A 60,948-nucleotide genomic window follows, 5' to 3' on the forward strand; every position below is an offset into this window, starting at 1 on the left:
TTTCTCGGTAGAGTTGTATAGGGTCTTCCACTGACTTTTTATCAAATGTAATGTTTGAAACTGATGTAAGTTGCAGAAATCTCCAGGCATCAAAAAAAGTCATCAAAAGATTTGTTTAAAAATCAAACCACACTCAATTTCTGTGGGAAGCCTCAAAAGAAATTAGAGTGGGGGTTTTCCCCGTATCACTTCCTTAACTCTTGAAAAACAGAAGTGGATAAAATATATAAACTAAGACACGAGCTCTAAATGCTCTAACACTTCAGGTATTCTATAAGTTGAAGGTTGTGGTAAAAGAAGCTACTTAAGGGAAAAACCAACAAAGGCAGCTGCTATAAAGTGGTTCTGTTGCTGTCACTGCTGAACTGAAGAGGCATAGGGAAACAAAGAACAAGATCAGGGTGTGTGTGTAAATCAATATTGCAGAGTAAAGCAACTTAAGAAATCAGTGGTGTTTTTACCTGACTTGTAAGCATGGAGGCTATGCCTGCAGTACCAAAGCAGTCATAGGTCTTGAGTTGTCCCTAACAAGAAACCTTGCTTTCGTACAGATCAAGGCTCCTTTAAGCATATACACATGGGCATGTGCCAGCACAGAAAGTGAAACAAGGAGACACAAACTGTTCTTTAAATATCAAATCAATCGTTGATTCGCAAAGTACTGGTAAATCATGTTCTGTCTGTCTCTGTGGCTCACTGTCTCCAAGAGCTGTTATTTAGGAGCATAGGGTGCTGCTGTAAAGATTTTGTAACTGGGGAGTACCTACTCTTGTATTACTTGGGAACAGTGTCTAGATGTCTGTGTGCTTTCTGGGCACAGTGTTCTAAGTAAATGATCTCATACCTTGAGCTTGTAAAAACACCTCTGTGTTTATTCCACAAGAGAAATGCTGCAACCTGGAATCTGGCTCACACCAGCAGCAGACTTCCTTCTTTCTAGTGGTGAAAGAAGGGACCTGGTGAAAACAATGGGCCAACAGAAGATGGCTACACTTCTAAATACAGGAATTGCTATAGTACCTTTTCCTTTGGTGGATGTGGAACTTCTTTTTTCTTTAAACTTAACTTACAAAGCCCCAGGATAGGTTCAGGCTTTAAGGATCTGCCTGTCTTTGTCAGTGGCAACAGCAAACACCAACAGTTGCTTTGGGCCACGGACATCAGAAGCTCTTTATCACTTCTGCTTCCATCAAACTTCCAGCTGGCAAAGATGCAGAGGGTCTATGGTCCAGAAGTGATGTGCAGACTGTAATATGGAAATGACACCATTCATCATTACAGCTCATGAATAAGGCCCGAAGATCTTGTGCTTCATCCCTGCTGTGTCTCCCGTGTGTTTTCAGCTAAGTTTCTTGCTTGGCTCTGGACTTGGCTCTGGGCTTGGCCTGCAGAGAGTTGCTGCTCTTAACACTTGCTTACAACAGTATCCTTAGAAGCCACATGGTGTCACTAGAACAGTACTTACGCAGCTGGCTGGGGCTTTGCAGTCTGAAACTAGCCTTGAAGTCCCTGTGAGGGAAGGAAGACAGCAGCTTTAATTAAAACCAGAACATGGTATGAGCTTTAGTGTGCCAGACTTGACCCTTTCTGCCCTATCGACTGCTTGAGCAACGGTAGAAAAACATTACCAGCTCTCCCCAGTCTCTTCTCTGGCTTTAGTTTTTGGAGTGCGGCTGTAAGTTCTCACCACTCCTCTTCCTTTTCCTCCCCACTGGTGTTTACTTGTGTCAGAGCTCCGCTGTGGTCACTGTGTATTAGGCTTTCCCAGGCTGGAGATGGCAGAAAGCAGCGGGCAGGTGCTTGGGCTTGTGAGTGCATGTGACTTGTCTGTGGGGAAAGCTTGCTATTTGGCTGCGCTGAGCCTTCTCAAGAGGCTGCAGCTTGCAGTACTGAGAGCCACAGCCATAGTAAGAACATGCTTGAAATCCTGCTTAAATAGCACAGAATAAAGCCCTGTGAAGTACAGAATAAAGCCTAGTGCGCGACCTACACACTTTTACGAAGGGGGCTTTGCTCCAGGCCTTGCTTTAGCAACAGGAAAAGTGTTGCACTTTTAAAACAAATCAGTTTAATTGTGTCTCCTTCCAATTGTTCAGCAGCTTTCAGTGTCTGTTTTCCCACTGCTGCTGTTACAGCCCGTAGCCTTCCTGCGACAGCAGGGATGTGCCAAAAGAGACCAGGCTTGGCTTCTTTTGCTGTGTTGGTGCAGAGCAGCTGTATGCAAATCCTAGGGAACATGTCTGAAGGCTGAAGCAATGCTACTGCCCATAAGGAAATACTCCTGGAGAAAAGGCACCTCAGGTGAGTGCCTTGCCTGCAGAACTGGGCTCTTGGTGGCCCCTCTGCAGCTCAGCAAGTGGCACTTTGGGGAGAAGGGGATACCCTCTCTTCTGACTGCTACAGGGGTGCGGGTGCTCATTACATTCAGGACACCAGACCCAGGAATTACAGTTAGGCCACCACCACAAGCACATGAGTTCTGGTTTTCTAACCTACAGTGTTCAGGAGCAGGCAGCACCTGTGAGAACACGGCTCAGCTGAAACCTACAGCCCATTCCCACCGGAAGCACTGCTTCCACACCAGCCAGAGAGCAGTGCCTTCTGTGTCCCAGGGTGGGCTTTGCAGCTTCTTTATATTCCCATCACACTTAGCTTCAGGGAGGTGTCAGGAACAAACTATGCCAGACATGGAGGACAGAAGTAATTGCCCAATGAGTGAACACACAAGAGAGCAGCCCTCTGCAACGGATGATACCTGCAAACTGCTGTCCTGAGCCATTGGTTCCTGGTGAGCTCCTGCTCTAGTATGAGATGACACATGGTAATGCTTCCGTGGCTGTTTGGCAATGACATAAACACCCTGCCCAAGCGCTGTCTATCACCCTGTTCATCCCAGTGCTAAAGTCAGTGTGATTCCCCTTTGGGTGGTTCCATTGCATCGGCCCTGTTTTGTAACAGACAATGTGAACTCATGTGTAGGGAGGATGTGTTTGGGCATGGGTCCCTGAATAGTGGGGCAATGCATAAATAGTCTCTTGAGAAATAAATACTCACCCTAGGGAGAGGATCCAAGTCATAGTGAAGTGACCAGATAAGACATGAACATGCTGTGAGATTGTGAAACTACCCCTGAAACACACCATTTGGCAAGGGAACAAACTCCTCTAAAATGTCACTGCAACCAAATTTATGCTTGATTACTGGGAGGACACAGAGTATGAATTTCAGCTCTGTATCTTATGGATTGAGAGCTTCAGGGTACAGCAGTGTCAGAAGAACAATGCTTAACTGCTGACCTACTGACTGCACAGGGATCTGTGTTACCCAATTCTTTTCAGTGCAAAATTCAAGCCAAACTGCATTTTTACCTCCTGGACTAACCCGTTTGGGATTCTCCCTCATTACTGAGATGTAGACTTGATGTAGTACGTGAATGGCATTATGAAAACACTTACTTGTGAAAACCACAAAATCCTAGCTGTAATGAGCCAACCTTATTGCTTCCCCTTGATTTCACTGGAGGTGTGTTTACCTTGGTGCTGAATTTGTTCCTCTGGCTTTCATCCCAGTGTTTGGATCCAGCCTTGCAGATTGCATAATCAGGTCATGATCCTTGCAGTGTTTGCTGCCTTCTGTTCTGCTCTGTTATTAACATCAGTAGTACAGGGTTTACAGGAATGCTTAAAAGTGAGAAAGACAGCATATTTAAACTGAGAGGGAAAAGCCTTCCACGCGTTATTAAACAAAGGGGCTAATTGCCACCAGAATGGATACTAGAAAGCAGGTTTACAAATACCAGGCGTGGAAGAGAAACTTTGTTTTTCAGGACTTAACCTCTCACTTCAGGATTTAACCTCTCACTAAATCTAATTCCATTTAATTAAGATTATAAAAGCCTTCCCTTTGGGGAAAACCTCATGAATTCTTACAGCAGGCCACAGATTGTGAGAGGACACCATAGTCTGCTCAAGATATGCCTTTTCCTGTATTCCTGTCTAATTTACACTAAATTAGTGTAAATGGAACATCCTGATCAAAAAAGAGACTTTGTAGAGTTTTTTAAAGCATGTTTATGTGACTGCACATAAATGTTTGTGTAAAAAGGGAGTTATGACAGTTTATAGCACAAAGGTTACAGTAAGAAAAAGCACTTCTTTATGACAATAATTCACAAATTCACAAGAATCACTTTAATATACAAAGCAATTACTACCATCCTGAAACACAAAGCAGCTAATATGTACATAGTGTTAATAAAATGCATTATAACCCAGTACAATTTTGTTTTAAAAAAACACAGATAAAGCACAAAAAAATAAGTAAAAAAAAACAAACCCAAAACAACCAAAAAACCAACACACAACAGGGATGTTTCTAGATTTTTGGGGATATGTAAATAAGAATTTATTTCCCCCCAAATAATGGATTTTCATTTAGTCTTTTAACTTCCACAAGTATGTGGGAGTCGAGCTCAAATACCCTGTTCTGTGCTGACATGGTGGGGGTAAAGAATCAGAAATGCAGATGAGGTGAACTTACTCTTACCAGCTTACATTACAAAGGGAGAATAATAACCCTCGCTCTGGAAGCTTCCCTGAAAAATGTTGTTCCAAAACAATTCCAAATTATAAATCCAGAGTAGAAACAACTGATTCTTCATGTGAACAACCAATCTGTGGACAAGTCTATGGAGGGGTTGGCTGCCATCTAGCACCTTTTCTTGCCCTGTCTCCCCTCCCATTCCTAGAAGTCCTTATAAGCAGCAGTTTCAAACCTCATACAAAACTTGAAGTTCTAGAACTTCTTAAAATTCATGTTTTAATATAAATAAATGTCATTACACACACAAAAAACATGGAGTGGCACCTGGATAAAACACAACTTGTGGAGAGCACCTGAACATCCTTAATTCTTGAGTGGCCATTTCCAGGTAACTAACTGCTTCAAGCCTTTCCTTCCCCGTGCTCTGGCTCAGCTATCCCCTAATTTAGAGAAATACATAACTGAGGCTGAGACTGGGTGAACTGACTGCTCCCAAGCAATGAGTACAGTACGTGGTCAGCGTACGAATTGTGCCAGCCATGGATCATTACAGCCTGCCCCTGGCCCCTTCACTGCCAGCACACAGCTCCTGAGGACAGCTCACTTCTGCCGCCTCTCACTGATGAAAGCGAGACCTGAGCTCACCACTTACACAGCAAGCCACAAACTGCACCTCCATTGCCAGAACACAAACAGGTCACTCTCTTCAATTTGTGCTACTCTAACTAGCCCAAGCTACTCTCTTTGCGGGCCAGAGCTTAAATACATTTTGAAAACACATTGCAAGGCAAAACTCTTGAAATGCAAACTCTTTACCAAGTGGATCTGGTCCCTTTTCTCCAAAGATGTACAGGTTTACACCATATCCATCCACAGACCTGAACCTGCCACAAGCACACAGTAGGTAGGATTGAAAGCAGCCTGTTTCTCTTCATCAGTCTGGCTCCTCCCCGACCAACTGAGCTTCATGATACATTCAGGTTTCTGCAAAATCAGCGTCTTCTACAGCTAGCAAATTCAAAAGCTCAGGGAAATGAGTTCCCAGGCACAGCAGAGAGAGCCATCAGTGTACTGTATGCTTTTAAAAGCTGCTCACAGTGACAGGTTTCAGGGTTATAGCTAAACTATCACTGTTCCTGCAAAAGAAAGGTGGTTGTGCTTTTCTCATGTTTTTTAAAGCAGGGTGACCCACTGACAATGTACCTTTACTTCCTGGGTGTCAAAGGATTGGAAAGCCTTTTGATTTACTGTCTTGGAATGCAGCTTGTAAAATCTGCAGCCAAATTAAGAGAAGGGGAATAAAGTGGCTGAAAACCAGTTCAGCTTTCCTTCCAGATTAACCTCCGTTTCCCACTTGGGATCCCTGAACTAGTTCTACTCTAAAAATAGTTCCACATCCATCCTGTACCTACTGCTCTGAGCCACCACACACTTCATACTTTCCAGTCCTCAGCGCTGCCAGTGCAGATCTCCTGCCATTCTGAAGTAATGCCTGCTGGATGCCAGGTGCTAATCAGCAAGTTAAATTTGCTGTGGGGAGAGGAGTGAATTGTGTGCAGGCAGCAGGATTACAATAACCGTGCCAGGGAGAAGCTTCTCAAGCAAACCCAATCGATCTTTTCTTTTGTTCCGTGTGTGTTTTTATTTTTATTTTTTAGAATGCTTTTTTTTTAAAAAAAGTGCACATTTTAATTAAACATTTACAAAGAATATAGTGTAACAAAAATAAATACATGACCTTTTGGTTAGATCATTGGCAAATGTCACATCACTAACCAGCTTCCGGGTGGAAAAATGACAATAAAAGCAGGGTCTTTGAAAACCAATGAAATCCTTGATGAATTGCCATAGATTTGCACTGATACTGAACTTGCTTTGATGGGGAGACTTGTCTTTGACCCACAAAAAGCACTGGCTGTCTTAAATTAAAAAGACATAAAATAGAGAAGCAGAGGCCAGTTTTTGCTAACAGAGGACTACTTGCAGCTGCAGGCTACTGGAAGCCCAAATGTGAAAGAAAAACATAGTACAAATTTAGATCAGAAACTCTCAGGGCTGTTTTTCTTTATAATTTTATAGTTTTTTCCTGAGCCTCTTAATGATTCCAAACACCCCACCAATTTTCTGATCAATGTACAAGTACCAGAGAAGCCTGGTCTAAACGCAAACGCCAACTACATCTCCTTACGAGAATGCCAGGCTAAAATTGTGCTTTCAGATACAAGCAATGATGCTGGTAACTACCTGATGCTGGTGAAATCGCTGCTTAAATTAAAACGCATCGCCACTACCCCAGGAGGAAAACCAGAACTCTTACCAGTGGTTCCTTTAGAAAACAAACACAACACCTTAACAACCTTTCCAATTGTTTTTGCCTTTGATATATAGCTGCCAAGGAGAAAAAAGCACAAAAGTGAATTATTCTGGGGGTGGTGGTGGTTGGTTTACGTAACTTTAAAAACCTCCATCAATGAAAAACGAAAACAAACCTCACAAAAGCCATGAAAGGTGAAATAAAGTTCTTGAAAACGAATAAGTGAGGAACAGCACAAAACAAATCAGCAATAAGCGCTCGAATAATGCAGCCCAGAAGGACTGGGGTGGGGGAAGCTTTCACACACGCGCACATCCACACGCACCCAGACACACACAGAAGAAGTAAAAATCTTTTCTGACCTCCATATAATACTCAGCATTCCTGACTTAAAAGCTCTCAGAGCTGTAGATTATATACTGTGTGTATATATATATATGTACATGTATTATACATATGTATTTTCCAAGAATATCTAAATTAAAAGAGCACCTCTGACAATATCTTAACTGCCTGATTGGTGCTGTTGTTTTGCAAAATAATGACATTACAAAAATTATATTTCAAATCAATTCTTGTTTATTATGAACATAATGGATCTAGCCCTTTCTAACCCTCTCTTCAGGTAAAACAGGCTATCAGTTCTTGAAAACTCACAACTGTGAGATAGAAAACTAACCCTCCCCCCTGCCAGCATAAATTCTGCCCTACTTCCAATGGCCTTAGTGTATAGAAGCTAATTACCCCAACCTCACTACTTGGTAAATAAAGTATGACTGGATCCCTGTGTCACGTTCTTTCCCTTTGTGAGTCAACATGAATAGTAAAGCAGGTATGGACAACCCTATACTCGGTCTAATACATTTTTATTATTGTCATTTCAAATTTCCATTAAATAAATTCAAGTCCCTAAATCCTCAGTGCAGCATAAATAAAAATAAAGACTCTTGCAGATCCCTATGCATTTTAAAATAACGTTCTTTTTTTTCCTTAATGAAACACTGGTTGCTAATGAGGTCTAGACTAGGAACACTACAGACTACTTGCAGACCATGCACAGCCAAACCAGTTACAGCTCTCCTCCCACTGCTGAATGAATTTACACCAACCCTGTATTAGAAGAACCCTGTCCAGGTACCGTTTTAGGTTCCCTGGTCCATCCAGCTCTGAGGCTCTGTGCCAAGTGACCATCAGCAAGCACTAGACGGTGCTCATTACCCACTAGAAGAGCTCTCAGATCGATCGCAGCTAGCCTCATTCAGGTTCACTGTGAAACCTCAAGTTTTTGCAAAGAGAAGGTTCTACATAAGAAACAGACTTAATGTACGCATGTACAGCCTTTTCCGTGTTTCTCAAAGCTGGAGGAACCATTCCATATACCTGTGCAAACTAGGCCATGAGCTTCGTTTTCCAAGAACAACTCCAGTGTTATCAACATTTCTACTTCAGCACTAGTTCTGGTAACTGCTGTATGTATTTGCATTCTCTGACAGTTGTTACAACAGCACTGCTGAGAATTTGGGGTCTTCTTCAAATCTGCATTGTTAAAACTGCTAAATTTCATCTTCCATTAAATAAAAACATGAAAATCAATTCTCTATGGCAGATAAAAATAGACAATTTATAAATCCCCTCAAAACTCATGAAAACGAATTCTTCAATCATTATGACATTCAAGTTCTCTTCCTGAAATACAAACATAATTTGAAATTATTGATAACTCTAGATTTAACACTAATGCTGTAAGTTTAACCTTTTAAACTCCTTTTAAAGTCTCTTGGAAACTGAATGCCCTCTCAAATGAGAAAACTAGAACTTTTAATACTGCTTAACTGTTTGAGACTCAACTGCCCAGAGTCTTCCAAATGGTCTTCCTATAATGTCACATTGATTGTATAACCTTTTAGAAGTTCACGTTTGAAGTCTGTCTGAAAACCAGATAGAGTGAATGGGAAAAAAGGTATTAGTTAATACTTTGCTAGGCAATGCATTAGTACATACCACAGTCTTATTCATTTATCCCTATACATAAAAGTTTGACCAGAAACCCAAAGTAAACTTACTCCATCAAATGACCCAAGTTGATTTCTCAAGAGACAAGCATCAGAGGGCCAGTAAATAAACTGCACATGATTCTTCTGGACACATGATGACTTCTTAACATTCTTCTGTGGTTCTTTTTGAGCATGATTCCTTCCAAGTCCTAATGCTTAGTACAGAGTTGGTTTTGAACATGAACTACTTTTTAACAATGTAAATCTGGGAAAGATCGCATTTCGTCAGTGCACACACAAATCACCTTGCAGACGTCTGAGGCGCAGGAGTAACTTTACTCACAGGAATAAATTACTTGGTAAATCTGACCTTTTACATGAAAAATAATCCTCAGAATAAATAAATTTAGCTAGCCTGGCCAGGTTCAAATAACTAACATTGTCGCTTGCAAAGCAGGAGTTGGAATATTTGTGCCTGAAGTTCTCTTCAGTGTTTGAGGTTGTCCTGGAAGTTGTTACACTACAGTTTAATTTATGTATGAAAGGCAGCCTCAAAGTTTGAAAAAGGATCCAGCAAACCAGGCTGATGTTTCCATTGAGTACAGTAATTTCCATTACATAAGACAGTGGCAGGGCAACAGAAATAACCTCAGTGTTTGAGAGGACTTGGGACACAGACTTTACTGTCACCAGGGAGTATGTATGTGGAGTTGGCCATGCTTCAACTGCTTAGTTGCTCTGCACACAACAGGTAGTGCTTTCATGTCTTACCATGTGGCTACTACACAACTGTTTTCATAACTTCACTCTTGTACCTTTTTTATTCTGAATAACTCTCCCATCCAAATACCATTTCCCAGACAATATCCTATGAAGTTGGTGTTTGCTTTTCGTGCATTCAGAATGCTGAATACACTTGCACACACATAAGCTTTGAGAAGCAACAACTGACCAGTGAAGCTCATTTCAATGCGGTTTGTTTCTGAGGTATGGAGAAGTTTTTACTAGTCCAGGAGGGCTTAATACAGATTACAAATCAAAATCCCTCCTGAGCTAGTTGAAAAAGGTATGCTGTCTCCATACCAAGAACATGACTCTGTAGCGCCTTTCATTTGGCATGCCACTTAGCTGTGTATTTTTACAGTTCATAATGAATATGGGAAACCAATTTGGCAACCAGTGCTTCTTCACTGCGTCATGCACGCTCCATGTATGTGGCCCACAGTTCTCTGGACCAAGAGGCTGGGGTGGTTCTGTCTCTAAGGCAATGGAAAGAGCTCAGCACAAATTCTTGACATCATTACAAAAGGACTCTCCCCACAGTAACTTTCCAAGTGAACACTGTGAGTCCTTGAAGAGGATGGGGAGACGAGAAAGAAGCCTGTTCTTCACGCAGAGATTGATGATGAAAATAATCTTGTGGGGGGGAGTGGAGGCAAGTACTTGAACATTCACAGTTTGATGCAAAGCACAGATGAAATATATTCTGTAGTTGCTTCAGGCAGTTTTGCGCATAGAAAAAAAGAAATGTTTAGAAAATAAAAAGTTTACTTTGTCTTTCTGGATATAGCCAGAACCAGTCTCTATCCCACCTGGACAAATGGGAATCCAAAATTAATCTGATTTGTGGCAGTAAAGGTCCTTAAGTGCTTTCAACTCCTCGATGAGTGTCTTGTTTTGGTTTTCAAGCACAGCCACTCGATTTTCTAGACATTTCACATACTCCTTTTTCTTCCTGCGACATTCACGTGCTGCTTCTCTGCAAAGCAAAAAAGGCAATTCAGATCCAGAATGATCACTTGCAGACATGGGCTACTTAACTGTTCAGGTCAAACCTTTACCCAGTACTGCCATTTTTAGACCACGGAGATATTGTTAAGAAATGCAGGTCTGGAAAAAGACACTGTGTTCTTAGCAGCTGCTCCTTCACAAATCACACACACTCAAGATCCACAAATCACTTCAATATGCAGATGCCAGTAAGTCAGCACCAATAAAATTCTGCTTCTGTGAGAAAAGGATACTACTCAATGACAAAATTCTGCATGCAGATTTATATTACAGCCTTCAGGCTGAGTTGAATGCTGCTGCAATAACTTCAGTGATTTTACTGCAATAAATAAATTAATAATAAAAACATGAATAAGACCATCTATTAATCTCCTTATAGTCTTGACTATTCCCTTTGCTGCAGTCTCACAGGATGCTCAACAGCTCCAAAAAAAAGCTGTATTTAGAGCTTTCATGTATCTGGCCTTGAGCAATACTTCAATTTTATTAATCATGTCTGCATCACTGCAACGATAATACAAAAGCAACTCAAAAAATAAACAGTCACTAGCAACCATATAATTCTTTGTCCTTGCCTGCTGTGCCAAGAACATGGCAGCATTAATGTGCTAAAGCAGATCTTGAGACAGTCAAACTTTTAGGTCTTGCTTGTAAAGACTGAGCTGCCTGTAGGTAATTTGGTAACATACTAAGGACACCAACAAAAAATACCTGGAAGGTGCTAATGTGCTGCTGAGCATGCTGAAGACAGTAACACCAAGGCAGAAGTTACCCTGCACTGCTACAGTAATGGTACCAATGGGCAAAGTAAGCACAAGCATGTGCTAAGATGGATGGGAGTCCAGGCGGAGGGCTCTCCTTCTGCCAAAGCAGCACACTGCAGATAGATACCGAGTGTACCTACTTCTTTGCCCTGAACCTTTATCTAGTGAAGCAGAGCAGCTTCAGGAGAGTCTAAGCGTCCCTTCACTGCACATACTACACAGATTGGTGATACAGTCAGTGTTATGGGAAATAAGAGACAAAATTGAACCCAGTTCTTCTGCTTATGAGATAAATAACAGCCGTAGTACTAGGTACAAAGAATGTCTGTTCCAGGACCTAAGGGGCAAGAAGACTCTAAAAGTAACTTCTGAAATTCAGCCCTACAAGTGAGACATGATGAAGAAAACCGCATTTGGAAGCCCTGAAAGAACTCAGGGATCCATTAGTTCACTCCTACAAGTACAATTTCACAAGCTTGCAGCACACGGGCCTTGTGCAACTTGTAGTAATTTTGGCCTGGTACTTGCGTCACCAAAGGATTAAGTCTTACTGGACCAGGAAGTGCACACTACTAACCTGCCTTCCTGGGTGACAACTTTTTCTTTCTGTGATTTCTGTGCCAGCTTGGGCTGCATATGAAGCCACCTCGAGTCTGTTTGCTTTAGTTATTCATAATGAACAGCTACAGTTATACTGAATTACAAGAGAGCTTTTAAAATGTAAAATTTACATAGAAAATTTGCACAATAATATCTATGAATATTTACGCTATAATCCTCCAATAAGAACCACCTCGCCATCTGCCTCTCTCTCCCCCTTTCCCCTGCCTTGCTATGGAGCCTAGATTTGCAATATCTATTAAGCAGGCAGGCTAAAAGCACCACATGCAACATGATACTGTTGCAAAAGCTCTCAATTTAACTGAAGTGGGGGTAATTCCCCATTGTTTTTCTTGGCTTTCCTAAACACAAAAGCTTTCTTTTACTGGAGGAAGACTGCTGACTAAATGAGGAGATTCAGAATGTTCATTATATTTTTCTCAAGTGCAGAGCCTGAAAGGGTGACATCTACTATTCACTGGTATCAGAAAAATATATAAAAAGGGGACATGGGTGACATTCTATATAAAAACCTTTTTAAAGTGAACTCTGCTGTTCAGCATTATTTACCTCATTAAAGCCCCTCAGATAAACCTTGGGTCTGCTCACGTAACTTTCTATTGTGTTCACAGCTCAGCAATCTACAGAAGATAAATGTACCTGTACAACATAGTTTTTTCTCACTGACAGATGAAGTAAAGCTGATTTCATGGGGCTTCCCCGCTCATAGGGCAGGGAATCACTGCAACACACCGGCTCAAATTTGTGGCTTGCAGATGGGAATTCAAGCCTGGCGTGATGGGTCAGCTCAGGCCCATCCCTCCCTTTCCTGCAACAGCAGCTTAAGGAGCATCATGCCCAACTTCTCTCTGCTGCTCCTTTCTTTCCCAGCCTCCACCAAGTCCCACCTCAGTAGGCTTGGCTTTTCCTCCTCACACACTAAATCCTACGGGGTCATATCTCCTCTCTCTCTTTCGGCCCCCCTGCTGCCACCATTGGTTCCAAAAGACTTCAAAGCTGCTCATTCAGCCTTTTCTTGAATCTTTCTGCCTCTGGAGGATAAAACCCAAAAGGCAAAGAGCTACACAGAACAAGTGAGACAATGAAGAGTGCAGGAAGGTCAGCAGCAAGGAGAATGCATGCAGAAGGCTAAGGCAGAGAATCCAGGAAAAGAAACTACATGAATGTAGTTACTCAGAAAAAATCAACTCAGCTCAGTGTTTGTAAGTACATAACTGAGGTCATTTAAGTCCCCCACCAGTGAGTATTCTCCTTATGGCAAAAAATTCATACACCTCACAGAATGAATCTGACACCTTTACTTGAGGTTTCACAGTCACAATACATGGCATTAGCAGATGCGCTTCTTTGTTTTGCATCTTTAAATGAAGGCAAAGTCTTTAGAAAGACTTTGAAAAAAAGAAAGATTGGGATTCTTAGCGCTTAACACTCCAGTTCTATGCAGAGCTGACGGGATAAGAAGTGATCTAAATATACATGCCTGTTCTTCATTAGACGCACTTCTCTCTTCCGCGCGGCCTCTTCTGCTGGCTGGGTCGGAAGTGCTGGCGAGGATGCCATGACTACGCCTGGTGCAATGGTGCTGGTAGGGGCGGTGCGAATCTGGTAAGTCTGCACATCTCCTGAGGCAGCTGAAAGGCATAAGGGAACATGATGTCAGTGTGGTGAAGAGTGCTGTTAAACACTGTGCCAAGAGCACCTAGTCTATTTAACCATGTACTCTGGGCTACATACAGGAGGAATGACCCTCATCTGGGTCATCACTGCTATCTCAGTCTTAGGTTTTGGGCATTCCTGCTGAAGAAGTCTTCACTTGTGCTTGGTAACTTCAATTGTCTCGCTGTATTGCTGTGCTGCTTTTTCCCCTAGTATATTTCTTTTTACTTCTCTAGTTTCTGGGCAGTTTTAGCAGTTTTAAGAAGATGAAGGATGGGACAAACAGTATTTCTAGCTATGCTCCAAATGCCTATGTGCTTACACACGCTGCATGTGTAAGTATTTGGCACAGAAAAAAGGGTGTAGAAATGTAGCATTTACCCCAACAAGAAAGAGACTGTGCAAACTAGCTACTTCTCTAAAATGAACAAGGTCTTGGGTTTCTTTTGTTTATTTATCTAGGAGTGTGTTACATTTGCCTGAGCTTGTAAGAAAATACAGCATCACCTAAAGAAATCACATGTTCTTAAGAACAAAAAAACCAGATCATCAACGCAACTACAGTATTTTTCTCAGCTACGTATTTTCAAGGATGCCCGGAGACCTCTTCACTGGACAACTTTCAGATCAACTGCTTTATAATTATAAAAGCAGGGGTGCACATTTCTGTTATTTTTAATAGACAGGTTTTTTTTATACCTCCCCAATTTTTAACAAACCAAACCATGTAATTTAATACAATAAAAACCCCCAGCTTATTCTAAGCTGAAGTATCCCCGCTTGCTCTAAGTGGAAGGCTAGACCAAATGATCTTTTAAGGCACCTTCCTAAATTACTCTCTGATGCTAAGTACTTCATGACTAGTCACAAAAGCCACAATAGGAAGAAATGATGACTTGCAATTGAAAAAGGGAAAAGAATACTTCTAAGTTAAAGTGTCCTTATAGAAAGAATCAACCAACCTTCTTTACTCACTTTAATGCTTTGCTTTAAGTTTACTATTGCTGCAGATGACTGTCTGGGAGAACTAAGAATTCTAAAGCGGTATCAGTTTTTGCAGAGATGTTAAAAAAAAAAATAGTGTGGACAAGATACAGGAAATACAGCATGGAAAACCAAAAATGAATACGTATTTTTAAGAAGTAAACCCAAAATATCCACAATTTTATAAGCTGAAGGGAAAGGCTCCAAGAAAATGTGACAAATAGTTTTGTCCAGAATTTCTTTTAATAACTTTAGAGACTTAATCTGTGCCAAAGCTGTTAATTCTGTTTCCTGACGTTTTAAGGAGTTAGGCTGGCAACTTGTGTCTGCATGGAGAACATGTTATACGGAATGACTGGCTGTGAAGTTTCTCACCTTGTACAACAACTTGGTTACTGGGTACAAGTATCTGTTGTCCATCTGTAGTCTGTGCATATTGTAAAATGGTGGTGCCAGGTTGAGTTGCAGCTGCATTGGTCATAGTCAATGTCTGGAGACCTTGTACTCCGTCTGTGCCATTGTTAGACAACTGTATTGCTCCTCCTTGGGTAATAGCAACTGAAGAAAAAAAATCAACACAGCATTTAAGACACTAATTTACTCATTAACTCACAGTTCTAAACCTAGATATGGCAGAATAATGATCTGAGTTAAATCCCCTGAAATCTTATACACCCCTCAAATCAAGACATATGGCTTGCATGTACATTAAAGAAATCATGCTTTGAAAGTAAGCTGGGAGTTATTCATGAGACCTATTTTTTTGGGGGGGAGGGACGGGGGGACCTACAGCCTAAAAACCACAGATTAGTTTCTCGGATAAAACAGCATCACATTGAGGAGTTACAATCCTCCCCCAGGAAATACTTCTTAATTTCTTAGTTAAGATGTTCTTCTTCATTGGTTTAGGTCTTTTCCATAGTCTTCTCACCTGTAATTCCTCTCCTTTTCCATGCTTTATGCCTTTCACTTTGCTCTGCTGCTACTGCTATCCATCTTGTGTTTCACTTTCTTCTTGCTTTCGCTTTTTTTTCCTTCTGACTGTATCCCCCCTCTCTACAACTTCCTCAGAGCCTTCCTAGCAGTGTTTTTGTTGATAAAGGTCCATTTTCCTTCAAGCAATCTTACTTGGGTGGGGTTTTTTCCTTTCTTTCCCTCAACCCTGTCATGCAGGTATGCCGAAACATCACACCTCATTTGTGATTCCACAGAATTTCACTGTGCTCCAATACACAGACACACCAAAATCTCAAGCATCTGCACAAGCAGGTATTTTACAGTTATGCTAGAAAAGCAGAGTTAACCACATCAGTTTCAGTAGGCAAAGTGGCTAAGGAATAAACAGAGATACAAAATTCTAAACAGATTTTAAGAGAAAAATACAAACAAGCAAATTCTTTCTCCATTTTGTATATTTAATACTCTGTGTTTGTGTGAGACAGCGTGTGAATTTTAGCTTTACTTCTGTATTCTCAAACCTTTAAGTTAAAGCACTCTGTCTGTGAAATACAGTGAATAAACACAGAATCATATATTTATTATGTATTTTAAATAAAGCTGCTGAAGTTCTTATTTTTCCAGGACTTTCTAAAAATGTAATTGCAGACTGCAGTGCTTTTCCTATTAATGAGGTTACAATTTTGTGAACCAGTATTCATCATCTGCCAGGAAAAAAAGAAACTTCTGAATTACCTCATCTGGTTCCTGAAGTGAAGTTCATAAAAGAATTATGGTTAGTTCATATTTTGCCTCAGGATGCATTAGCTGCACTAACTGGCACGCAGTCCCAGAATGCTAACTGATCATTTCAAATACTTACAACAGGAATGTGTTTAAAGGGCACAGTTATCAAACAGTCAAATTAAAATAACCTTATTTTCACCTCCTGCTTTGTCCTAGTCCAAACACTCATAGAAATAATAGTTCTTCATCTTCTCATCCCCACTTACTAGCACCACTGAGAAATTCAGACTACATACTGTACTGCCCACTGCTGGTTTGGTAAATGGGAGTTGGCACCGTAACAGTGGCGATGGCAGGTGCTGCTGTTTCCTCTTCAGACTTCTCTTCTTCGATCCTTGGCACTCCTGGAGCGTCTGAGGACAAGTCATTCAAAATTTTTCTGGCAAAGACAGTGTTGTAGAGATTTTAATAAAAATATGAGGAAAAAAATAGCCTATTTGATACATAGTGCTGCAGTAAACTGAAAAGTGCAGTACGCCAGCAAGGGAAGTACGGGTGCAGAATGGAAAACCTGCACCATCTTCAAACTCTTACGGAGAGGACTGTTCCAAGTGCCATTCATAGATGGGCAAGGGAGCCAGCACAGAACAGCTGTGTTTTAGTACACCAGACAAAGATGCCTCTCAAGGAGGTTCTTCTCAACCCAAGCATCAGCTGTCACAACCTTCCCTTTTTCTTAAAAGCATGTTTCTCTCTCATGCATTTTTACTTGTTTCCTGCTTTTAGCCACAGAAGGATTGGAGGAAAGCAAAAGTATGTAGAACCCTGTCTCCTCCCTTACATTTGGGGGACCGCTCCATTTCAGAGACTGTAATCACTTCAGCCAGAGAGCTGAGTATGAAGGAAGACAGCAGAAATGCTTGCTCTTTAAGCAACCAGTTTATAGTGTAATGCCTGCCTGGGAGGCAATACCGAGTGTGTTTGAGTCAAGTCACACAATTATGTTTACAGGTGCCCTGCCTGAGAACGCTGTGACAGTAGCATGGGTAAAGAAAAGAACATGTGGTTTAATTACTTTCACATGGTAATTATCCAAACTAAAAACTGCTTAAAACATCACTGCTACAGGTCCCACTGAACATGACTGTAGGACTGACCATAGCGGTTACTGCAATTTGCATCATTTAGACCAAACACTGTCCCTCAGAGAACTGTCAAGCCCTTTTCATTGCTGGCATGTTCTATTATGTCACTGCAAAATGCTACTCAGGTAAAGAGCAACATCTTCTGTAATCCTCCTCATATGTCTTCCTGTGGACTGTCACTAGAACTCAAAGTGTGATGAAGCAAACATAGCTGTAGACCCCAAGCTCCAAAGCAACACTCATTTCCTAAATAAGGCTCTATGGCTCTGGGAGCCAGAACATCTGTACAGAGCTATCTGGGAAGAGCAGTGATTCTGCTAAACAACTTAACAGACCAGAGCTTTGCTGATGCTGTTTTGATGGTGTGCATGCAAGAACCCCAGCTCTGCACAAGCACTCCACTGTGCCAAGCACCACCTGGACAAATGAAAAACTCCCATCCAGAGAGTCTGCAACTATGTGTTAGACCAGAAAAACCAGGGGACAAAACAGATGAAGAGCCTTCTATTCTGTAAATACATCTTGCCTCTGGGGCCAGTTACATCAGCTTGAAGAATGCCAACCGGGATCTTGCCAACACAGCACCAGTCTGGCTCATCTTTTCTGATGTGACTCCTGCCTTGGCCTAGAGGCTACGTTTGACAAAGTTCTGCTGAGTCACCAGGACGTGGTTTGAGGACAGAGGCTGTGCTGTGGCGTCAGTGTGTGCAAAGGAGCCCATCTCAATGAGAAGTGAGCATGAACAACTGCCCTCTTCTCAGCTTTGCTCCATGTTTGCTTAGCTCTGTTGTCTCACGATACACAGCCATTCTCCCATATATAGTAACAGCCAGTGTCTCACTGCAGAAGCAGACTGCAAGGAAGTCTGTGGAAGCCTTTAAGTTAGCAACACTGCTCCTCACAAATCTATTAAGGCTAGGGGTCTTCAGCAATGACCTTTATTATCTGCACCACAACAGCCTTAAAGACTGGTGGAAGAAAATAATCTATAATTGCTAATAAATGTTTGAGATATGCTCAGGCCTACAGTCTAGCTTATATTTCTAACGTTATGTTCATGAAGAAAAAAGGAGCATGTGAATTTTCTGAAGCTGCAGGAATGCACGAGTCACTTAAAACCGGAACTTCAGAGCTATTCCTTAACGCTATTTAGCATGCTTTAAGAATGAAAAATGAGATTTAGTACAGCCAGAAAAAGTTGTACAAGGGCTAATTAATAAACATGACTAACACCATGTGAAGGAGCACATCAATTGTTCTTACCACAGAAGTATTTGCCATGACAACTAAATATACCAGATGACTACCACTACATTCAGCTTATACCCTGGCTTCTTAAACTTTAAACACAACCAGTTTTGCTCAAGCTGAATTTTCCTCTGAGCCTCAGAACACCACATGTTCATCGAAAGTCTCCTGGGAGAAAGGAATCAAGTTTGACTGCTGCTAGCATTTCAACACTGATGAAAAACAACAGAGCTGATTTTTTGCAGACTACAGATTATACAGAAGCCACCTGCTTGCAAAGCTTCAGTGTATTTTATGTATTAACTATCCATTAAAGCTACCTATGGGGGACCTAGCACAATGATACCTCAGCATTTCACAAATGTGGCAATTAGCTTATTCTCAGCTCATTTCTGTCTTAACTGAGTGTAACAGCTGAGGTTTCTTCCTCCTCCTCCTATTATCTCTTTACATCCTATTCATGGAAAACACATTGAGGAAGAGAGGCACCATTAACGGTAAACTTAGAAATAACTATACAATCACACTATTGGTCTTGCCACATGAAGAACACATCCATTAAGCAAAATGCTTCTGCTTTTAAACTCCATACCTGTAGGAGGGTCGTCTGGAAAGGATTTCTCTTCGCTTCTGTGAGTCTGTGACACTGTCTACTGATTCCTGTGAATCTTCACTTTCTGCTATGGTGGAGATCTGTAAATAAGAACAGCAAACAAACTTTAACAAGACACTTCCAGTATCTTTACTTTAAGGAAACGTTGACATCCTGTGAAAAACACTACAAGTATTCTATAGTGCTTCTATCTAGTCAATGAACACAAAGGACAGGCTGTTCAGTAACAGATCCAGCGACTGATGACCTGACAATTATCTACCCATGAGAATGTTCTTTATAATTTAAATACTCTAATAAGAAAATATAAACAGTAATCTCATGCACTTTTTGTCTTCCGTGACTCCTTGTTTCCATCCATTTTAAGGAAACCAAGAAAGATTTTTTAGTAAAACTTGGGGAGAGAATAACTACAACCAAATTAAGAGAGCAGAAACGTTTGGAAACAAAAGAGCAAAATACACCTGAAGTTGAGAAACATCAATTTATAAATCACTGGGTAGACAATATCTTAGAGACTGATGCTGGGGGGAAATTGTCAGGAAAATGTCAAACACAAAGATGCTAAAAAAGAATCCAGTGCTGCAATTCTGAACATCTGTGCTAAAAAAAGACAAAGGCTTATGAAGGAAAGCTAAAATGTTTGTATCAATTACCTTTCAATAACTTTAAATTAGAAGTGTGCCACGAATGTAAAAGCATCTTCGATATATAAAAATAGAGACTGTTTTCCAGAACACTACACTCATGACAAATACACAAAAGCTAATGATAGTGAGTGGATAGAGAAGTGCCTGTGTGAGAAACCTACCTCACAGCCTGTCGTTTTATGCACTGTAGAGAATATTCCCAAAGGCTCAAAAAGGTTGCTGGCGCCCACATCTCAGTTATCAGATAAAGGGCCTGAACAGGTCCGAGGCTGACAGTGAGCCACCAGGCTTTAAATATTCAAACATGCTGGCTTTACACTGAGCCAGGTGAATTCCAAGCATGGTTTCATTGTCAGTCTCTTATCTTCCACCTCTGGGCTAGTAACTTATCTGAACACTGCTTACCACCAATACATTAAAACTTTAAACTTTTGACTCCAATGGCTGAGGGGGGTAGAGCCTGCCAGAAACTCAGCACTAAAGCTGACAAGGGGTAAACAAAGATTATGATAAGAATGATCTGATTTTAAAATGAAACATTTTTTGTGCTCACTGTACTACTAGCAAAGGAATGATGTACAAACCCTTGCCCTGTGTAGCTGCTGCGTGACAAGCAACTTCTCTTGCTGCATTCAGTACCACTGTGTTTAAAGTAGAGAATAAACAAATAAATAAATTACAGGTTTTACAGATCTCAGACTACTTGTCTCTTACGTGTTCAAGCTACCTCATCATGTTGTATTATCTGGCTTGCTTTATAGAAGAGAAGCTAAGGCTTTACAAGGCAAAGTTCAACAGTGAATTTTAAACCCATTTTTATGAGAGGACTGATACGTTTATTTTAAGGACCATTAACAAACAGACACCTATTTTGTAAACCAATGCAAGTATTTTTGAGGTAGCAAAGACTCTCATTCCAGAATATCAGCCTCAGTAATGATTAAAGATTATTAAAAAAACCCACAACATTTTGTTCACTTCAGAATAGTATAAACTCTTACTGAACAAAAATGTATGAAAATACAATGGAGACAAAAAGTAGAGTAATACTGTAAGAAAAAACATGAAGCTGTTAAACTCACTTAAACTCACTTACCAAGTTCTACAGAGAAATGAAACTCAGCAATGTTTGAAAGTGAAAAGTGGTTAAACCAGAACAGAAAACAAGTCACAGAGCAGCACATACTGTACAGAATTTGCCTTCAATATGCTCTTAAAGTTTATATAAGCAAAACCACAATCTAGGACACAAACACATTAGAAACCTGTGAACTGGCAGGAGTACTTGAAAGGCCCAATTCACGTATTAGGAATTTCTTCCAGCAGTACCTGAACTGTCTGGACCTGTGGAGACTGAATAACTGATGGCTGGGCAGCCTGAATTACTCCATGCACTTGAACCGTCTGCCCATTGGGCAGCTGAACTAAGGTCACCGTGGGTGCAGAAGACGTTGCATGAGCTGCTGGCATAGATACCTGCAAAAAAGAGACAGTGAGCATAGATTAGGTTATTATAAAACCTTCACATTTTACTACCAAGAACACACCGTGGTCAAAGAATTACATGTCTTCTAGACCCCAGTTACATGACCCAAATGTTTCAGTGTAATATAAACTCCCCTGAACTGTCTAAACCCAACATCTGACCTACTTCACGAATTAATCTAATGCAGAATTTCTGCAGGCTCAAAACATCACTTGTAAAACCACTGATAAAATGAGAAAACACAACTGCCCCTATTCTGAGGTAACCTACTAAAACCACATTATTACCTTTCGCTTACTTCAGTTAGATACTGCTAGGACTTGGGTGTACTCCTACAGACACTGCTGAGTCAAAGGCAGAAGCATATGGGAGTGGAGCTATTTTTGTTCCCACTCAAGAAAATGCAAAGTGCTTGCCAGCTGTATGAAGTTAAAATTTTTAGGGAGCTGCATCTTCTGGACTTCCCAGAGACTAAACCATACTGAGTAGCTGGAAAAGCCCATTTAAATGAAGAAAACTGATCATGTGGGCAGACATGGATTTGCAGTGGGAAACAAATGGTTTGTAGGCTGTTGCTGTGATTCAGTGTAACAGGTCAACACAGATTCTAGTCAATTTCTGTGAGGAAAAATTGCTGACATTTTGAACACTCAGCTCCTAAGCGCAACTTTATCTCTCCAGCACAGACCTGTAGGCACAGCAGCTATGCCAACAGGGATACACTAATGACTGCAGCAGCATACGTTAGCACTGTGTGCACAGCCACCCATGTCCTGTGCAGTGGCTCAGACTCTGATGTCAGCAATACCCACACAAAGCTGTTCACATCACGCAGGGAAGTATGACTCTGGCAGGTCACAGGAACTATTATGGGCAGCTGAAGGGCCATGCACCAAGGCTGCTATGTGGCTGGGCAGATGCCCTGGTGCACACCCAGCACTCAGCAACTCTCTGGTGACATGATACATGTGTTCATGGCTGGGGAAGGGGGGGGGGGCTCCTGAAAGGCAGGAGGGTGCCAGTGCTGCTGTACCAGCGTACATTACCCTCAGTTTGCATCTGACTCACACCATCACAGCCCTCAGGGAAGGACTATGATGTGTGAGCTGCTCTGGCAGACGGCAGCCAGACTACAGGTCACTGACTGGCCAGCCTTCGACTAGACACCCAGGTTTGGAAAATGTAACAATCCTCCAGTGTTCAATAGCATTTTCAAGGAATTCAACCCATGTAGCTACAATGTGAGAAGGGGCTGCACTGCTGTCCTACCTAATCTCAAACAGCTGCTATGTACCGGATGCAGAAGTAAATCCTCTGCTGTCCCCATGAACATGTGGTTCTCAAAAAGGTGCAGTAGCTCATCTCTGCATTTCCATAAACATCCACCACCTACAAGGAAATCTTGCTTAACAACAAAATTAAAGGGAATGACATGAAGACCTCTCTCCTCCACAGCTGTCTCTCCCTAATCCATAAACCTGTGTTTGCTTCTACCTTCCTTTTTCAGGAAAACAGCTGCAGCATTACATGGTGGTACTTAACTCCATCTGAGAGGAACCAGGGCTGAGATTACCATGAGCACACTTTCCTCTAGCAAATTATATTGCTTTACCAAGCAGCCTTTTTTAATAGTGCACATCTGACATTGCCAACAGTCCTTGGCAATCATGGCAAAACTGATCAACTGGAGGCTACTCTGCAACTGGATTAAGCCAACAGCAGAGTGTAACTTCTGCAGATGTCTCTGACTCATACCTTGTGGAACTGGAACGAGTTTCCTTTTGACTCTAAAAACTACCCTGAACTCACTAAAATGCAGCAATTAAACTAAGCTTACAAGAGGGGTGACCTTACAAGAGATAATGAAAGAAACAAATTGGCATAATTAGTTATTTAGATTTACCTAAGCCTCTGTTGGTATTTAAAATGCCATAATAACGTAACATGATGTGAACATGACAAGGAATCTCGTTTAGACTGTTGTATCACCTCCACAGGGAACATAAAGCCTGGGGAATAGCTAAGGTGCAAATAATACAGTGAATGACAACAGAGCAAATTAGGAAAAATACAACATATTTCTTTGTGGTTCATATGGATTTGAACCATAGCTGTGTAGCTTTTCCCTACTTGGAAAGAAATCTCATTCAAGTACTGGGGTAATTTTGACTGAGTGAAATGCATTCAACCCACCACATAGTTGCAAGTTCAGCTATCTGGAGGTCAGTGTGTTAGCACACGAATTTAAAGCATTCTTGCTTTTCTGGACTAAATGGTAATGCATACCAAGTGAGAAGCAGCTTACTGGTTTTGCAAGAGAAATAAACTACTTCCACTCAGTTCACACTGAAGTGTTAGTCACACCACCTACATCCTGTGCCTAAGTTAGACAGTGAGAAAACTGCCCAAAGAGGCAAGCTGGTGCAGGGCAGCTGGTGGCCTGTAAATTCACACTACAGCTTCACACAACAAAATCACCCTGTGCATTTTAACAGCTCCAAACCCTATACTATCACTTGAATGGAAGCGTACTAGATCTGGCTTACCAAAAGGTGTGAGGACTTTAAAAATACATTAATCATTTATGAAATACGTGATTTAACACCTGTGCCACTTAGAAGACACTCAATTCCCCAAACTATGAGATTTTAAAAAAACCTGTCTGCTGTTTGCAGGCTGCAAATAGTTTTAAAATTAAATGCTTACAGGAGAGAGCTGAACAGATTCTGTACTCATTTACACAATGGGGTTGCTTCTGCCAACCATCAATGTATCCAAGAATGAAACCAGGTTCCAAAATCAGAGATGCAGCTAGGTTCACATTTCTTGTCTCTCTGAAATAATTTGGGGATAATAAATGATCTACTGCTGTCTCCCTAAACAATTCTGTGAAATTCTGTCTCTCCAGCAATTCTGTGAAATTCTGGAGACAGCAGGATAACACAAGCTGTTGAATTGTTCCATTTGATTATAATGCTTATAATATTAATCCCATCTGCATATTCCCTGTATTATTTAGCTGTATTTTCAGGTTTTCCCCTCAGAATTAAACTGATTGCTATAGACAAGTTTCGAAAAAGAAAACATAGCAACAAAACAATCCAGTCAATATAAAAAAGAGTAAATTATATGTTTTGAGAAGAATACCTTTCAGTAGTATGGCAAAGAATGTTACACCATTCTATGGCAAAGAATGCTACATCATTATACATTACAGTGTAAACTGTATACTCAGTTTACACACATACAGTTCTTCAGAGCTAACACACCCTAGTGTGATGAGAAGTTTAAAATCTCTACTGCTTTAGAAACATGAAGACAAATAATAAAGGAACTATACATTGTACCTCTTTCAGAATCTTATCAATGGAACCTTCTCTCAGGCCCATGAGCAGACATTATCCCTCTTAAAAAATAGCCAATAGGTTAAACTATTACACCATATGACTTTATACCTGGGCTAACGTTGCAATCTGTGGTTGTGCCTGTACTGTCATCTGTTGGGTTTCTGCCTCTGTAACGGCTGCATCTCCACTCTGCTGGTTCTCTGCTCCAGATTCCATGGTCATTTAGTTACCTACAATCACAATATTGGTTGTAAGTCTGGGTTGGTATGCAAGTCCATTGTTCTTGGTGGATCTAGCAGCAGTCAGTGCAGCTGAATTCCCATTACTACATACTGTTTTCATTTGCTTATTAAAATGTTGCCAAACTATCAGCATTCGGGCAAAATACTTCCATGCCAGGCGTCTGCCTCAGGTTGGCTTTTCTGTGTGTCACGTTTCTGAAGAACGGGCCCAGTCTCTTCCAGTGATGAGAAAAAAATGTGGTTAGCTCATCTTAAAATGCTGCTTGAGCAAATGTACCGTGATGACCTAGCACCTCCGCAATTTGGGATAATGACCACCACTGTCAGGAAGGACACCTCCCTCGGTGCCAAGGGGACAGCCCACTGCTCTCCCACAACTGCAGTCTGCAGATAACCTTTAGCAATTGCTTCTGTGTTGGGTACTTAGTTTTCAGTCTTTTTCTGTGTGAACTAAATATGCAACGTCACCATGCAAATTCTTTCCACAACCAGCCTGTCCAGTTCTACATCACAGCAGCGTAAGTCTTCTCTACTCCGTAGTTTGAAAGTCATCAGACGTAATGATGGAAGCCATTTTTACTTGAACCTTAATGCAAATAAGTATTTTTATAAAGGTACATAGCAGTTTGTCATGACCTAAGTATTGTATAATATATAGCTCCTAACACACTTATATTTCTAAGGAATAACTGAGCAAGCCTAGATCACAACACACCACTCTATAAAAAGAGGTTGCATAACTTCCAGAACCATGCATGTAGGCAGAGTGCAATGAATGTTAAATTCTGCACTGATCTGTGAAAATTACTTTTCAGTTCTTCTTTAAATACTGATTATGAAAATATTTAATATATCTAAAAGAACTTCAAAATACAAGGAAATGCTCCCCAGGGTGATAGCAATATCACTGTATTATGCAGAACTCCAAATACCAGGCATTGAGAATGGATGTTACCTCCACAGCCACAATATTAATTCTGTGTACCACCCTGTGCTGCCGAATCTACTCAGGCCTCTGGCTACCCTAAAGCAGCACACCTATCTTCAGAGCTGGACCAAAACCACAGAGTAGAGCATTTCTGCTTGGGAAAGGGCCTGGAGGCAGAAGATGCTCAGATCAGAAGAAGGGTAGAAAGAAGGAGACGTGTCCTTCTCCTTGCTCAACTTTATTGCCCCCCCCCCATGAAAAAGACTTGTAAGTGTCAATATGGGTGGTGGTACCATGACCACATTCAAAACATTTCATTTTAAACACAGCCAGGGAAACTTTCCATTTCAATGCAAACTATACTTCAGTATTATGGGAAAGAATACTTTTTGGAGATGAGCTGCCCCAAAGCAGTAGAGTCACACTTCGACCCTGAGCATAATATGACCGAATACTCTGTCTTAGAGTAAATGATAGCTTTCAATAAAGATAAAACAGCATTTCACAGTAGCAGTGATTTTATCTTGCATCAAAAGAAAGCAAGTCAATGTACATAAATCAAAATCTGTATTTTCAGTTTTGAAAGAGACTGTAAATAAGCTCATGTGTCAGAACATGGGAATGTTTTAACTACTGAATATTTAGTTACATCATCAGTTTAGAAGCTCTTAGGAAATGAAAAGAAGGAAAAGAATTAAACCTGATCTTCCTTAAAAACAAACAATGACAGAAAACACACAAGGTTTTTTTAAGAAAAACAAACCCAAATTAAATTCTTTTGAGCACCTGGAATACTTTTATGCCATAATTTTTGTCCCACATAAACCATGTATTAGTCTGCCAAATGCTTAGACACAAACAATAGTCTACCTATATGTATATATTTGCCAACTGGCCATGAAATAAGTTAATTGTAAAGTCATCACATTTTAAGTAGTCCAGACATTACATTTTTATTGCCTGTGTCCATGCAAATATAATAACCCCATTGTTCCCTACAGTATTAAGTCTTCTCCATGTTGCATTTCATCTTCCAGAAAGCACAGAAGAAAACCCATGCACTATTACTATTCCTAGTATGTTACAAAACAGTTCTGAAAGACTTCATTAACGTGGTTTTCTACCCCAGCTTCAACACACGAGTTACATTTCTTAGTCCTCCACGTTATATGCCCTTTTTCTTTTTTCTGCATTTTCAGAAGTGTGAACTACAAACCAGAGTACTGTAGATTTCCCTTTGAGTTCTATCATTTTAAAGGAGGCATCTAGTTTTATCGCTTTTTTGTGAGTATCAGCTTGTTTGTCCAATGTAAGCAAACCAGCAACTTTTCCCCCGTTCCTATGCATGTACCATGGTGACTCCAGCCAAAAGACTGCCTCATCGGAACCATTTCAGGAGCAGATCTTTTGCCTAAGCAACATCTCCCAGCCAAGAATCTGAAAATAACTTTAAAAAAAGCAATTTCCCTGCAACAAAAAATGCCTTGCAAAACCAGTAATGCTTTTGCTTGCTGACAGAAATCGTAACTCCAGTATGGAGTTAATTTCTATACAAATGGATTAGAAACAGATGAAATGTGCAAGTGAGAAGTCTCTTGAATCAGGTATTTAGCAATGTTCACAAAGGTAGATATTGCCAAATTCCTGCTGATAAATGCAATGTTTTCCTAGGAAGAATTTCCAATCCTCTTATTCACTATTCAGCAAAGGACCTCTGGTTTTACAAGCTTAGTTTCCACACTTGCATCATCTTTTGCATAGGTAATCAGTAAAAGCATTAACTATTTGAGGTGCTCCCTCCTCTACACCACCACCATTTCAGAAATCACATTCTTATTGCGACTTGCAAGCACCTGAAAGGAACCTCCTCATAACGTACAGTAAGCACTGAGCAATGCGGGAAGCTGCCTGCAAGATTTACATCTTGACACATGCAGTTTAAGCGAGTTTCCCACATGACTTGTGGTTTTTGGACAAGCTTCTAGTCTTGTGTTATTTTCAGGTTCTAAGTACTTTTGAATTTGGTTCAATTTACACTGCACTTGCACATTACAGTATTTGTATTTGAACATCTTCACTACTACCTTTTACAGTAATTTGTGATAAAAGGAATTGTGTTTTTGAGCATCACAACATATCCCACATTCAGTGATTACTACATTGGCTGATGTTTGTGTTAACAGTACAGTATGATTAAGACTGCAAAGATACAAAAGACCAGACATCCAGAACATAAATACTTATTAAGTTGCGTGTACAGAGAAGACCATGATGGCTGAAATTAAGGTAGTCAATTCCTATTAGTTCTTGCAATTTACAGTGTAACAGATGAAATTATGTTTGGTTTGAAACCTTAAGCTCCCTACACATACAAATGAACACCAATCTTTACACCTCATTTCTAATCTCTTGCACATCCCTCGTCTACACAAGCTTTACTGACCAGTAGTACCCTGGTGTCCTACTCCTGTGGATGCTCAGGCACAGCCTATCTTTTTGCTCTTCCTGCCCTGTTTGCAGCAGCCCAGCCTGCTCCCAGGAACTGACTTCCCTGGCAGCCACCACACCAGCACTTCTCTACTGGAGGCGGGGTTCTGAAAGTGTCCTGGTGGGGAGCAAGTGTCCAGGGCAGATAAGGCAGATGAGAGCAGAGGAAGGAATCTTCTCATTCCCATCTACTTCCAAGCTACTTTACACCTTGTCAGGAGAGGGCTCACCCCCCCACACCCTCCCTTGGAGAAGGAGTTAGTAATTGCTGTAGTTCTTCTTGAACCAAGTGTTCCAACTGAATATAACTGAAAAAACAGTTAGCTATTAACAACCAGAGCTGGAAAAACAAGAGTCTGCTTGCCTAGAACACCCCAGCTATGAACTCTGAACACAGCTTAAGAAAGCTGATGAGATTACCTAGTTTGAGAAGTTTAACTCTTGCTTTTATGTAATACACAATTTTATTAGATCAAAAGAGCTAGTATTAAACTTACTAATACTTTCTTAATAACATACTTACTAATGATCTGGCATTCCAGAGGTGAAGAGCCAAAGAGTGAAACATTCAGCTGACACCCAGTAATTTGTTTTAGCCAAATGAGGACAGGGAGAAAGATGTTCAGAAGGTAACTAAATGTATTAACTGAATTAACACCATGACAGCAGCAGACGGATGCTATTAAACACAAACAGTTGCAGAGTGCAGGGAAACAGAACTATACACACTGCAGAAAAATCCAAATAAACCTGTTTTCCTAATGGCAAAAACCTGGGAAAGGGGCCTGGACACTACTGCGGATAGTTCACTATGGATTTCTGCTTAGCACGCAGACAACATCTGTGACAAGAAAAGCTAAAGTGATAGCAACAGTAGTAGGAAACACTGTGATCTTTGAAAATAACATTTGTAGAGATTGTGCTCTATACATCAGCTGGATTACAGTGCAGAGGTTGGGTTCTGTGGAATTTGGGTGCTTAGAGAAAGCAAGCGTTTGGGGCAGTGAAAAACTGCTGTAAGAAGAAACTGGATAAAACTGTGCTACTCACTCTAGAAAGCAGAGAAATGCTTCCAATACTAAAAACTAAAAGTAAGTAAGCTAGAAACATTCACTGCCTGATGATAAGAGCAGCGAAGCTGAAAGGTGAAAATTTAAAAGTATAAAAATTTATATTTAACAAGATATATGTAAGAAAAAAATATGAAAATTGATACTTTATGTATGGCACAAATAAAGCACTGCTGCTGCTAAGCAATTTATCAGAATTCAAACAGGGGCTAGACATGCACATGGATAACAATATCCAAGAATATCCAGAATTAATACGGTTATTTCACCAAAAGAATTTCAGAACTCAGAGGAAGATCACAAGTCAGGATTTAAATCAATCTCTAGTTATTAAAAAATCCAATCAAGTTTTTAATGAGATGGGAAGATTATGTCACATGTAATTCTTTCCAGTTCCAATAGTCTTTTCAGTACCTTAAGAGACAGGATGTTGAACCTAGAGATCTTCAGTACCTTAGAGCCAGGATGTTGAACTAGGTGTGCTACAGATAATGGTAACTCCTGTAAAGACTGTTGGTTGAGCATCAATGCTGTGTATCTGGACTATCAGCATTGCCTCCCCTCCCACCTGCTCACAGAGTCAAGACATCATTCAGTCTTCCCACAGGTTTCATATCATCTTCACTCTTCAGTACCCACCCATTGATATATCCGTGGCCTCCCTGATATTTCCAGCTTTCTTACTACTTCCTTCTCCTAAATATCCCCATGAACTCCAGCATCTCTCCAGAATGTTAGGCTCTGCTCCTTGGTTTCTCATTGCTCATAGGTTTCCTGCTTTGCAAAAAAAGGCTGCTTTTCATATCCCAGGATGGACTGGAGAAAAAAGGTGGAGGCCCTTTCCCAGACACCACTAAATCCAAGAACCAAAATACCTCACTGTGGCTGTTGCAGCAGATGAAACTTTCCGTCCACTTTCATACCTGGAGGTCCAGAATGCCCCAAAGCTTTCCATGCTTTTCAGTTCTACAGTTGCCACAATAACACATTTTACTTCTCCTTGGAAGCCTTTCTTTTCTGTCTTCAGTAACATCGTGGTAACAATTCACTGTTATCAGTTAATGCTTATGTTGACAGTTACTGGCCATACAGTAAAAATAAGTACACCTTGAGGCAACACGGGCTGCTTTACACCTCAGATATACTGTCATAGCCCACTCAGAAGCAAGCACAGGTTTACCAATTGACATACTTTAAAGCTTCCTTCTCCTCTGCAGCCAGATGATGACTTCTGCTTTTATTTTATCACACACCCAGATTTTGAAGGACATCACAGCCTCCAGAAACAGTGAGGAGCAGAGATCCAACAAACCTGTGATCATTTTGAACCTGCCTTGTGCCCCATCCATTGGACATTCCCTCAGCCATCACCTGCAGAGGTCACCTCTACTGCCACACTAGGCTCCTGATCCAGTTCAATACCCAGCCTCCCAGCAAGGCAGTAAAAGACTGGGGCAGTGAGAGGGCTGAGGAAAGGGGAACTGAGGCAATGCCTGTTTCTCAAGCACTGTACTCAGATTTATTCATAGCAGGAGTGCCAGTACAATTGTTCAGGAAGCAAATACACCTCCACTGTCCAAAGCTCCAGGAACTCGCTCTGTATTTACTATATGTGGCTTTATAAAGTTACAATCCATCATGAAAGCACTGAAGAGGTCATAAAAAACCCCTCTTTTAAGGTATTATTTGTTTTCATCTTCCCAGTGTAAGTACTAAGCACATTCACATGAAATCTGTAAACACTTTTACTGTCACCTTGCAGTGCAGCAGCCCTTTCAGCTACGCCTCAACAGCCGCTTTATAAACTTCATTCAGAGGCTACAGACTGAAAACATTCAGAGAAAAGTGATTTTATTTACAGCTACCACATGGGACTTCAAATAAGCAGTAATAAATGTTCAACAGGACAGGCCCATAATTATCTCCCTCTGTCACTAATGACTACAGTGGGTTGGCACAGGGACTGCAGTTCACACCAGAGCTTCTCTGTCACCACAGTCTGGCACTGCCCCTGCTGCTACCCCTGGGTCTGTGCTCCTGCCCTCTCCTCAGGGTAACAGGACTGTGCACCATAATGTGAACACAACCTATGTCTGTTGCTCTGTCTTAAACCCACCTTTTCCTACTTCTCTGACCACCACACAGCTGTTCGATGACCATGACAGATTGTGGGTGAAGACAGTGCAAGGGCCATGGAAACTGGGTAGAACTGGAATAAAAGAATGGCCTCAAGAACTAAGTCCACTGAAAATGCCGAAAATGTTTTCACGGCAGGGGTTGGAACTTGATGATCTCAAGATCCTTTCCAACCCTAACTATTCTGTCATTCTGTGATTCAGATGACTTGCATGCACACAGAGAAATCTGCTAGGCAAACTGAAGAATAGAAAGCTGGGAAAATTCCTCTTGTCACTGAAGTTAAAATATCTGATCGTCAACTTACAAGCAAAATTTAATCCTACTGTATCGGGATCTTGCACAAAGCAGAATCAGACCATCAGCTGAAGGTAATACTTGTAGTCCCACTTGTGTCTCCATCAGCATGACACTCAGAGAAGTGTCTGAAAACTCTCATGCTGTATCAGACAATGCAAGAGAGGCGAGCAACGTAGTATTTTCATATAGATCACAGAAGGAATGCAACCAGGAGCCTTGATTATGTGTAACAAACCCTTCTGGCTCATGACCTTTCCAATCAAATTTCGAGTAGCTACACCTCTGAAGTTGGTGAAAATGTCTTATATTTCACTGCTTTAAATATATAAATGATGACATGACAGGCATTGCATACTCAATTTCCTTTCAACTGAAGAAAAAGCAGCGGCAGATTTTAAAACAAGGTCAGGAGACCAAAAATCACAACCACAGCTGCAAGCACCCAAATGAGCGATCATGTAATGCTTTCTCTTAGCATAACACAAGAAAGCTGACATTTAGCAGGCAGATGGGGAACCAGTATGCACAGGTAACGTGTCTGAGTCAAAGTTGCTTAAACACTCTTCAATGCTGAGTTTTCCTGGTTTGACTCCACGCTGTTGGCACTGTAGCAGTACCTAGTGTTTCTGTCTTCAAGCTTTTTAAAAGGAAAAAAGATTCTGATAGCAATTAACTGCAGTTTATTTCTTCTATCACAGATTCTATGAACAAATACAAGAGCATCCAGCAAGCACTTGGCACATGCACGAAATGAAGTTTAATCTATACTGCCTTTTCTTGATCAATAGAGAATCAAGGGACCTGAATAAGTTACAACCTTTGCCTTTGAACTGGGCACTGAAAGTAAGGGTGAACCTTCCTACAAAGCTTAAAAATAAAAACCCCTACATATTTTCATTCTACTGATAATATATGTATTAAGAAAAAACACCAGCCAAACAAGCAAAACAAAAACCCACCACCACCAAAATAACACAAATCCCAAAACCTTTTTCCTAATCTTATCTAATAGCTGGAACAGTTCATATGTGAATATACCAGTTCTGCAAAGAGCCGGGTAGATGAGCCTGAGGGGAAAGAACAGAGCAAGCACTTCCTAAGGCATTAACAATGAAAGGCAAACAAATGCCTCTTCACTGCCTTATCCCCTTTGCATTTAGAAATTCCCCTAATATACTGTCAGACTTCACTTACACAAATCAAAATGTCAAAACAAATCCCAGAAGGGTGATAAAGTCATTGGGTAACTATTATTATTACTGAAAACATAATCCATAAATACATTCTGTTTATAAATGCTCTGTCCTCATAATGCACTTAGGGCATTAAGACTAATTCATATGCTTTATGTCTGTGATCCTTAACTTGTAAAAGAACTGTCATAACCACTTATAAACACCTTTACTATGTGTAGTAAAAAAAAGAAAAAAAAGAAAGCCAAGCAACAAAAAAAGCCCTGAAATATGTCAGCAAACTGAATTTTAGACAAAGCAGAGATTTTTAAGGATGTCCTGTGCAGTATATACAATCATCTGTTCACAGAGCCCTCATAAGAACTTGCTTATTTCTAAGAATTCAGCACATTTTATAGTTCTTCCACATTTGTTGCCAGTGTCATATTTATGAGGTGCACTTACATATAAACTGACCACACTTTACTACAGCTTGCCATCTGTTCTCTGACATTATTTTTAGAACATAAAGCACCTAATTTTCAACTTATGCTGATTTCTTGCAATTGCTACTAAGTGTAGAAAGTAGCTTTCCTTTCACAAAAAGAAAACCATGTGAAATTGTCAAAATACACGCCTCTTTTGCCCATGTGTCTGCTGGAAGTACTGTGGCTCACTCCGCAATGTGTAGCTGCTGGTTACTTAATAAAAATTATCCTAGCAGTATCATTTTATACCCAGACATCTTTAGCATGACATAAAATAAGGGCATCAAATCATTTTTTTATGACTGCATCTGGTAGCTAATGCTCCCTCTGAATACATCCTGAACTCCGGGAACAAGCTCTTTGCAATCAGTACAGCAAATTAATAATCAGCATAGCTCTTCATGATGAGGTTTAATTTCTGTCCCTAGTCAAATTCTCATCTACCTTTGACTGAAACAGCAGTGGGTGGAGAACTGAGGAAAAAATGACTCCATGAGATATGAAGCTGATCTCTCAGTGCAATTGATTGCAGTGACACGAAGCCAGCCAAGTCCTGTATTTGCACTTGTAACTTCAGTGCTGAACCGTGACCACACACTAATCTTATGGCAATTTTTAACAGAAAAAGATACAATTACATCTGCACTATGACTAGTGAGGTTACCTTTGTGTGTGTGTGCCTCTACAGAAGGAAGCCCCTGCGATGCTACCAGATACTGCACCAATAGTGCTTGCTTCTGCAGGTACCTCACATGGTGAGGTGAGGATGGCACCTGCTCAGTCCATGGTGGAGACTTGCTGGAATGAACCAGCACCCATCTAACAGCCACGGGGTGTATTAATGCAGCCTGAACCCAAGCAATCTCAAGTACAGCAATCGGTACAATAAACTAACATGTCTGTTCTGCTAACAAGGCCCTGTGCCCAAGCTGGTACACCCTACCTCTTAGTACAGGTTGTTAGCTTGGGCTCAGCGCCACACAAAAGCACCTACATGACCTCTGAGTAAGGAGGTAGGTTGTACATGGCTGGCACAATGAGCAGTTCATAAACAGTGCTCTGGTACCACCCAGCTATTGAGATATGCCAAATAAATAATTTATTGGATTGTGCTGGTCAACATACAGAACATTCTGGGCCACCTCTTTTCATAGCTAACATTGGCGCGTGAAGGTGTTCCAGCAGAAGAGCTAAGACAGTCCAGAGTGATGGAAATGAGAGTTAATTCTGCAAGTGGACAGAGACCTTCTTCCCCAGTGACAGGGAGAAAATGGGAGCTGTTAGAAAAGAGGACTGTGTCCCTACTAACAATGAAAGGAGTATTCAGAGCAGAAAATGATGCCCAGTTAGCAAGGTTAAGATCCACCTAAGGTGGATGTGTTGCTTTTCTCCACTGGGTAGACCCGTCAGAACTTGAGATTTCCACTTGACCTGCCAGAATCATTCGGATGGATCATATTTGTTTTCCTCCATATGCATTTCTGTGTCTTATGGCCTTTTACGGTCCCTTCATTCATTCTGGCAGAGTAAGAACCACCTAAATACTGCATGAAATACGTTTTGATACCATTTTGACATGTTGTAAGGACCTCTGTCCACATGCCAAGAAGCCTTTAAAAATCCCAGGTCAGAAGCATCAGTGGAAGGAACTGCTGCAATCCCAAATCTGTGACAGAGCACTGCCCTATAGAGACTCTATACGCATTTGCATTAAATAAACCATTCTCTCTGACACAAGGAAACTGTTCAAACAAGTTCTTAGCAAACAACTACAGGAGCAAAGACTAACTGCTCAACAGAGCTACTCTTCCAGAGAGAGTGAAGTAGGACTGTGACGTTGTTAAGACAAGGGTATTTCCTAACTGTGCCTCCTGCACAGGCTTTTCTCTCCATGTGTTACAGAGATTCACAGTCTTGATCACTGGGTCCATGACAAATGCTTAAGTGAACAAAGCTAAAGCTACTTTGAAATCATACATTAGAAAATCCAACTCTTTTCTGGTGCTCAGAGCAGATGAGGAACAACTCGTTAAATAACAGAAATAAAACCCAGAGCATTACAGACTCACATGATTCTGGTTAACCTGAGTGCTCCAAGCCCAAGGGCCAAGAACACAACACACAGTAATCTCACGCCTGTCACAGAGAATCACCTCCATACTGGCATTTCCTCAGTTGTAGTAATTTAAATTACATACCAGGTAGGATTTAATGGAAGCCTATGCAGGAATGTGATAAAGACAAATAACCGTATAAGCATGTTTATTATTACCTGAAATCTTCCTTTTCCAAAGTAACTTGTTTCCAGAGTCTCTGTTAATTTTACAGTGTGAAAATATTAACAGACACATCACATTTACTGGAATAGTGTACTGTAAGATTGGACTGAAGGTTCTGATTCTGATTGAAGATGACATTCTAATGTAATATGAATGTAAATTTACATTCTGAAACTTAAATCTTCTGGAAAGACCCAGAATTCAGGAGACTTTCCCATTAATAAAGCAAATGTTTCCTTTCCCATCCTATAACGAGGGAGAGCAACTGTCAGTATTTGAAGTTCTTCCGTTCAGTCTAAAACATTAAATTATGTACCTGAATTTCAACATCCATTGTTTAGTTCATGAAAAAATTAAAAAATCCTGAGGTTTAAAAACTCAAGCAATACACCTCAGTACAATACTGCAGGCTGAAAAGGGTCACAAGTTGGAATCCAAAAGTGACACCAATCACACTCATTTTCTCATCATTCTTCTATTTCAGAGAACTATCAAATGACTTAAGAAGCTCAAGGCAAGCATGGAGCTTTAGGTATTATCAGCACCATGGTTAAACTTGACAAGAGAATTTTAGGTAGCATTCCAGAAGAGGTTTTGTCTGTGGGCATGAGGGACAGCTCCATCGCTAATGTTTCTAACCCACTTCTGAATGTCAGTGGCTAAAGGATTAATGTGTAAAATATGCTGCTTCATATATTTACGCTGCAAGCTCTACAGGCATAAACTACTAAAACAAACACTGCTCATTCGGTTTGATGCTTGGAACATTCGTGGTATTTCTGGAGTTCAACCCATAGTGTAGGAGCATGAAGTTATATAACACAGTAAATATTGGAAAGTCCTATTTAAAAAACCCACACTTCTATTGAGTTCAGAAAGAAAACACAACAAAATGGATGTTTCAGGCCACTGCTTTCACTGTTTTATTAACAGAACATCTTTAGAAATGGTCATCTAAAAGAATTATTATACAAAGTGGACAATTACCAGAGATAAAGTCCAATGTCTGAAACAAATGCAAAATAACCTGTATCTGTATAAGCAACATACTTTTTGTTATGATTTAATAGCTTTGTTTCTTTCTTAACAGGCAATATAGGCTGTATTTTCCTCCAGTCCTCTCAAGTAAGTGAAAACCTTTGAATTATTTCTGCAGCTGGCATGCTACGGTAGAGTATGCCCAGGTATGCACAAGAAAAACATCACTTCCTTACAAACCTTGCCTTCTGAATGCACCCTATTCACAAAATTTATTGCAACATTAAAACTGAAGATTCGGGGCTTAAACCGCAAGTCAGACGTGGAAATATTTTAAATCCTAAAATTGCTCTGACTTTACTAGTTATATTGAAATAATCTTTGGCTGGTCAATTAGCATCAGTCCTGGAGCAGTAGCAGGTACATTATCTCGCTTAAAGCACCAAAATTACATCTACGACCCACCCTCTCCCTAAAAATCAACTGAAATTAAACAGTGACCAAATTCTGCAGTAAAATAATTTGGTCTAATGGTATAAACTGAGTGGATTCTGGTTTATCTTTATATTTACCTGGATGGTGTGGAGAGCTTCTCAAATGAGAAAGATCTCTCATATGCCTGCCTGGCAGATCTACACCGCAAAAGTATCACCTCCAGGACAGAGAATAATTTACCTTGGTTCTCAAATGTTTAACTGGAGTTTTAAGACCTGCATTACCTGTGGGCAACACAGCTGTCTCCACTGAACAGACATGTGCCCTATTGGCAATGGCGACATTCTGAACTAACCCTGAATAAGGAATAGGAGCCCTTGATGAACCAGAAAGGATCAGAGAAAGAAACAGAACCTGTGTTTTGCATCAGTGTGTTTCGCACAAAAGAATATCTCAATTTTGCTTTCAGCAACTACAGTCTGACAAGGATTTCTGTTGGCAGCACTGCCAGATTAGGCTCTGCTTTCCTCCGGATTCTCTCTTATTTATACCTTTAGAACTGTCTGTGAGGCTGTGCAGTAAATGGGACTGGGCAACCAATTTGCACTACAGACCAACCGCATTTTTATCCCAGACCAGTTCAACCCAGCTCACAGCAGTGCCCCAGAGGCAGCTGTACCAGTACTCCTGGCACAGGTGCAGGAACAGGGAAAGTGGAGCAGAGTCTACCCTGCTGCAATCAGGCCTGCAATGAAAGCAAAGTAGGTAAAATAATGGGTGTGTCGTAAGACCACAGGAAGTTAATACAGATGCTAAAGAGAACACCTATATTCTGTAATTTGATATTATTGTTTTTACTGATGACTCTGCTTAAAAGTAGGAGGCTGGAAACAGGATGATTATTTTTTATATAGTCAACATCAGCTCACTGAAGATTGGGTAGAAACACGCATTTTTCAAACAGGCACATCACTGCCATAGCGGATGTTTGCAGCAGGTAACGTACTTCATCCTCTAGCCAGCCCAGGATAACGTGCACTGATTATACATACCACATTAACCTTGAACTGCAACTTTCAGGCTAGCAGTTTCAGCCACAATTATTTTAAAATCAGGAAGACAGGGCAAGGCATCTATCAGTTTGCAGTAACAGTGAAACTAAAGCGAGCTCACCACTCAGGTGCCTTGGGCCAACTGACAGGATCTACACCAATGTGTTGGGCCTGGACCCCCTCTGGAGCTTCACCTTTCAACTTGGGCTTGGTTAAAGAAAAGTTATACATAATTCTCCCTACCTGACTGGGACCAAAGAGTTACAATGATCCAATCTCTTTAGAAGACCGAAACTTGCCTCTGATAAGGAGAAGCTAGCTCAACCACAGGGGTATCATGAGGCTTTCAAAAGAGGGACTCTCCTCTTGTTTTTTGTTGTTTTTTTTTTCCTTCAGCTGAGGCCCTTACTGTGTCCCAGCTTTCCTAGCAGCAAAGACAAACTGATAAGGCTCTGATCACCATGGACAGAGCCTGATCCTTCTTTCATGATGAATCATGGATGTGCTGCGGTTCCCCAGGATGGGTCTACTGACCCAGCTCTCTGCTGCTGAAGACATAAAGTTATGGCCCCACTTCCTGTCCCTGCATCTCCTTATGAATGTGCACCAGTGTTGGTGCTAACAATCATCACCAACTGATTCAGCTCACTCACACAGAAGAAACTAACTTAACAAAAAGGACGGTTTTCTCCTGGGTTACTGAACTGCTTCATTAGATTTTACATACAATGAAAACTGCAGCTAGTGCAAGAGGTAGCTGAACACCACAGAACCAGAAGCAGGAGAGAAGGAAGGAGTGAAATGTTGGTCTCTTGAGAGCCACATGCAGTTTTATCAGCTCAGATGAAACCACAGTAAAAGACTTCTGATGGTATTATACTGTGGCATTACTACAGAGTGCCCTTTTTCACATCTTGGTATCTCCCAGAACTTTCCTATCAGCACAAAAAAGAAAATTTGGATGAGTTTCACAAAGAGGGGCAGGGGTCCTATTTCTGTAGCAATGCCCTAAGCTTTTATTCAAGAGAAAACTCTCTACAACCTACAAAGACATAAATTTACAACCCTGCTCACACTGCATGTCACTTGGAGGAATGGACAGGCACAGCGGAGTTTTGAGTCTGGGCCAGCTGCATAGAGCCAGAGGAACAGTCATCAGAAAAAGGCAAGAAAAAATGCTTCCCGTCCATTACTCCACGGGGTATAAAATATAAGCTAGATGAAAAAAGATTTTACATTTAAGCCTAGGAAAGGTGCAAGGGAAAGCAAAATCCAACTGATATCGGAACAGCAGTGGACAACAAATTAGATTAAGGGCAGCATTGATCAGAAAAAATGCATGTGATATTGTAGCCAAAATATCACAGGAGTTGCAGGGTTGCTGGAGAGATGATTGAAGAGATTGCAGCAAAGAGCTGCAGAGAACAGCAGCAGGAGTTTAAAAGTCAGAAGAAAACATGTGAGAACAGCACTGAGCAAGTGAATGCTAGAGCTGTTAAAAGAACACCCAAAACCACACAAAAGGTGTTTAATCCAAGGAAATAAGCAGCACAACAAACAGTATGTATACGTGATATTGAAGTTTGTGAAGGGCTGCTGCTCATGTTCATTTACTCGTATTTAGCACACGTAAAAACTTGAGTTTAGCTAAATGATGCAGGGCTGCAGCAGGAAGAGCCACAACAGGATCTGTGCCATCCAGTTTAAGTTACAAGCACAGCAATAGTTGAAATTCGCATGTAGGTTGCATTTTCTCATTTAGCAACACTGTTGTTTAAGCCGCCCTCATCTTCCTGACCCACCCTTCCCTGCATATGCTGGTATAGATCACATGCAGCCGGCAGCAATCAGGGGAGGGATGATCCAGGTGAAAAATAACCAGACTTCCCATCCCTCACCCTGATAGATATTTCCCCAGTCAGCTCTACCATGCAGTAACCCAAACACTCGTGCCAGTGCAATGGAGAAGACATGAACAAACCACCAGACAGAGGATGCTTCAGCCAGTATTTCTGTCAAAACCTGTATGTGGAACTATGGTTTCAGTCCATCAGTGAGTGGATAAACTCTCAAAATTCCTGAAGTTTAGAAAAAGTTTGTGCCAAAAGAGGAAAATACAACCCAGTTCTTCCAAATGCAGGGGAAAACCATTTTGTTGATAACCTCATTGACCAAACAATCTATAACTGGAACAACACTTAGAGAATCAGATTTTTTACACATCACTTGAACTCTCCCCTCCAAAATGTGTGAGAACCTCAAGGGCAGACATTTATGTTTCCTGCATGAAGGTGGCTCCAGAATAGGTCATTATGAGGCTTCCTGAAGCTTTGTCTGAAGTAGCTAGTGTAGTCTTGTGTCAGAGACCAACTGTAAGGTAATGAAACCTTTTTAACTGCAGTACAACCAAGTGATCTAAAAGTTTTGCAGAATAAAACAGGTATCAGTGTTTTCATGCTGGGTGATGTACAAAGATCATTAACTGAAGATTGCTCAGGTTTTCATAACCACTATGAAGTAGGACTGCACGGATTGCAGATGAAGCAACACAATTTTTGATTCAGAGTTAAATCACTGCCTTGTCATGAAACTTCAACTGTATGCAGGTAGGGCACCAAAGAGCTCAAACCAGATTCAGTAAGGCTGTTTCTGCAGACAAGGGTTGCTGTCACGTCCCATGAAACTAACTTTAGTGACTGCTAGCATGGCCTTCTCACTGCACAAAAGCCTTGAGAAATGCAGCATGAGTAACTGATCCCTACTTGCTTCCAGAGATCCAAAAATAGAGGTGAGGTGTGAATATCCCATTTGTTTCAAAAGGGTGTCAACAGAAATTCCTAGTCAGGGCTTTATGTGCTATCAGAATCTGCACCTACATAGCTGTAGCTGTACTTAGGCAAGAGGCTGTTTGCTTCTTCCTGCAGCAGAACACCTACTTTCCAGAATAAGATAAGCTACTACAGAATATTTTATCTTTGACATCAGTACCAGCAATAGCTACGCTGGTGCAGGCATCCAGGAAGGACAGATTGATGACGTGACAGTCTAAATGAGAAGTTTCTGAATTCTCTCTATCAGAGAATTTCCCCCTTTTAGACCTTTGGGTTTTGATTGGCTTTTTTTCCCCACCCAGGGTAGCAGAGACCCTTTTTTATATATATATATACACACACACACATATATATGTATATGTGAGTACATATATATATGTACACACCAAAAGTATTGGAAGAAAAATTAAGAACAGATGCAGACCATTACTGCAGATCCAGACACAAAGCTGAGAGTATTAATTTAACATTTGATGTTCTATCAGTGAGATTAAAGAACTAAAAATTATTACACTTTTCTATACTGCATGCAAATTATTCCACTTTAGGTCACTTGTAATTGATGCTTAGCAAATACACAACCACCTCTCTGTCCCCTTTTCTCTCTGATTTGTGAGGATACAAAGCTGGTGAGGAAATGCAGAGATCCATGTTAGAAAATATGGATCTGAGTCTTCCACTCTATTATAAAATAGAATGTTGTGTTTCTAAAGCTACAAACACCAAGCAAGGATTTACTGTTATACTTTAGTATTTAAGTGCATATTCCATCAAACAAAGAATGAATGAAATACACTAATGACTACATTCTCTTTAATCACTATCAACACCTATGTTACTTACTTAAACCCACAGATGTCTGTTAATCAATTTCAACTTTAGAAACCCTCTTTTCATGTTGGTATTATTCAGAGTGATGCAGAGCACCTTTGGCCTTCATTTCAAAAGGAGTGGTGGAAGTGACAGAAATTCATGTACAAGGAAGGACAGGTGAATCACAAATACCCATGTTGAATAAAAGCTTATTTCAGTGAATTAACATTTTACTGTAAGAAAACCCCATATTGATACAAGCAAAGGAAGCAAGTAGAGTCTCAAAATTCCTGTATTCTGAAATAGTGTTTGGTGGTCATGATGGGACTAAACAGAGTCTCTACTCCTTTGTTTAATAGGAAACTTGTTTGTAACCCCAGGAAGAGAATAAATTATGACAAGTGTTATTCCAGAAGCAGATTATGTGCAGGCATTTCAATATTTAAGAGGGGAAAAATGTATTAAACCAAAATCAACATGCTTTTGGGAAGAAAAGTCATATGATCTATTAAAAAAAAAGTTATCCTTGTATACATTTGAAAGGTGTTACAATCTTTGGTTAAAATAAGTTTTTAAATACTCTTGCATCATTTTTACTTATTACTGTATATAAAAATGCAAATATCCGGGTTTTAAAAGCTGAAATGAAGTCAAAATAATGTCTTCTATACTAGGCAACAAAACAGGGAAAAAAGCCCCACAGCAGCAGCACGGCAAGGCTCGTGTAAGGTGGCAAAAGGCAGCCGAGTTGACATCTGCGATTGAGGCAGCGATAGAGGTCAAATCCTGCTCGCTGTGCAGCACCTAAACGTCTGTGGGAAACTGGCAAAAGCAAATCCCAAACCGAGATTTACCAGCCACGGCCAAGCTCAAGTTCACGTCGGGTTAAAAATACAGGGAAGAAATAACGCAGCAAAAGGGAACCGTGTCTCTGTTACGTGATCTGCGCATCGGGCTTAAAGCTCTCCCCTCCGATCTGCGCCCGGACCGGAGCGCGGTGTTGGGTGTCCGAGCACCATTACCCCTTTCACAGCCTGCTGCAGACGGCCGTGCCCCACGCTGCAAATAAAATCAAACCACCAGACCAAGCGCTGGCCCAGAGCTTCTGTGCACAGATTTTATTAAGAACTTCTCGTTACAGAGCGCAGGAGCACCCCACGTCCTCGTTTCCATCACGGCAAGAGTTTGTTTATTTATTTATACAGCGCACTCGGGTCACCGGGGAAGTGAAACTCTCCGGGCGCGGAGCGGGGGGCCGGCCCGGCCCGGCCCGGCAGGAGGGCTGCCCGCCTGCCCGGCCAGCCGCCGCCACGGCCGCCCAGCGTCCCTGGAGCCCGGCGCAGCCGCGCCGGCCGGGAGGCCGTGCCCGGGGCCGCCGCCGACCGAAGAGGGCAGCGCCGGGGGGAGAACGCGGGGTTTGCAGCCGGGAAGCAAGCCGGGGCGCACCCGGAGGAGCGGGGAGGGGGCGCGGGTGGGTGAGCGGCCGCTCCCCCCTCGTCGTCTTCCTCCTCCGCCGCCTCCTCCAGGGGCCGGGGGGCGCGATCCCCCTTCCCCGCCGCGGGGAGCGCCGCTGCTGGCTGCCGCCAGAGTCGCCGCCGCCGCCCGGCCGTGGCGGCCGCCGCCGGGGCCGGCTCCCATCCGCCATTATCCTTTGTTCGCGGCGCGGCGGCGGCGGGGATGTTGCAGGGCTCGGCTCCATCTTTAAAGCGGGCGCCCCTCCCGCGGGCGGTGCAAGGCCGGGCCCCCGCGTCCTGCCGCCCGGCGGCTCCCCTGGTCCCCGCCGGGCTCCATTTCCTTCCCTCCCCCCCGCCCCTGTTTGCTGGGCGCCTTCCTCCTCTTACCGGTTACCAGGCTGCTCCGTCACTGCTTTCGTTCGCGCCTAGGATCTCGCCGCAGTTTTATTCTCTCCCCCACGTAACACACCGCGTCAAACTACACCTCCGCCGCGTCACTCACACACACACAGGCGCTCCCAGCCCGGCGACAGGCAGGCAGCGGCCGACTGAGGAGCGCCAGCCAGGGAGCAAGCGCCGAGCGCGCCGCGGCCCGCACGGAAAACGCCGAGCGCTCACGGAAAACGCCGAGCGCCCAGCAGGCGGCGGGAACGGCCGAGCGCGCCGCCGGCCCCCGCGGAAAGAGCCGAGCGACCGCGGAAACGAACGAAGCGCCCCGGAGCGGAGGCGGAAAGAGCCGAGCGGCCGCGGGAAGGCGCGAACGGCGCTTCCGCCCGGGGCAGCCCGCGCGGAAAGCACCGAGTGGGGTTCTCGGTGCGGGGGGGCAGGGGGTGCGGGGGAGGCGCGCACCCCCGCCCGCCCCCACGCGCGCGTGGCCGAGGCAACCGGAAAGTGACGAGCGCTGACGGAAACGGCCGAGCTGCCCCTGCGGCGGGTGGGTGAGCGTGGGGCCTCACAGTCCCCGCCAGGGCGCCGGGACCCCTGGTCACCCAGCGCGTCCCCACGGGCACACCGGCTCCTGGGGGAGCTGTTGGTCCCGGCCCCGCAGGGCTGCTCCCATCCCCAGGGAATCCCCTGCATGGTTGCCCCAGTGCCGGGGCAGCCGGGCAGCCCACCCTCCTCAGATCCCCGATTCTCACCCTAAGGGCCAGCCACCCCTGTCTGCACAGGCACAGCATGGCGGGGTGAGGTGATGCGGCAGCGCCACGCTGACCCTTGTCTGTGCCTCCCACCTGCCTGGCGTCCTCGCCGTCCATTCCCCACATGGGGAAGTGCTCAGATTGCTCCTCCAAGTCTTCTTCTACTGCCTGGTTTTCACTCCAGGTTGTGACTCCCATCCAGCTCCCTACTCTCTGGCCAGCCCTGGCAGCCCAAAACCAGGCTCGGGGTGACTGCTGCTTCGTTGTCACCAAATATCCCCCAGGCATGCTGTAGCCCAGAACAACTGTCCTCCACCGGTGCTGGAGGGACAAACCTGCTTTTGCAGAGGCACTGAAGCAGTAACCCCGTTTCCAGAGCAGCTGTGGCTGAGGTGGCACTTTTAACCCCTGGTGCCAGCCCTATGCTTTGCCACTTGGCAGTGGGCAGAGATACCGGTTTGTGTCTTGTCAGAGAAGAGGAGCATCCATGTGCTGTGGCTCACAACTGCCTCATCTCCAGTGCCAGTGTGATGTGTGTTGCTGGGGTTTTAAACACTGGATAGGCAAACATTTCCTAGGAGAGGCCTTTCAAAGCATTGATGCCACCATGGAGCAGGGAATGGGCCGCTGGTGCTCCTGCTGAGTGAGCCCAGCCCTGTCTTCTATGGTTCACACAGTTCAATGCACCCCATTGTACACCCTGAAGAATTAACTGCTTGAACTACAACCTGATAGAAGCTACACATAGCCTTTCATAAAACCTCAAGATGGCACTGCATAACAAGATTTGAAGCTCCAAATCTGGTTCATTTTTGCAGGTGGCCTCACAGCCACTCTGAGACCCCACTGGGAGGCTGTAAGTGCTGCAAGCGCCACATCAGATGACACGGGTGTGCAGTTTAAATTAGCCTTGTTTTTCTCAAGAAGGTTGAACTGAGTTTATTTATGTTGAGTTTCATCTAACTCCATCTGAAATTACAAGATATGGTGCAGAGAGCGATTGCAGGTTTGCTTTGACTTTAGTGATTACTGTTATTCTAAGATAAACTGAAAAAAACACCTCTCATATGGAAAAAAAAACCCAGGCAGAACAGTAAAGCAAGAACATTGTTTCATTGACAACACACACCATGGCTTGGTCCTTGCCCCATTTCCTGCTTCTGCTGTACTTCTCCCTCTGTGCTGCCTGCAGACAGGAGTTCCAGGGTTGCAGCACAGCACAGCCCCTTCCCTATGCCCGCTTCTCCCCCCTCCATGTGTGGACCTACGCTGTGCCTTTGGCTCATACCCCGTCCTTTCTGCTAGGATATGAAAGCTCAATCCACTAAATAAGGCTTTTACAATTCCTGTCCTGAGCAGAATTTTTATGCCATTTAAAGTTTTTGAGACAGGTGAGAAACCTAAAAGCAGTGTTTATTTGGTCTATTCATCGGCAGTGAATGGAAATACTTCTCACTCCAAATCAGCAAGATAGGTGTGAAAGGCTTGTCTCACAATCATGTTCTGCTCATTTCACTCTACTAGATACTGAGGTAGAGGACTGGTTTCTGACAGTGTTTTCACGTTTGAGCTCTAGCCCCATTGCACAGAGCTTAAATATTTTAATGTGTGTATAGTAAAGTATCTTCTATGCATTTTGTTACCATATACAGATTAAATCAAACTAGGTAATTAAAATGTTTTCATTCAGATAAAACATGGACATTTTGTTGTGTGGGTTATAACGTTTGCTAAAACTCCTGCGTTTCAAGGAGTGATTCTGAGATCAAAGCACAAACCTTTGTGCTCCTCTTAGTAGGAATAAAGTACTTTCTGTGAAAAAATACTTCTAATGAGCAGAACAAACGTAGTCATCTGCATGTCTTGTTTGACTCACGGATTTCTTCATCTGTTTTCCTATCCTTCCCTTTCCCCTTTGTGTTAATGTTTATGTTGCATCATCTTTTCTTGCTCCCCCAAATGACCAAAATCATATGCATTCTCCACCCTGCATGTTTCCCAGAACTGGATTGCTCACTCTCGTGCAGCAAGCCTGAGGAATCACAGCAATAAGCCTTGAAGGGAATGAACTCTGGTCCTCAACAGGCAATGAAAATGCACTAACCATATCTCAGCAAACATCACTCGTGGGAGTGCCACTGGTGATTCTGAATTACATCTGGTTCCTGAGACCAGCCAGGACTGTGTTTATGCAGCCAGACAGCTCCTTGTGTGCCTCTGATCCTGCTGCCCATTTAGGGCCAAATACTCTGGCACCCTTGCTGATTTTTGCCAGCCCTGCTCTCACTCACAGCTCTCTGGCCGGCTCCTCAGCACTTCTCTCAAAGTCTGTCAGCTCACTGATGAGTTTGCAAAGGGCATCTTGCAGTGGTGGCTACTTCTCTGCTAGCCGGCATAGGCTCCACATATAGCAGACAGCTCAAGAGAGCAATTTATCTCACTAAAACAGACGCCTTGGATAGTCCAGATGCTTGAAGTGGTTTGAGATTACACCTGATGTGTGTCTTTGGTATCTTCATCTTATGCCCCATCGTTGAGACTTAGATGGGCAGGAGCTGGATTCATCCATGATTCATACTGGCTGAGTGGCAAGGCTGGGCAAACATCTCATACACAACTGCAGTGAAACCTTCTGACAGCTGATTCGCACATTCCCCCTTCCCTCACAGGTTTTCTGATTGGTTTTGCTTGCTTGGTTGGTTGGAGTTTTTTGGTGATGGTGACAGGTTTTGGGTTGGTTTCTCTTCCCCTCTAACCACATCTGAGCGAAATTGAGACACTAAGCCAAACTGGAACTGCAAGTTCAAGTCTGAGCTGCAAAGCCCCCTTCCCTCACTGACATCTACCTGTTTCTTTCACTGTTGCCTCTTGGGGAGTCTGTAGAAGATGGGATACTAATGATGTGCCAATTATCCACAAAGTCCAACAGGGAGGGGCTGACATCGGGAGTGAACTGCTATTCTCAGCAGTTTTCTTCTTCATCAGCAAAAGTTTGCTTGATGATGAGTGAAATGCAGCAAGATTAATTACTTTTCTTACATTTAAGCCTCAGAGGCAAATTCATTAGCTTTGCAGCTTCTAGGTTGTTTACCCTGGCCTGTGGACTCCTTGCATACAGCATTGCAGATTGATTGCCCCTGTCCCAGGGTCCGCAGGGGCTAATGAGTGACATACAGATCAAGAAGGATTTGCATTTGGCTGTAAGGTGTGGCAGGGCCACAATGCACACAGTGCAGTCTGGAGCAGTTGATGCTGCTGACACTGATAGCATGCAAGGTAATTGTGGAAACACAGACACAGAGGTGTTTTCAAGTCTACACACAGCTGTAAAGAGAGCAGCACAAAAGTGCTTTTTAAAGGCCATAGCCACCGCTGGGGATGATTTATAACAAAATGATCTTTCAGCATCAAACACTCAACGGCAATTTCTACAGCAGCAGTGTGGTCTTGCACTGCAGGGACACGGAGAGGCTGTTTTGTATTAAGTATGACATTAAGCACAAGAAGGCAGGATGTGCTGTGGGTGTTCACAGCTACATTTACTAATGGGCATTCTTCAAGGGAAGGGAGACAAGGACAGTATTTGCAAATAATGGACATGGAGGGGGACAGATGTTACATTAGACAGTAAAGTGTCCAGCACCTCAGCGTGAGGAGCATTGCATTGCACTTTCCATCCTATGCAAACGGAGCAACTGATTTTAAAGCAGATGCAGGGGAAGGTAGGGGGTGCCATGATACTCCTGTGATGGACATGGCGATTCAGTAGCACAGACAGAGCCCTGAACTGATGGCTTTCTGAGAAGATGAAGATAATAAAGAGGTTGAATTGGGTTTGTGTGGCAAGGTTTCTGTAGCAGTGGAGCTACGGGAGTGGCTTCCGAGAGAAGCTGCTGGAAGCTTCCTCTATGTCTGACAGAGCCTCAGTGCCTCTGGGTTAACAGATTTAAGAAGGGGGAAAAGTTATACTGCAGGAGCAATTATAGCCAAAGAGGAGAATATGTGAGAGCAGCGGCTCTGCAGACCCCAGGGTCAGTGCAGAAGGAGGGGAGGAGGTGCTCCACGTGCTGGAGCGGAGATTCCCATGCAGCCTGTGGTGCACCCCATGGTGAAGCAGGCTGTGCCCTTTCAGAGCAGGGTGATGTCCAATAGAGACTGTGATCCCATAGGAAGCCTGTGCTGGAACAGGCTCCTGGAAGGACCCATAGAGATAAGAGCCCAGGCTGAAGCAGGTTTGCTGCAGGACTTGTGACCCCACAGGGGACCCACGCTGGAGCAGGCTGTTCTGGAAGGATTTGCACCCAGGGAAGGGACCCACATGGAGCAGTTCATGAAGAGCAGTTAGCTTTCAGGAAAGACTCCTGTTGGAGATGCTTATGGGGGACTGTCTCCTGTGGGAAGGACCCTATGTTGGAGCAGAGGAAGAGGAAGGAGCAGCAGAGACAATGTGTGATGAACTGACCACAGCCCTCATTTCCTGGTCCCCTGTGTCATTGGAGGGCAGGAGGCAGAGAAATTGGGAGTGAAGTTAAGCCCAGGGAGAAGGGAGAAGTGGGGGAAGGTGTTTTAAGATTTTGTGTTATTTCTTGTTACCCTACTCTGATTTGATTCTTAGTAAATGTACTTAATTTCTTCAAGTCGAGTCTGTTTTGTTCGTGACACTAACTGGTGAATGATCTTTCCCTGGCCTTATCTTGATCCATTTTATTCTCTCTGCCCTGTCCAGCTGAAGAAGAGGAGTAATAGTGGGCACCTGGTGTTCAGCTGGGGTTAACCCCCCTCAGAGGTGTTATTCTGAAACCCAATGACAAAGGAATGTCAGCCCTCCATTTCCATTTCTGCTTCTGAGATAGATGGAGGCTTAACTTCAAACTCCTGCACAGAGCAGTCTTCTATCATTTCATAGCCTCTCAGGACCAGCTAAAACTGCTTACTCATCAGGATAAGGACAAAATCCTACAGGTTTAGAATCTGCCATAGAGAACAAGATTCACTGGACTCCCTGGACTCTTTATTACAGAAGAAGGACTAAATTCACAGTTAACACAGAACAAAGTAACCAAAAATAGAAATGTTTTTTTAACATCATCCCACTTAATGAACTGCAGCTCAGGTCTGCCCTCAGTGCTCTTGGACAGTCATCATTGCTAAAAGTAATAAATCTTCTTGGCCAAATACAGGCTTTACAAGCAGGCAGATTGCATGCTCAATTAGTCCAAGGAAATTGGTCACTTTGCTTAACCCCTGCCGTTTGAAATATGGAGCCCTGCTGCTGCACCGTACTGCTGGAGCAGGATCACGCTTCTTGCACTGACGGAGCAGCTGGGGATGGAAATCCTCCATCCTGAGCCAGGGACACTGCTGTTCCCCACCACACCTCACCTTATGTGGAGCAGAGCAGCTTCCTCAGTTCACACGCTGCTGCACCGGGATTTGCCTGCTCTGACAGAACAATTTCTAAACCCCAAACACTGGTTACATTCTGTGCTATGTATTAGCCCATTTCTGCATTATCCAATATCATCCCCCTTAGAAGCAGAGGGACTGTTTCAAGGGCAGGAGTGCAGGAACAGATAAGCACAAGCAGCTTTTTGATGCTTTGACAATGTGCTGTGTTTTCTAAGCACAGCCAGTAAAATACATCTTTTGGCTCCCTGAGCACACTGCAGCAAGCCCAGCCTGGCCCACTGTGTGAACAGCTCCATGTAGACTAAGGAAAAGTCTAGTGTTTCCCCTCACTTCATGAAAAATGCCTCCTGAAAGTCGTCGTTTTCTTGTCACTATAGCTTCACTTTTCTTTGTCTTCCTCAGTAAGCTGAATTTCTTCTCATTTTGTTTGACCCCTATTTAATCCCTGCTTAACCATTTCTTGGTTTAGGTTAATTTGTTCTGAGTTAACTGTGAATGTAAACCAAATTCTTCACACAGTATCTTCTCATTGCAGAGACATCCTGGCTCATGTGGTCCCAATGGCTTCTGGGGGCCGTCACTCTTTCTCCAAAGATTAATCATGAACTGCGTTCACACTAAACCTCCTTCCCACCAGGTTGCTTCCTTTGCCCCTCTCTCCATCTCGTCCATGACTAACTGTAGGTGTCACAAGCCTCAGGGCTGCAGTTTAAGCTCAGGTACGGCCTTTTGCCCTCCATTCTCTGTGCTGCTTTCCCTGCCTTGGGATTGACAGATGACAGCCCTGCAGAAGCTTGGTTATTGTTGTTATTTCATCTTATGGCAAGTCCCTCGTGTGCCAGATGTCAGCAAAACTGCTTTGGGCTGAACCTCTAAAGGTCACATAAGCTTTGAAGAGCATCTTGTGTTTTCACATGACAGACTGTCACACAGAAGGGGGAACTAAGATGAATTGCTGACCAGAGAGGGGCTTAACCATGCTATAGATACTTGGTTACGCTCCAAACAATGGTGACTTTTTTCTTGTCTATTAAGTCCTTTCATCACATACTTCATGGCTTGTGGGCCTCGGTATACTCAACACGTTCCTGTTGCTTTCAGAGCTACAAAAAATGATGACATTGTCAGCACTCGTTTAAGTACCAGATGTGGCAAATACAATATGAATGGTTTAATGACCTGGTGTAGGTATGTGCTATGAGTACACACAGGACCCTGCATGCCATGAACCCATTGCTGTCATGAGGCCGCATAAGTTCTGCACATGAGGGACAAGGTGTTTGGGCTTCCCAGTAGCTCACCATTTGGAGAGGTTTTCCTTTCAAGTAGGAATGAGATTTCATCTGCCACACATAGAGGAAAAAACAGTCGGATGAGGCGCAGTAGAAGTCAAAGCTGAAATGAAAAACCAAATGAAACACAATAACTGCTGTCAGAATGAAGTGGGGAAGATGAGGGGAAATTGTTAGGAATAATTCTTGGAAATGCCCCCAACTTTGGCCCTGAGTGCCCACATTTTAGCTTGAATGTGGCTACTAGGGGTGGTATATTCTATATCGCTCTCCTGGTAGATACCCTATTTCAACCAGCACAGCCTGCTGGTTTTGAGTTAATTCCTGTCATATAGAAAATATTATTTAGGCTGACTTTCACACTTTGAAAAGATAGATTTGATGTCTCTTAGCTGCCTTTCCTCCATGTGGGAAGCTAGCAAACACTCATTTGGTGAATAATTTCAGTGATGGCAGAGAGAGGAGAGCCTGTGTGTGGTGCTTGGTTTCAGGATAGCTGTCTCACTGCCCTGGTGTAACTAACGTATGCTCGACAGCTCCAATTTTAGTGTGTCCATTTACTATAAAGTCAGGTTGAAGTTGTGGGAAGGAGAAGGAGGTTGTTCTGAAGAGAAAAAAACAGTGAAAACACTTCAAAAGTAGCGTAGGTTGATCTGAACCAAAATGTGGGCAGAGGAGGGTGGGTGTAAGAGAGGAATGATTACCATTAGCCTTCTTAGGTTTCCATTGCAGGCATGTGCTATCTATTACTAATTTAGCGGCATGAGGGAGCCACTCTTTGAAATATGCCAGAACTCCGGTCTGTCTCTCTGCCTGTAATATCCAAACAACAAATTGGGTCCCAGCTGGGCTGTATTTATCAGCTTAAAAAGAACTGATTTTCTCTTCCCCACTCAGAAGGAAAGCATTGTCTGTGACAGTATGAACCGAGATCAGTGCTTTCTCTCAAACTCCCTGCAAATGGGCAATTTCAACCATTTAGTTATCCAGGTACTGGCTTTGGCTCTGCAGGCTTCAACTGTGCCCTGCAACTGGTGGCACATCCCCATTGTCCATCCTTATGCCAGTCATCCAGCCCCATCCTCATCCCCATCCTCCATCCCACCAGCAGGTTCCATCATCACCTTTTATCCACCACTGCCATCTTCTGCACAACTAATTACATTTTGACCTCTTTGCCCAGATGCACTGGCTTAAGTGAAAATGACTCTAAGCCGATTTGAATCACACTTAAACCGGCAAGCAGGAAGCCTTGGTTCAAATAACTAGATTTAGCCTCTTTTTTGTGCTTGTTCCTGCCTATTGTCTTTCAGGTTGGTTTTAATGGACTGCTGACAGTTAAAGCACAGTGGTTTGTACAATGCTTCTACTAGCATTCCACACTACCTCTTACGTGTAGGTAAGAGTGAGATACCATATCTAATCACAAGTATTTATTTATCCAATTATATAACATGTTTACTCATGTGGCTATATAACTTCATTTGTTCTATGAAAATAGTGAGCCTTCTATACTAGATTTGTGTCAAACCATCTGAACATAAATTGGAATTCAAATAAAGAATCAAATTACTTTAAAGTATTCTTATTTAACTATTGATAAAAGAGCTCAGATGGGCACAGTGTAAATGACAGTGAAATTGGCGTTTACAACAGACCTATTAGACAGAAGGGAATTGGACCGAGAAAAACATATTGATTTTTTTTCTACACCATGTTTGAAGCAAAAACTGTGCGAAGAGAAGAGATCTGCTCTTTTTGAACATCTTGTTCAGATGAATGGGCACAAATGTTTGTTGTCTCCCTCCATCTTTCCCCCAGCAGTGATGTGGGACTGACGATATCCCTCAGTCCCACTGAAGCAACCCCCCATGCCACTGCTGGGAACATGCTCAGCAGCATTTTCAGCATTGCATGGAGGCTTCTGATGCTGCAATGTGCACCCACCTCTTTGACTGCTCCCAATGAGCCACTGCTGAAGGCTGGGGAGACAGCCCCAGGGTGAAAATCTGTGTGAGAAATCAATGTCTGAAGAGCAGCTCCTCACCCATGGCTTAAATACGAAACATCCTGGTTTTCTTGTTCTTACAGCTGTGGAAGTGTACATTCCCCTCCTGCTCTGCTGCGCTACAGAGCTCCAAGGGCTGTTTTGTGTTTTTACCCCACAGCTATGACCAACTATGATGCTGAGATGCTCGTAGTTCCCAGAGAGCAGCAATGCAGCAGGTGACTGCAGAGCGCTCTGCAGGCAGCTGGCTGCACCATGCTATCCACGGGTTGGTGTCTGCTGGCCAACTTTCGTGTCACAGAGCAGTGAGCTCCATGGCACGCTTTGCCCCAGCCAGGCAGCAGGCAGCCTGCATGAGCTCTGACACCAGCACTTCTCACTGGAAAACAGGAGTCTATTGACTTCAGATCTCTTTGGCAAGATAGCTATTGATTGTTCCCCTTTTCTTCTTCCCTTAACTGGTAAGATTTGATATAAATGAGTTGCCACACAGAGCTATCTACAAAAGGTTATTATACGATAGGGTGAAGGCAAAGCCAAGCATTGGCTGAGTTTAGGCTATTCTGTGCCTTTCCAAGCACGATAAAATTAACAGTATTATCTCTCTGTGTGTGTTAGCACTTGCAGAAGGCTAATGGTGTCAAAACAGCAACAGAAAATGAGAACAGATTTGGAAAGACAGCACAGTGTTATTCCTAGAAGAGAAGATTTGTGGTTTAATTTGAATAGTGTCATGTTGGAATGACTCTGCCCTGGATGGAGAGTATGTTATTCCGAGAGAGGAACTCTTCTGCCCATTTCTATCTGTAGGAAGAGATTAAGGAGGACATCAGCAAGGATGCTGCTGGAGAGCAGCACCTGAGATGGCTCAGCAGAGAACATTCCCTCACTTTTATTTAGCTTCAGGGCCTGGGTGATCTCTAGCACTCTGCCCACTACAACTGTCTCAATCTGCCAAATGCATTTAGCTCTCTGGGAGCATAACCAAACAAATAAAAGCAATTTAGAGATCCATGGCAATGCTTTGGTTTCATTCATGGATGCTTTCAGCAGAGAAGGAATAAACAGGACACTGTCTATCCAGGTTTCCTGCTGAAATTTGGAATTTCTGGATAATTCTTGATTTGTATAAAATAGAAATGCAATAGGAACTTTGTAGTCTGCAAAGCCATAGAGAGGTCTGACCTCTCTCCCAAAACAGATGTTCATAGCTGACATGAAACCGGCTCCAAGTTACAGTGGTTTTTGTGCTCCTGAGCACTGAATTTCATCTTCCTCTCATTCTCTGGGCTTGCCTTCACCACCACATCCAACGTGGCTACAGCATCAACTCCAACATGTCAAACAAGAAGGTGAGATAAATATCCCAAAGCCGCTGTTGGCTTCAAGGCTTGGCAGCCCTTATGATTGTGGTGATCTGCGAGGAACAGGAGGGATCATGAGTGAGAAAAACAGTGCAACACGGAATCTTTTCAGTGCCAAATTTTCATGGGTTGGCTGACACAGACAGCTCAGCAAGGCCGAAGTGTGAGAGCCACAGAAACCCCAAAATGCAAGAGAAAGCACCATCCTACAGCTAACATCCTAACTCCTGGTTGACAGAAACATGTTGTTTCTGTAATCACAGAGCTCCATTAGAGCACGCTGACCCCAGTCCAGAAGGAATAACCTCGGGTTAAACAGCTGTGAAGTCCAGATAACCTGGGGTTAGCTTCATCTCCAGAGGGAGCCAGGCTGGATGCCAGTTACTTAGCCAAGTTAAAATTGGGATGATGGTGTCTGATCTGTCAGGGTAGCTCACACAAAGTACCCCAGGGTCAGACAACTTGTGGGAGAAGTCTTGTTTTCCCTAGCACTGATTTCTTTGTGCTGTATTCCTGCTTGCCAAGGACACCTCACCCAGCATGGGCCTGTCAGTGCCTCGGAGCAGTGTCTGCTGTGCCTCATTTGGAATGATAGCGCCGCTGCCAAATATCCTGATAATAGTGTTCTTTGATCATTTCTTTCCCCATCGTTCCTCTCATGTCACCTCTGTGGGGAGGTATGTCAAGTGATGAAAGGTTTGTAGGGAGCGGTGGTATTTCTGATCTGAACAAAGGATGCAGTTGGAAAAACAGGCAGACTTTGGGCTGAGCCCCATGCAGTGTGGGGCAGAGGTGTCTGCCAAGTGGTCTGTGTGACACCAGCGGTCCCCAAACTTCTCTGTCTGCTTTTACTGCAGCAGCGGATCCAGAGGAGAGTATGACCTTTCCCAGCAGATCTGGTCTTGCTTTTGGGAGGGCAGGCGTGGGTTTGTGTGGCAGGGTTTCAGTATTGGGGGGGTGTTCAGGAGTGGCTTCTGTAAGAGGCTGTTGGAAGCTTCCTCTATGTCCAGTAGAGTCAATTCCAGCCAGTTCCAAGACAGACCCTCCACTGGCCAAAGCCAAGATGATCAGCAATGGTGGTAGCACCTCTGGGATAACATTTAAGAAGGGGGAAAATCCTCCTTCATGACAGCAGCTGGAGAGAGGAGTGAGAGTATGTGAGAGCAACAGCTCTGCAGAACCCCAACATCAGGGCAGAAGGAGGGGAGGAGGTGCTCCAGGCACTGGAGCAGAGGTTCCCCTGCAGCCCATGGTGCAGCCCATGGTGAGGCAGCTGTGCCCCTGCAGCCCATGGAGGTCAAAGGGGGAGCAGATCTCCACCTGCAGCCCATGGAGGACCCCACACTGGAGCAGCCTGTTCCTGAAGGACTGCAGCCATGGACGGGACCCACATTGGAGCGGTTCATGAAGAACTGCAGCGCATGGGAAGGACACACACTGGAGCTGTTTATGGAGGACTGTCTCCCATGGGAGGGACTCTGCGCTGGAGCAGAGGAAGGGTGTGAGGAATCTTCCCTGAGGAGGAAGGAGCAGCAGAGACAGTGTGTGATGAACTGATTGCAACCCTCATTACCCATCCCCCTGTGCCGCTGTGGGGAGGAGGCAGAGAAATTGGGAGTGAAGTTAAACCTGGGAAGAAGGAAAGCCGTGCCCAGTGCCGAGCAGGATGGGGCTGCCACCCTGCTGGGGCTCTGGCACGATGTCCCTCCCCGGCACCACAAGACAGCTTCTGGGAGACCAAGATTGTTATTTTTATTCTCCTTTTAAATCTTCCAAACAAGAACTTATGTGCAGCCTAAGCAAAAAGTCCTGAGGCTGCAGCTAGCAGAGAAAAGAGCTGTAATGACTGTATATGTTTAATGGCAGATTGTAAATGACTGGTGATGTGTCAGCTGGAGGTCTTCAGCAGAGCAAGACTTGATTTCAAAATGGTAGCTGCCACCCATTATCTGCAATGAAACAAATGGAAATACTTGTTTGTCTTTGCTTGATGCCTTTTTTATGTTCCAGGTTTGGAGCTTTTCCTTGTTCCTGTGAAGCAGGCTGTGCTAGCAGAAAGTAAAATGGCTTGCAGCCGGCTTCTGCAAGGTGACTCACGCTGCTAGCACAGCCTGAATGCTCCAGGGCTGCTTTCTGGGGCTTGGTCTCAGCTGTGTGCCTGCTGCCCTGCTTCCACTGCAGTCAGGAAAGGTGAGGCCCTAAAGACATAGGTAAGCTCCTTCACCTCTTGATCCTTCACCTCTTACTCCTTTCTAACTCCTTGTGTGGACAGTACTGTCCCGAGGGAAAACACCAGCCGACAGTCTGCTTCAACCAACCATGGTACTGGCAGTGGCATCTCCTCTAACCTCAGTCGGACCAGGTTATCTCTGTTCCCATTATTTGCCTTCCTACCTTTGACCTTATCCACCTCGATTTGTGCTCAGAGAGAAAAGAGTAATTTCTTACTGTGTGTTTTCTCTTACAGAGGCCGCAGAGTCATACAAACAGTGTGTTTTCTGACCCAGTCAGGGAAAAGGATGTAGTTCAGATCAGTCCAGATTGCTTGGCTGGCACAGACCCTCATGGCTCGGAGTTATCTCACCCTTTCCAAAAAAATCCATCTATATCCAATGCAACAACAAAAAAATCTGTTTTGAAGAAAAAACAGAATATTTTGATGCTTTCGCATTTGCTCTGTCCCTGTGAGTGATCTGTAAGAGTCATGCAAACATCTTGGCACTTCAGACACTTACTTCTTGGGTGCTGATTTTGAGCTGGTGCCTGTCCAGCGCAGGTTTCTCGCTCAGTGCTGGCCACTGTTCTTGGGTGCAGCCAGGATGGGGTCTGCTTGCAGGAGGTTTTGGGGTGTGCACGTTACCCCAGTGCAGCCCTGCCGTGCATGCATTATCAGGGCAGAGCTGAAGATGGCAGCAGGAATTTGGTTTCCCTGCCCGCATGTTGTCTCCTTGGGAAGTGCAGCTGTGAGAGGGGCTGCTGCGGAGTGCAAGAGGGGCTGCTGAGGAGTGCAAGTGGGGTTGTGGTGTGGGTTTAATTACCTCACTCCTGAGGTCACTGCAGAGAAAGATGAACTTCTTTTCCCTTGCACTTAACCCTATCTCATGCACAAAGAACACTGAAGAAACCCAGAAATCTCCATCTGTGTCCTGAACTGAGGTGATTGCCTTTTCTAGGGATCCCCCATCTGGTGTGGGGAGTGTGGGTTGTACCCCAGGCCCACAAGCTGCCTGCTCACCCGCACTCCCATCCAGAGGGACATCTCCATGCTACCTCTGATGGCTTTCAGGAATGGGCACCACATGGATTTGCAGTACACAGCTAGAAAAAGTTCAGGATAAAGATACGTCCTGCATGCTGGACACCTTGCTCGCAGTGGATGATGGCCGAGGACGTGTCTGTCCATGGAAGGCTGGGGAGGGGGCACTGCCAAGAGCCCAGGGCACTGTGGTTTTGCCTGCTCTACTGAAGGCGAATCACAGCATGAGATCTGTCTATTTTATAGCATTAGGCAAGGGAGGGATGCTGGTGTTCTGCCAAATACGCAGTCATGAGCACTTGACTCTCAAGCCAACACGAGAGGCCAAGGAAGACAGCAGGAACTTTATTCTGCATCTTAATTTATAGATGTTTCCTTAATCCTCTCACAAGCCTCATCTGTTTGAGAAATCAGGTTCATATGTCATCCGTAATGTCTCCTTCCAGACAAATAGCACCACAGCATCTGCAATTTCCATAAGTGTGTTGCACTTTGGAGACGGAGATACATGGGACACTTTAGCATAGCTCGCTTTTAAGTGCTGCAGAATTTGCCTCATCAACATGAAGGTCTATATGCTGTTCAGTGCACACCAGTATTAGTTTCAGGTTGCTCAGATGCATCAAGCACAGAGGAGCCCGTGCTTTGGGAAGGCACTGTCAGGTGATGCATTGCCCAGATCCTCATTTAGAAGGCAGAAATTGAGAGGAGGACTCAAAAAAGGGGAAAAAAAAAAAGGAAAAAAAAAAAATCAACCCCATAAACTTTACATAACTTCCTGAGTTTCATTCATTTTGCTGTAATTTTACACGTCTTCACATTAAGTGCTTATATTGTCAGAGAAGCACTCAGGGTAAGTAATGTCACTCAGTGAGTCACAAATGGAAGCCATGTCAGCTGGCGTTGCAAAATGGATCTATAACAGGCTTTTTGTCCCTCAATTTGAGATGATCTAATTTGATTTCTGTGATTTATGTCTAGGAGTGGATGCTTACCATCATCCTGCTCGCTCTGTGCACCTGGGCTCGATGTCTTCCCCTCTTCTGAATATCCTGGGTTTGGGAGGTAACTAGGCTCTGCAAGGGCAGTGCAGGTATGTCCTGCCTAAACTGATTTGTATACCAGTGACTGAAAGAGGAAGTGTTTCTGCCTGTCCTTGCTGACACCCCGGGATAACAAGTATCATTCATGCCAGCCCTGAATTCAGAGATCATTGTGAATCTGCCTTCGTAAGAAAAACGAGCGAGGCACTTGGGGTGAGTTATGGAGACCTGCAAGAATTTACTGCTGCAACATGGAGCTGCCACTGATGGCAGTGGCACGTGGTGCCAGCCCAGGATGCTGCTGCTTGAGAGCCTCCTTTCCGTGTGTTTGCTTGCTATAGCTCTGACACAAAGCCTCCCGCGTTGGTGGGTTTCTGTGGGTTTCAGTGGGCTTCGAACCAAAGCTGTGACATATAAAAATAAACCATCTATAAAATCTCACAAGCTACCATGCGGGCAGCAAAAGAACCGGTGCTTAATGTACTATGTCTGATTTAGCAAAAGAGGTGTTGCTTCTCAGTATCAAATATGATTAATATTGAGATAACCAAGCACATATGGCATGGGCTTAACACATTCATCTTTGCAGACGCAGTGTGTGAAGGTACTCACAGCCTGGTGAGGTGCTCCTGCTCTTGTTGGCAGGGGAGAGGTGTCAGCCACAGATAAACCCTGGGGACCTCAAAGCTGGCGCTCTTCCCAAAAAGCCCTGTTCCAGGCTGTGAGGGCAGTGCTGGCCATGCATACCATGGCTGCTTGCAGGTTGTTGAGCTGGTGTGCAGGGCAGGGGCTCAGCTGAGGGCACACAGGGGCTCTGCACTCACCTGAGCGCTGCTTTAAGTAACACACATCTACACATGTGCACATGCATGCACCATGCGCTGCTGCACCAGGCTGAGCCAGGCTGAAGCACTGCGGGTAAGTCCACTCTGCCAGCACAGAGCCTCTTAATACTCACAGTATGCAATGGTGTCCTTCTCTGGTGCTGCTCTGCTGTTGGGTGTGGGTATGAGCTGCTGACCTGCTGTGGGGTCCCAGCGGTGGTGGTTTTGGCATACAAGGAGCTATGAAAGGAGAGATGATCACCCCTTGTCTTGCTCATCGCCCGGATGCTCACGTCTCTAGCTCTGTGAACAGCCCCAGGTAAGCTCCATCCTGACCTTGTGAGCCAGGATTTTGGGAAGGAAACATGCAGGGCTGCCTTTGTGCATCCTGTGCCCTGGCCATACACCGGCTCCGCATGCTGTGCTCCCTCAAATTTGGGCAGAACTTACCGCTGGCTGTGTCAATGGCAGGACAGGCAGACTCCTGCCATGACCCTGGTGGGTCACTCGTGCCTTTCTAGCACCCTCTTCCCTTGCTGCATTGCTTTCAAGTCATGAATATATGTATTAACTACAGAATAGTCTTAAGCAAGCATTTATCTTGCAGAGCAATGGCTGCTGTTAAAGACTCTGGGGATGGATGTTTAGGAAAACAAGCCCATTTGAGCGCAGGGCTGGAAATGAGGCTGTTCTCACAATAATTTTTTCCTCGGGTTAACAGTTTCCAAATAAGCAGGTGAAATGGTCTGAGGTGATTAAAGCAATAGAGAAGATTAGTTTTGTTATATATAATCACCTTGGCTTCTCTTTTATGCGTGGAGTGATTTTCTCAGCAGGATGCATTATCTATTTTAGGGAATACTAGACTTCTTCCTCCCCCCTTTTTTTTTCCTTTATGTAAATCAGCTTTTTAATCTTTTTGTGTCAATTTGATAGACTGTAATAGCAATTCTGTTTGGTAGTAGTCCCCCCCCCCACCTTCACTGAGCACTTCTTTGCCTTTAATTGCCTTAATTGTTCTGATTTGAATAAATCTGGGATCACACCTTGGCTTGCGGAAATTTGTTGAGGATCTGTGATGTTCTGCGTGGAGCTGCTCCTTCTGACCCT

General features: G+C 43.4%; 2 protein-coding genes across 4 annotated transcripts in view; one reads left to right on the plus strand and one right to left on the minus strand.

The window, feature by feature from the left end:
• METTL21A (methyltransferase 21A, HSPA lysine) overlaps window positions 1-849 on the plus strand; it is a 4,510-nt gene extending 3,661 nt beyond the window's left edge. For both annotated transcript variants that reach the window (XM_062640618.1, XM_062640617.1), the window contains exon 3: window positions 1-849. This exon is cut by the window's left edge and continues 584 nt beyond it. The gene's annotated coding sequence lies outside the window, so the exon portion shown is untranslated.
• A 6,563-nt stretch (window positions 850-7,412) lies between these two features.
• CREB1 (cAMP responsive element binding protein 1) lies at window positions 7,413-44,299 on the minus strand. Of its 2 annotated transcripts, XM_062640620.1 has the most exons (8): window positions 43,891-44,297; window positions 24,947-25,068; window positions 21,335-21,481; window positions 19,335-19,435; window positions 16,646-16,788; window positions 15,042-15,224; window positions 13,507-13,657; window positions 7,413-10,609 (listed from the first exon to the last, which is right to left on the minus strand). In XM_062640620.1, the coding sequence occupies exons 2-8, from the start codon at window positions 25,058-25,060 to the stop codon at window positions 10,465-10,467; spliced, it is 984 nt and encodes a 327-aa protein (XP_062496604.1). In that variant the 5' UTR covers window positions 25,061-25,068; window positions 43,891-44,297; the 3' UTR covers window positions 7,413-10,464. The 2 variants fall into 2 exon arrangements, with proteins under 2 accessions (XP_062496604.1, XP_062496603.1); XM_062640619.1 differs by lacking the exons at window positions 7,413-10,609; window positions 24,947-25,068 and having other exon boundaries at window positions 11,613-13,657; window positions 43,891-44,299.
• Window positions 44,300-60,948: the final 16,649 nt, after the last annotated feature.

This window comes from Pezoporus occidentalis, unplaced genomic scaffold (assembly GCF_034315485.1).
Source record: "Pezoporus occidentalis ecotype Australia unplaced genomic scaffold, CSIRO_AGI_Poc_V1 ctg66, whole genome shotgun sequence".
Taxonomy (NCBI): Eukaryota; Metazoa; Chordata; class Aves; order Psittaciformes; family Psittacidae; genus Pezoporus; species Pezoporus occidentalis.

What these genes read in the sequence shown, in the direction of transcription:
- CREB1 (XM_062640620.1), bottom strand. Translation starts at nt 25,060, where the DNA reads ATGACCATGGAATCTGGAGCAGAGAACCAGCAGAGTGGAGATGCAGCC. An exon ending in AGATTGCAACGTTAGCCCAG is followed by an intron (nt 21,482 to 24,946) that starts GTATAAAGTCAT and finishes TCTTTTTTGCAG; the next exon opens with GTATCTATGCCAGCAGCTCA. An exon ending in AACCAGCAGTGGGCAGTACA is followed by an intron (nt 15,225 to 16,645) that starts GTATGTAGTCTG and finishes TTTTTTCTTCAG; the next exon opens with TTGCTATTACCCAAGGAGGA.